The 59,409-nt window shown below is 45.6% G+C and overlaps 1 protein-coding gene across 1 annotated transcript; it reads left to right on the top strand.

Annotated features, from left to right (window-relative positions):
• Positions 1 to 17,105: 17,105 nt before the first annotated feature.
• LOC135529396 (striatin-like) lies at positions 17,106 to 50,613 on the top strand. The gene is made up of 4 exons (XM_064958164.1): positions 17,106 to 17,454; positions 35,346 to 35,449; positions 46,107 to 46,180; positions 50,531 to 50,613. Exons 1-4 carry the CDS (start codon positions 17,248 to 17,250, stop codon positions 50,611 to 50,613), a joined length of 468 nt encoding a protein of 155 aa, XP_064814236.1. The 5' UTR covers positions 17,106 to 17,247.
• Positions 50,614 to 59,409: the final 8,796 nt, after the last annotated feature.

The following is a 59,409-nucleotide window of genomic DNA, read 5'->3' as shown; positions in this document are numbered from 1 at the left end:
GGATGAGAGAGGGAGGAAGAGTGTTTGGGGAGAGAGAGAAAGAGTGTTTTGGTTCTGGATGAGAGAGGGAGGAAGAGTGAGGGAGAGAGAGAATGTTTTGGTTCTGGATGAGAGAGGGAGGAAGAGTGAGGGAGAGAGAGAATGTTTTGGGTCTGGATGAGAGAGGGAGGAAGAGTGAGGGAGAGAGAGAATGTTTTGGTTCTGGATGAGAGAGGGAGGAAGAGTGAGGGAGAGAGAATGATTTGGATCCATTATGTTATGGACTGAGAACACTAGTCAGACAGAACCACTACTGATCCTGAATGGTTCTCCATAGGAGTCTGTAGCCTGCAGCATGATGCTACAGCTCCCCCTGGCGGTAGTCTTTAATGATCACACTGACAAGATCGACACAAACCAAAACATTGTTTTAAAAAGACTGTGGAAAATTCAGACAGGCAGTGTTATACCCTGGTACCACTGTAGACAAGGGTCTGGTTGGCCTGCAGTGTTATATCCTGGTACCACTGTAGACAGGGGTCAGGTTGGCCTGCAGTGTTATACCCTGGTACCACTGTAGACAGGGGTCAGGTTGGCCTGCAGTGTTATATCCTGGTACCACTGTAGACAGGGGTCAGGTTGGCCTGCAGTGTTATACCCTGGTACCACTGTAGACAGGGGTCAGGTTGGCCTGCAGTGTTATATCCTGGTACCACTGTAGGGGGTCAGGTTGGCCTGCAGTGTTAATATCCTGGTACCACTGTAGACAGGGGTCAGGTTGGCCTGCAGTGTTATATCCTGGTACCACTGTAGACAGGGGTCAGGTTGGCCTGCAGTGTTACCCTGGTACCACTGTAGACAGGGGTCAGGTTGGCCTGCAGTGTTAATATCCTGGTACCACTGTAGACAGGGGTCAGGTTGGCCTGCAGTGTTAATACCCTGGTACCACTGTAGACCACTGTAGACAGGGGTCAGGTTGGCCTGCAGTGTTAATACCCTGGTACCACTGTAGACAGGGGTCAGGTTGGCCTGCAGTGTTATACCCTGGTACCACTGTAGACAGGGGTCAGGTTGGCCTGCAGTGTTATATCCTGGTACCACTGTAGACAGGGGTCAGGTTGGCCTGCAGTGTTATATCCTGGTACCACTGTAGACAGGGGTCAGGTTGGCCTGCAGTTATGTGTTATTAGTTTAAGCAGCCTGTGTTATTAGTTTAAGCAGACTGTGTTTGTCTGTTGTTGTGACTTAGATGAGGATCAGATTGTCAGTATCTCCCTAGGAGCGGTGGAGTCAGGCGCAGGAGAGCAAGAAGTTCAACCAATTACGCTATTATTATTGTTTTTTTGCTTTGTTAGTAACTTTAAAAAAAATACAAAATAAAGTTTTTTTTTTTTTTTTTGTACATCATGTTGTTGCTATTGTCTCTTATGACCGAAAATACCTTCTGGACATCAGAACTGGGATTACTCACCACGGACTGGAAGAAGCATTTTCCTTTAACGAGTCCGAAGAGAAAGATATACTGCTCTCACTGGAACAGGCCCAGATCCCCGTCATTTGGTGAAGAAAAAGACGGAGGAAAAGACGACGCAGATCAGGCTGCTTTTGAGAATCCGTGGCGAGCGAGTAAACTCCCACTGCCATCAATTCTACTTGCTAGCATGTAAGCACTGGGAAATAAAATTGATGGTCTACAATTACGATTATCCTAACAACGGGACATTAAAAACTGTAATATCTCATGTTTCACAGAGTCGTGACTAAACGACGACACGGATACCATAGAGCTTGAGGGATCTTCAATGCACCGGCAGAACAGAGAAGCTATGTCTGGTAAGATGAGGGGTGGTGGTGTGTGTCTTTTTGTCAATTACAGCTGGTGCGAGATGTCTAATATTAAAGAAGTCAAAAGGTATTGAGATAGCGGGGTCTACAGCTCATCATGAGGTACTCCATCTCCCAAGAGAGTTCTCATCTATATTATTCGTATCTGTCTATTTACCACCACATACCGATGCTGGCACTAAGACAGCACTCAACCAACTCTATAAGGCCATAAGCAAATGCTCACCCAGAAGCAGTGCTCGTAGATGCCGGGGACTTTAATGCAGGCAAACCTAAATCAGTTTAACCACATATTTATCAGCATGTCACATGTGCAACCAGATTTAAAAAAAAACTTTACATCACGCAGAGATGCATACAAAGCTCTCCTCGCCTCTCTCTCCATTTGGCAAATCTGACCATAAATCAATCCTCCTGATTCCTCCTTACAAAAAAACTATCGCAGGAAGTACCAGAGATTCGCTCGATACGAAAGTGGTCAGATGACGCGGATGCTACGCTGCAGGACTGTTTTGCTAGCACAGACTGGAATATGTTACGGGATTCATCCAATGGCATTGAGGAGTACACCACCTCAGTCATCGGCTTCATCAATAATCAACGATTTCATCCCAACTGTGACGGTACGTACATTTCCCAACCAAAAGCCATGGATTACAGGCAACATCCATATCAAGCTAAAGGCTAGAGCTGTCGCTTTCAAGGAGCGGGACACTAATCCGGACGCCTCTAAGAAATCTTGCTATGCCCTCAGACGAACCATCAAACAAGCAAAGCGTCAATACAAGATTAAGATTGACTCCTACTACACCGGCTCTGAAGCAGGGTCTGCAAACTATTACAGACTGGGCTTGAAAACCATTATGAACTACAAAGAAAAACCCAGATGCGAGCTGCCCAGTGACACGAGCCGACCAGATGAGCTAAATGCCTTTTATGCTTGTTTTGAGGCAAGCAACACTGAAGCATGCACAAGATCACCAGCTGTTCTTGGTGACGGTGTGATAACGCTCTCGGTAGCCGATGTGAGCAAGACCTTTAAACAGGTCAACATTCACAAAGTCGCAGGGCCAGACGGATTACCAGGACACCCCCTCGGATTCATGCTATGGGGGATATCTTCGTGGGCTATATGCCTTGTCTCAAGGTAGTAGGCTGGTGGTTGAAAATATCCCTCAATGTTTGTTGGGTTATATCCAACTGTCAGAGCAGCTCACAGATTACTGCACCTGTACAGAGCCCAACTATAATTTAGCCCACACAACTACCTCTTTCCCTACTGTATTTAATTGATTTATTTTGTTCCTTTGCACCCCATTATTTTTATTTCTACTTTGCACATTCTTCCATTGCAAATCTACCATTCCAGTGTTTTACTTGCTATATTGTATTTACTTTGCCACCATGGCCTTTTTTTGCCTTTACCTCCCTTATCTCACCTCATATGCTCACATCGTATATAGACTTGTTTATACTGTATTATTGACTGTATGTTTGTTTTGCTCCATGTGTAACTCTGTGTCATTGTATGTGTCGAACTGCTTTGCTTTATCTTGGCCAGGTCGCAATTGTAAATGAGAACTTGTTCTCAACTTGCCTACCTGGTTAAATAAAGGTGAAATAAAAAATAAATAAAAAATATCCATGCTGTTATATCTGGAGTATTTCTCCTGTCTTATCCCGTGTCCTGTGTGAATTTAAGTATGCTCTCTCTAATCCTCTCTCTGTTTTTCTCTCTGTCACGTGTGCTCCCTCTCCGGCCTCTAACCCCGTCCAGTACATGGTAAGACATGACGCAACAGTGTCTGGTGCAGCTCCAATGTCACAGTGGACCACGTGTGTTTTTATGTCTATTGTGACAGGCAATCATTCTGATGGGCAATAAAATACACTACACTACCAAAAGTATGTGGACACCTGCTCGTCGAACATCTCAGTCTAAAATCATGGGCATTAATATGGAGTTGATCCCCCTTTTGCTGCTGTAACAGCCATCCCTCTTCTGAGAAGGATTTCCACTAGATGTTGGAACATTGCTGTGGGGACTTGTTTCCATTCAGCCACAACAGTATTAGTGAGGTTGGGGACTGATGTTGGGCGATTAGGCCTGGCTCGCAGTCGGTGTTCCAATTCATCCCGAAGGTGTTCGATGGGGTTCAGTTCAGGGCTCTGTGTAGGCCAGTCAAGTTCTTCCACCCCGATCTCAACAAGCCATTTGTGTATGGACCTCGCTTTGTGTACGGGGCATTGTTATGCTGAAACAGGAAAGGGTCTTCCCCAAACTATTGCCACAAAGTTGGAAGCACAGAATTGTCTAAAATGTTAAGATTTCCCTTCACTGGAACTAAGGGGCCAGAACAATGAAAAACAGCCCAGACCATTATTCCTCCTCCACCAAACTTTACAGTTGGCACTATGTGTTGGGGAAGGTAGCATTCTCCTGGCATCCGCCAAACCTAACCCAGTCCATTTCGGACTGCCAGATGGTGAAGCGTGATTCGTCACTCTGGAGAAAGCGTTTCCACTGCTCCAGAATCCAATGGCGGCGAGCTTTACACCACTCGAGCCAATGCTTGGCATTGCGTTTGGTGATCTTAGGCTTTTGTGCGGCTGCTCAGCCATGGAAACCCATTTCATGAAGCTCCCGACAAACAGTTCTTGTGCTGATGTTGATTCCAGAGGCAGTTTAGAACTCTGTAGTGAGTGTTGCAACTGAGGACAGACGATTTATACGCGCTATGTGCTTCAGCACTCGGCGCAATGTGCCAACGTTCTGTAAGCGATTTCCTCCTCTTCTTCTGAAGAGGAGAGGCGAAAAGGATCGGAGGACCAATATGCGGCGTGGTAAGTGTTCATGGTTCTTTAATCAGAGAAACTATACATGAACAGAATACAAAACAAGAAACGTGAAAACGCGAAAACAGTCCCGTGTGGCACAAACACTGACACAGGAGACAACCACCCACCAAAATACTCAAAGAATGGATCATGGGTTAGGGTTAGGGCTGCCTAAATATGGTTCCCAATCAGAGAAAACTATAAACACCTGCCTCTAATTGTGAATCACTCTAGGCAACCATAGACTAACCTAGACAACTACACTGAACACAACCCCATAAATCTACTAAACCCCTAGACAAGACGAAACACAATAAATCACCCATGTCACATCCTGGCCTAACCAAAATAATATAGAAAACACAGATAACTAAGGCCAGGGCGTGACACGTTCTGTGAGCTTGTGTGGCCTATCACTTCGCAGCTGAGCCGTTGTTGTACCTGGACGTTTCCACTTCACAATAACAGCACTCATAAGCAAGGCGCTAAAAGAGATGGCCGCCTCGCTTCACGTTCCTAGGAAACTTTGCAGTATGTTGTTTTTTTAAGTGTCATTTCTTACATTGTTATCCCAGGTAATCTTAGGTTTTATTACATACAGTCGGGAGGAACTATTGGATATAAGAGCAACGCCAACTCACCATCATTACGACCAGGAATACAACTTTCCTGAAGTGGATCCTCTGTTTTGCCCACCACCCAGGACAATGGATTGTATCCCAGCCGGCGAACCAAAACCACGACGCCGTAAAAGGGGCAGACGAAGCGGTATTCTGGTGAGGCTCCGGAGACGGGCACATCACGCACCGCTCCCAAGCATACTACGAGCCAATGTCCAGTCTCTTGACAACAAGGTTGATGAAATCCGAGCAAGGGTAGCATTCCAGAGAGACATCAGAGACTGTAACGTTCTTTGCTTCATGGAAACATGTCTCTCTCTCGACGCCATTGGAGTCGGTGCAGCCAGCTGGTTTCTTCACGCATCGCGCCGACAGAAACAAGCATCTTTCTGGTAAGAAGAGGGGCGGGGGGGTATGCCTTATGATTAACGAGACGTGGTGTGATCATAACAATATACAGGAACTCAAGTCCTTCTGTTCACCTGACTTAGAATTCCTCACAATCAAATGCCAATCTACCAAGAGAATTCTATTCGATTATAATCACAACCGCATATATTTCCCCCCAAGCAGACACATTGATGTCCCTGAACGAACTTCATTTGACTCAATGAAACTGGAAACCACATATCCCGAGGCTGCATTAATTGTAGCTGTTCATTTTAACAAGATTAATCTGAAAACAAGACTCCCTAAATTCTATCAGCATATCGATTGTGCAACCAGGGCAAAACCCTGGATCATTGTTATTCTAACTTCCGCGACGCATAATAGGCCCTCCTTTCGAAAAGCTGACGACGACTCCACGTTGTTGCTTCCAACCTATAGACAGAAACTAAAAGGAAGCTCCCACACTCAGGTCTGTTCAACGCTGGTCCGACCAATCTGATTCCACACTTCAAGATTGCTTCGATCACATGGACTGTGATATGTTCCGCATTGCGTCAAACAACAACATTGACGAATAGGCTGATTCGGTGAGTGAGTTTATTAGCAAGTGCATCGGTGATGTTGTACCCACACTTGCTCCCAGACAGACTAAACAACTTTTTTGCTCGCTTTGAGGACAATACAGTGCCTCTGACACGACCCGCAACAAAAACCTGCGGACTCTCCTTCACTGCAGCCGACGTGAGTAAAACATTTAAATGTGTTAACCCTCGCAAGGCTGCAGGCCAGGACGGCATCCCCAGCCGCGTCCTCAGAGCATGCGCAGACCAGCTGGCTGGTGTGTTTACGGACATATTCAATCAATCCTTATCCAGTCTGCTGTTCCCACATGCTTCAAGAGGGCCACCATTGTTCCTGTTCCCAAGAAAGCTAAGGTAACTGAGCTAAATGACTATCGAACCGTAGCACTCACTTCCGTCATGATGAATTGCTTCGAGAGACTAGTCAAGGACCATATCACCCCCACCCTACCTGACACCCTAGAACCACTCTCAATTTGCTTACCACCCCAATAGGTCCACATATGGACAAGAGGAATACCTTTGTGAGAATGCTGTTCATCGACTACAGCTCAGCATTTAACACCATAGTACCATCCAAACTTGTCATTAAGCTCGAGACCCTGGGTCTCGACCCTGCCTTGTGCAACTGGGTACTGGACTTCCTAACGGGCCGCCCCCAGGTGGTGAGGGTAGGTAACAACATCTCTACCCCGCTGATCCTCAACACTGGGGCCCCCCAAGGGTGCGTTCTGAGCCCTCTCCTGTACTCCCTGTTCACCCACGACTGCGTGGCCATGCACACCTCGAACTCAATCATCAAGTTTGCAGACGACACAACAGTGGTAGGCTTGATTACCAACAACGACGAGACGGCCTACAGGGAGGAGATGAGGGCTCTCGGAGTGTGGTGTCAGGACAATAACCTCACACTCAACGTCAACAAAATAAAGGAGATGATCGTGGACTTCAGGAAACAGCAGAGGGAGCATCCCCCCTATCCACATTGAAGGGACAGTAGTGGAGAGGGTAGTAAGTTTTAAGTTCCTCGGCGTACACATCACGGACAAACTGAATTGGTCCACCCACACAGACAGCGTGGTGAAGAAGGTGCAGCAGTGCCTCTTCAACCTCAGGAGGCTGAAGAAATTCAGCTGTCAACAAATGCACTCACAAGTTTTTACAGATGCACAATCAAGAGCATCCTGTCGGGCTGTATCACCGCCTAGTATGGCAACTGCTCCGCCCACAACCGTAAGGCTCTCCAGAGGGTAGTGAGGTCTGCACAACGCATCACCGGGGGCAAACTACCTGCCCTCCAGGGCACCTACACCACCCGATGTTACAGGAAGGCCATAAAGATCATCAAGGACAACAACCACCCGAGCCACTGCCTGTTCACCCCGTTATCACCCAGAAGGCGAGTTCAGTCCAGGTGCATCAAAGCTGGGACCGAGAGACTGAAAAACAGCTTCTATCTCAAGGCCATCAGACTGTTAAACAGCCACCACTAACATTGAGTGCTGCCAACATACTGACTCAACTCCAGCCACTTTAATAATAGAAAAAATGTATCACTAGCCACTTTAACCAATGCCACTTAATAATGTTTACATACCCTACATTACTCACCTCATATGTATATACTGTACTCTATACTATCTACTGTATCTTGCCATCTGTATGTCATACATGTATCACTAGCCACTTTAAGCAATGCCACTTTTATATGTTTATATACCCTACATTACTAATCTCATATGTATATACTGTACTCTGTACCATCTACTGCATCTTGCCTATACCGTTCTGTACCATCACTCATTCGTATATTTTTATGTACATATTCTTTATCCCTTTACCCTTGTGTGTATAAGGTAGTAGTTGTGGAATTGTTAGGTTAGATTATTCGTTGGATATTATTGCATTGTCGGAACTAGAAGCACAAGCATTTCGCTACACTCGCATTAACATCTGCTAACCATGTGTATGTAACAAATAAAATAGGATTTGATTTGATTTGACTTAGTTGACCCCGGCAACTCTAGCAGGGCTCGATTTTATACACCTGTCAGCAACGACTGAAATAATCCACTAATTTGATACATACTGCTGCTTATTTAGTGTGTATATTCTATTCTATTCTCAAGTTACGAGTTCAAGGTTTTAGGTTTAATAGTTGTTTGTACAGGACACACATGGTCTACACCATCCAGCCAGATGCTGACTGCAGATTCCTTCTGGAAACGATAAGAAATACTAAAAGATAAGAACAGGAACATCAAGTTAATGTCTCAGTAGAATAGAATAAACCTTTCAGTGTATAATAAAGGAATGCACCATTTATAGTCCGTTATTTACACATGTTTTGAGAAGGGGGATTGTGGGACAAGTGTTTAAATTGTGCAGTGGTAGGTTTTGGGGAAGCGGGATATACATAGCGTCTGAGGTTTGACTTGTGACAGCGGATCAATTTATTTGGATTAAAATGGACAATAAGAATCTATTCTATCAGCAGGCAAAGCACTGGAAATGCAGGATCAGAACGGGGCTGCCTGTGTAAATACTGCCTTAGTGAATAATGAACTAGATCAGAACTGGGCTGCCTGTGTAAATACTGCCTTAGTGAATAATGAACTAGATCAGAACTGGGCTGCCTGTGTAAATACTGCCTTAGTGAATAATGAACTAGATCAGAACTGGGCTGCCTGTGTAAATACTGCCTTAGTGAATAATGAACTAGATCAGAACTGGGCTGCCTGTGTAAATACTGCCTTAGTGAATAATGAACTAGATCAGAACTGGGCTGCCTGTGTAAATACTGCCTTAGTGAATAATGAACTAGATCAGAACTGGGCTGCCTGTGTAAATAATGCCTTAATGAATAATGAACTAGATCAGAACTGGGCTGCCTGTGTAAATACTGCCTTAGTGAATAATGAACTAGATCAGAACTGGGCTGCCTGTGTAAATACTGTCTTAGTGAATAATGAACTAGAACAGAACTGGGCTGCCTGTGTAAATACTGCCTTAGTGAATAATGAACTAGATCAGAACTGGGCTGCCTGTGTAAATACTGCCTTAATGAATAATGAACTAGATCAGAACGGGGCTGCCTGTGTAAATACTGCCTTAGTGAATAATGAACTAGATCAGGACTGGGCTGCCTGTGTAAATACTGCCTTAGTGAATAATGAACTAGATCAGAACTGGGCTGCCTGTGTAAATACTGCCTTAGTGAATAATGAACTAGATCAGAACTGGGCTGCCTGTGTAAATACTGCCTTAGTGAATAATGAACTAGATCAGAACTGGGCTGCCTGTGTAAATACTGCCTTAGTGAATAATGAACTAGATCAGAACTGGGCTGCCTGTGTAAATACTGCCTTAGTGAATAATGAACTAGATCAGAACTGGGCTGCCTGTGTAAATACTGCCTTAGTGAATAATGAACTAGATCAGAACTGGGCTGCCTGTGTAAATACTGCCTTAGTGAATAATGAACTAGATCAGAACTGGGCTGCCTGTGTAAATACTGCCTTAGTGAATAATGAACTAGATCAGAACTGGGCTGCCTGTGTAAATACTGCCTTAGTGAATAATGAACTAGATCAGAACTGGGCTGCCTGTGTAAATACTGCCTTAGTGAATAATGAACTAGATCAGAACTGGGCTGCCTGTGTAAATACTGCCTTAAATAATGAACTAGATCAGAACTGGGCTGCCTGTGTAAATACTGCCTTAGTGAATAATGAACTAGATCAGAACTGGGCTGCCTGTGTAAATAATGCCTTAATGAATAATGAACTAGATCAGAACTGGGCTGCCTGTGTAAATACTGCCTTAGTGAATAATGAACTAGATCAGAACTGGGCTGCCTGTGTAAATACTGTCTTAGTGAATAATGAACTAGATCAGAATGGAGCTGCCTGTGTAAATACTGCCTTAGTGAATAATGAACTAGATCAGAACTGGGCTGCCTGTGTAAATACTGCCTTAATGAATAATGAACTAGATCAGAACGGGGCTGCCTGTGTAAATACTGCCTTAGTGAATAATGAACTAGATCAGGACTGGGCTGCCTGTGTAAATACTGCCTTAGTGAATAATGAACTAGATCAGAACTGGGCTGCCTGTGTAAATACTGCCTTAATGAATAATGAACTAGATCAGAACGGGGCTGCCTGTGTAAATACTGCCTTAGTGAATAATGAACTAGATCAGGACTGGGCTGCCTGTGTAAATACTGCCTTAGTGAATAATGAACTAGATCAGAACTGGGCTGCCTGTGTAAATACTGCCTTAGTGAATAATGAACTAGATCAGAACTGGGCTGCCTGTGTAAATACTGCCTTAGTGAATAATGAACTAGATCAGAACTGGGCTGCCTGTGTAAATACTGCCTTAGTGAATAATGAACTAGATCAGAACTGGGCTGCCTGTGTAAATACTGCCTTAGTGAATAATGAACTAGATCAGAACTGGGCTGCCTGTGTAAATACTGCCTTAGTGAATAATGAACTAGATCAGAACTGGGCTGCCTGTGTAAATACTGCCTTAGTGAATAATGAACTAGATCAGAACTGGGCTGCCTGTGTAAATACTGCCTTAATGAATAATGAACTGATCACTGCCTGAAATCAGAATAATGAACTAGATCAGAACTGGGCTGCCTGTGTAAATACTGCCTTAGTGAATAATGAACTAGATCAGAACTGGGCTGCCTGTGTAAATACTGCCTTAGTGAATAATGAACTAGATCAGAACTGGGCTGCCTGTGTAAATACTGCCTTAGTGAATAATGAACTAGATCAGAACTGGGCTGCCTGTGTAAATACTGCCTTAGTGAATAATGAACTAGATCAGAACTGGGCTGCCTGTGTAAATACTGCCTTAGTGAATAATGAACTAGATCAGAACTGGGCTGCCTGTGTAAATACTGCCTTAGTGAATAATGAACTAGATCAGAACTGGGCTGCCTGTGTAAATACTGCCTTAGTGAATAATGAACTAGATCAGAACTGGGCTGCCTGTGTAAATACTGCCTTAGTGAATAATGAACTAGATCAGAACTGGGCTGCCTGTGTAAATACTGCCTTAGTGAATAATGAACTAGATCAGAACTGGGCTGCCTGTGTAAATACTGCCTTAGTGAATAATGAACTAGATCAGAACTGGTGAATAATGAACTGATCCTGTGTAAATACTGCCTTAGTGAATAATGAACTAGATCAGAACTGGGCTGCCTGTGTAAATACTGCCTTAGTGAATAATGAACTAGATCAGAACTGGGCTGCCTGTGTAAATACTGCCTTAGTGAATAATGAACTAGATCAGAACTGGGCTGCCTGTGTAAATACTGCCTTAGTGAATAATGAACTAGATCAGAACTGGGCTGCCTGTGTAAATACTGCCTTAGTGAATAATGAACTAGATCAGAACTGGGCTGCCTGTGTAAATACTGCCTTAGTGAATAATGAACTAGATCAGAACTGGGCTGCCTGTGTAAATACTGCCTTAGTGAATAATGAACTAGATCAGAACTGGGCTGCCTGTGTAAATACTGCCTTAGTGAATAATGAACTAGATCAGAACTGGGCTGCCTGTGTAAATACTGCCTTAGTGAATAATGAACTAGATCAGAACTGGGCTGCCTGTGTAAATACTGCCTTAGTGAATAATGAACTAGATCAGAACTGGGCTGCCTGTGTAAATACTGCCTTAGTGAATAATGAACTAGATCAGGACTGGGCTGCCTGTGTAAATACTGCCTTAGTGAATAATGAACTAGATCAGAACTGGGCTGCCTGTGTAAATACTGCCTTAGTGAATAATGAACTAGATCAGAACTGGGCTGCCTGTGTAAATACTGCCTTAGTGAATAATGAACTAGATCAGAACTGGGCTGCCTGTGTAAATACTGCCTTAGTGAATAATGAACTAGATCAGAACTGGGCTGCCTGTGTAAATACTGCCTTAGTGAATAATGAACTAGATCAGAACTGGGCTGCCTGTGTAAATACTGCCTTAGTGAATAATGAACTAATCAGAACTGGGCTGCCTGTGTAAATACTGCCTTAGTGAATAATGAACTAGATCAGAACTGGGCTGCCTGTGTAAATAATGCCTTAGTGAATAATGAACTAGATCAGAACTGGGCTGCCTGTGTAAATACTGCCTTAGTGAATAATGAACTTGATCAGAACTGGGCTGCCTGTGTAAATACTGCCTTAGTGAATAATGAACTTGATCAGAACTGGGCTGCCTGTGTAAATACTGCCTTAGTGAATAATGAACTAGATCAGAACTAGATACTGCCTTAGTGAATAATGAACTAGATCAGAACTGGGCTGCCTATGTAAATACTGCCTTAGTGAGTAATGAACTAGAACAGAACTGGGCTGCCTGTGTAAATACTGCCTTAGTGAATAATGAACTAGATCAGAACTGGACTACCTGTGTAAATACTACCTTAGTGAATAATGAACTAGATCAGAACTGGGCTGCCTGTGTAAATACTGCCTTAGTGAATAATGAACTTGATCAGAACTGGGCTGCCTGTGTAAATACAGCCTTAGTGAATAATGAACTAGATCAGAACTGGGCTGCCTGTGTAAATACTGCCTTAGTGAATAATGAACTAGATCAGAACGGGGCTGCCTGTGTAAATACAGACCACAAAGGAAATAATGAAGTGGTTTGGTGTTATCCCAGGCTCCATTCCAAACCCTCAACACACCCTCCCTCTCCCCTCAATTAAATGAAGTGGACCCTCTGATTACGTATGATGACATCTGACCAGGTTCCACTTGCAGGGCAAAGGGCGAGGAAGGAAGGAAGGAATTCTTCCCAGAAATTGGTCACTCGTTTGTCCCTCAACGACTGTTTTCAGCCACCGGTAGCTTGTGGGTGCTTTATATGCGCTTCAGTCAATTATGAGTGCATGTCTACTGATATTACATATATAATTATTAATATACGCCTACTGTATGATAGCTAGTCAATTATTTATCTAACTAACGTTAGCCTTCCTAGCTGGAACTTCTGAAGAAGCTAACCAAACAAAAACATCATTACTTTACGAGATGTGTTTATGCGTTAGTAGCACAATTTCAGTCAATCAACAAATCAACCAATCATCATCCAACAAATCAACCAATCCTCCATCATCAATCAATCAACCAATCATCCATCATCAACCAATCATCCATAATCAATCAACCAATCATCCATAATCAATCAACCAATCATCCATCATCAATCAATCAACCAATCATCATCCATCATCAATCAATCAACCAATCATCCATCATCAATCAACCAATCTACCAATCATCCATCATCAATCAACCATCATCAATCAACCAATCAACCAATCATCCATCATCAATCAATCAATAAACCAATCAGCCATCATCAATCAACCAATCTACCAATCATCAATCAGTCAATCAACCAATCAGCCATCATCAATCAGTCAATCAACCAATCGACCAATCATCCATCATCAATCAGTCAATCAATGAATTAAACCAGATACCTCACTCCTCTGCTAGTCTAAACAGGATGATAGAGGACAGATAGTCAAGTTATTATTGTGTAAAATGAAAACACCTTAACTTAATCAAATATTTGAAAAAGAGTATTGAATAGGGCCCTTTATTTGAGGCAGTCAAAGTGGTGTACCTACTACCTACTACCATACCCCATTCAAAATCCTTCTTCAACCCATAAGAGTCTCAGCTCTGTCTACGCTATATGAAATAGTTTTAAGAAGGTCATACCAAGGATCATTTTGCTATTTGGCTTTGAATTTTATGACCCCTTATTAAAGTATCAACAAAAATTTCAAAAATAATATTTGATGAAAAAATATTTTTGTCCGGCCTGCTATTAGCCAATACAAACACATTGAATAACAGATTCACAACATTAAACGACAGAGTCCCCCCCCAAAAAAATCTAAAGGAAGTTTGTTGTGAAGTGTCAAATTAAAATCAAATCAAATGTATTTATAAAGCCCTTTTTATATCAGCAGATGTCTCAAAGTGCTGTACAGAAACCCAGCCTAAAACACCAAACAGCAAGCAATGCAGGTGTAGACGCAAGGTGGCTGGGAACTCCCTAGAAAGGCCAGAACCTAGGAAGAAACCTAGAGAGGAACCAGGGGGCTGTCCAGTACTCCTTATTTTTGGCACTAAACAGTCTCCATATATGAGGGAAAGGGGGATACCTCGTCAGTTGCACAACTGAATACCTTCAACTGAAATGTGTCTTCCACATTTGTTTTATTTGAACCTTCATTTAACTAGGCAAGTCAATTAAGAACAAATTCTTATTTACAATGACGGCCTACCCTGGCCAAACCTGGACAACACTGGGCCGTATCCTATCTAAATCTCCCTATGGTACTCCCAATGACGGCCTACCCTGGCCAAACCTGGACAACGCTGGGCCGTATCCTATCTAAATCTCCCTATGGTACTCCCAATGACGGCCTACCCTGGCCAAACCTGGACAACGCTGGGCCGTATCCTATCTAAATCTCCCTATGGTACTCCCAATGACGGCCTACCCTGGCCAAACCTGGACAACGCTGGGCCAATTGTGCACCACACTATGGGACTCCCAATCACAGCCAAATGTGCTACAGCCTGGATTCGAACCAGGGACTGCAGTGACGCCTCTTGCACTGAGATGCAGTGCCTTAGACCGCTGCACCACTCAGGAGCCCCACCCCTCTGAATCAGAGAGGTAAGGGGGGCTGCCTTAATCCCAGAGAACAGTGGGTTAACTGCCTTGCTCAGGGGAACAGTGGGTTAACTGCCTTGCTCAGGGTAACAGTGGGTTAACTGCCTTGCTCAGGGTAACAGTGGGTTAACTGCCTTGCTCAGGGTAACAGTGGGTTAACTGCCTTGCTCAGGGTAACAGTGGGTTAACTGCCTTGCTCAGGGGAACAGTGGGTTAACTGCCTTGCTCAGGGGAACAGTGGGTTAACTGCCTTGCTCAGGGAACAGTGGGTTAACTGCCTTGCTCAGGGGAACAGTGGGTTAATTGCCTTGCTCAGGGGAACAGTGGGTTAACTGCCTTGTTCAGGGGAACAGTGGGTTAACTGTCTTGTTCAGGGGAACAGTGGGTTAACTGCCTTGCTCAGGGGAACAGTGGGTTACTGCCTTGCTCAGGGGAACAGTGGGTTAACTGCCTTGCTCAGGGGAACAGTGGGTTACTGCCTTGCTCAGGGGAACAGTGGGTTAATGCCTTGCTCAGGGGAACAGTGGGTTAACTGCCTTGCTCAGGGGAACAGTGGGTTAACTGCCTTGCTCAGGGTAACAGTGGGTTAACTGCCTTGCTCAGTGGAACAGTGGGTTAACTGTCTTGTTCAGGGGAACAGCGGGTTAACTGCCTTGCTCAGGTTAACAGTGGGTTAGCTGCCTTGCTCAGGGGAACAGTGGGTTAACTGCCTTGCTCAGGGGAACAGTGGGTTAACTGCCTTGCTCAGGGTAACAGTAGGTTAACTGCCTTGCTCAGGGTAACAGTGGGTTAACTGCCTTGCTCAGGGGAACAGTGGGTTAACTGCCTTGCTCAGGGGAACAGTGGGTTAACTGCCTTGCTCAGGGGAACAGTGGGTTAACTGCCTTGCTCAGGGGAACAGTGGGTTAACTGCCTTGCTCAGGGGAACAGTGGGTTACTGCCTTGCTAAGGGGAACAGTGGGTTAACTGCCTTGCTCAGGGGAACAGTTGGTTACTGCCTTGCTCAGGGGAGCAGTGGGTTACTGCCTTGCTCAGGGGAACAGTGGGTTAACTGCCTTACTCAGGGTAACAGTGGGTTAACTGCCTTGCTCAGGGTAACAGTGGGTTAACTGCCTTGCTCAGGGGAACAGTGGGTTAACTGCCTTGCTCAGGGGAACAGTGGGTTAACTGCCTTGCTCAGGGTAACAGTGGGTTACTGCCTTGCTCAGGGGAGCAGTGGGTTACTGCCTTGCTCAGGGGAACAGTGGGTTAACTGCCTTGCTCAGGGGAACAGTGGGTTAACTGCCTTGCTCAGGGGAACAGTGGGTTAACTGCCTTGCTCAGGGGAACAGTGGGTTAACTGCCTTGCTCAGGGTAACAGTGGGTTACTGCCTTGCTCAGGGGAGCAGTGGGTTACTGCCTTGCTCAGGGAACAGTGGGTTAACTGCCTTGCTCAGGGGAACAGTGGGTTAACTGCCTTGCTCAGGGGAACAGTGGGTTAACTGCCTTGCTCAGGGGAACAGTGGGTTAACTGTCTTGTTCAGGGGAACAGTGGGTTAACTGCCTTGTTCAGGGGATCAGTGGGTTAACTGCCTTGTTCAGGGGAACAGTGGGTTAACTGCCTTGTTCAGGGGAACAGTGGGTTAACTGCCTTGTTCAGGGGAACAGTGGGTTAACTGCCTTGCTCAGGGGAACAGTGGGTTAACTGTCTTGTTCAGGGGAACAGTGGGTTAACTGCCTTGTTAAGGGGAACAGTGGGTTAACTGCCTTGTTCAGGGGCAGAACAACATATTTTTACCTTGTCTGCTCTGGGATTAGATCCAGCAACCTTTCCAGTACTTCTATTCATTTTCCCGACAGTTACAGGGGACTTTCAGACTAGTCTTGTGAGGTAGGTGGGCGTCCTAGAGCAAAACAGGTAAATACAATCAATAGATAAAAATACAGATATCTTAAATTGACGGAGTTTTATGTAAATGTTTTTATTATGCAAATTGTGTTCCTTATGGTTTGTCCACTCAGTGTTGATGTGTCCCCTTGTGGTCTTGTGTGTTTTCTGACCACATCCATACATAGTGTGGGCGTGATGATGTTCTCCGACGTCAGTCAATGACAGCTGGCTGTCGAAAGCCCGAGACACACAGAGAGAGAGAACTGTCAGTATACGGTAGTAGTTACTATCCTTCCGATTGAACACCGTACATTCATTTGGCTTGGCGAACAATCTCACGAATCAGCGACACACAAGAGGCGCTGTAACTCTGTCCGTGACCCGAGCCCAGGCCATGGACGAACAGGCAGGGCCCGGGGTTTTCTTCAACAACAACTCTATCTTATCGGGCGGTGGGAAAGGACTGCTACCGGAGGGCGACGCAGCGGAGGCAGCCAGGTCACCGTACAGTATCCCGGGGATCCTACACTTCCTGCAACACGAATGGGCCCGCTTCGACGTGGAGAAGGTGCAATGGGAGTTGCAACGCGCCGAATTACAGGTGAATAACTTTGATATTTTGTATATTCACTTTTTTGAAAGGCTGTTTTTGGTGAAATGGCAGGTTTGTCCAATGGTCTTATCAGGATAGCTACATAGCTATTCAATGCATAAATGGGATTGTTTTAGTTAGCATTAGCTAGCGTGCATTGTCTGGTTGGTTAGCACATGCTAAGTAGCCATTCTGTCTTGACAAGCTACTAGTTAGTTAATTAGTTGAGTCGTGAGGACAACTCTAGCTTGTCTAGCTGCATGTAGTTAGTTCTGGATGAGGTGTAATTTACTTGCTATTTTAGTTATTTTTCAAAGACTTGCTATTGTTAGTTAGCTAATCTGTTGTGTCTAGTGCCTTAAAATTGGATGTTTATTTGAGTAGCAAACTCACTAGCAGGTTAGTAACTGGCATCTGGCATGGCAAAGCTGATGAAACCTCCCAAGAGTGACTAACCAGGTAGTCGGCTAACTAATGTTATAGCAACAATCTAGCAAACCAACTGGTTAGCGAGTCAATCTGCTCCCTCTGCTGTTGTCTTGGAAAATACAGGCATTGAAGCTGCTGAAACCTGTGATGGTATAAAGTTAATAACGTATTACATTGCCTGTACCTGAGTGATGCTACTCCCCAATGAACACACTCCACACATTTATACAGTGGCCATCTGAAGATGGAGGAAGGACAGAACAATCTGTAGGGGCGGCAGGGTAGCCTAGTGGTTAGAGCGTTGGACTAGTGACCGGAAGGTTGCAAGTTCAAACCCCCGAGCCGACAAGGTACAAATCTGTCGTTCTGCCCCTGAACGGGCAGTTAACCACTGTTCCTAGGCCGTCATTGAAAATAAGAATTTGTTCTTAACTGACTTGCCTGGTTAAATAAAGGTAAAAAAAAAGGGGGACACAGACGTTTCCTGTGTAATGGGTTTTCCTCCTTCCTGCCCCCCGACATCTTTTCCCCCTTCCTGCCCCCCGACATCTTTTCCTCCTTCCTGCCCCCCGACATCTTTTCCCCCTTCCTGCCCCTGACATCTTTTCCCCCTTCCTGCCCCCCCGACATTTTTTCCCCCTTCCTGCCCCGACATCTTTTCCTCCTTCCTGCCCCCCGACATCTTTCCTCCTTCCTGCCCCTGACATCCTTTCCCCTTCCTGCCCCTGACATCTTTTCCCCCTTCCTGCCCCTGACATCTTTCCCCCTTCCTGCCCCCCGACATCTTTTCCTCCTTCCTGCCCCCCGACATCTTTTCCCCCTTCCTGCCCCTGACATCTTTTCCCCCTTCCTGCCCCCCGACATTTTTTCCCCCTTCCTGCCCCCGACATCTTTTCCTCCTTCCTGCCCCCGACATCTTTTCCTCCTTCCTGCCCCTGACATCCTTTCCCCCTTCCTGCCCCCCGACATCTTTTCCTCCTTCCTGCCCCCCGACATCTTTTCCTCCTTCCTGCCCCCCGACATCTTTTCCCCCTTCCTGCCCCCCGACATCTTTCCCCCTTCCTGCCCCCCGACATCTTTTCCTCCTTCCTGCCCCCCGACATCTTTTCCTCCTTCCTGCCCCCGACATCTTTTCCTCCTTCCTGCCCCTGACATCTTTTCCCCCTTCCTGCCCCCCGACATCTTTTCCTCCTTCCTGCCCCCCGACATCTTTTCCCCCTTCCTGCCCCTGACATCTTTTCCCCCTTCCTGCCCCCCGACATTTTTCCCCCTTCCTGCCCCCGACATCTTTCCTCCTTCCTGCCCCCCGACATCTTTTCCTCCTTCCTGCCCCCCGACATCTTTTCCTCCTTCCTGCCCCTGACATCTTTCCCCCTTCCTGCCCCCCGACATCTTTTCCCCCTTCCTGCCCCCCGACATCTTTTCCCCCTTCCTGCCCCCCACGACATCTTTTCCTCCTTCCTGCCCCTGACATCTTTTCCTCCTTCCTGCCCCCGACATCTTTTCCTCCTTCCTGCCCCCGACATCTTTTCCTCCTTCCTGCCCCTGACATCTTTTCCCCCTTCCTGCCCCCCGACATCTTTTCCCCCTTCCTGCCCCTGACATCTTTTCTTCCTTCCTGCCCCCCGACATCTTTTCCCCCTTCCTGCCCCCCGACATCTTTTCCCCCTTCCTGCCCCGACATCTTTTCCCCCTTCCTGCCCCTGACATCTTTTCCTCCTTCCTGCCCCCGACATCCTTTCCCCCCTTCCTGCCCCTGACATCCTTTCCCCTTCCTGCCCCTGACATCCTTTCCCCCTTCCTGCCCCCGACATCTTTCCCCCTTCCTGCCCCCGACATCTTTTCCTCCTTCCTGCCCCCCGACATCTTTTCCTCCTTCCTGCCCCCCGACATCTTTTCCTCCTTCCTGCCCCCCGACATCTTTTCCCCCTTCCTGCCCCCCCGACATCTTTCCCCCTTCCTGCCCCCCGACATCTTTTTAACCTTCCTGCCCCAGACATCTTTTCCTCCTTCCTGCCCCCGACATCTTTTCTCCTTCCTGCCCCCCGACATCTTTTCCTCCTTCCTGCCCCCGACATCTTTTCCCCCTTCCTGCCCCCGAACATCTTTTCCCTTCCTGCCCCCGACATCTTTAACCCCTTCCTTCAGCCCCTGACATCTTTTCCTCCTTCCTGCCCCGACATCTTTTCCTCCTTCCTGCCCCTGACATCTTTTCCCCCTTCCTGCCCCCGACATCTTTTCCCCCTTCCTGCCCCCCGACATCTTTTCCCCCTTCCTGCCCCTGACATCTTTTCCCCCTTCCTGCCCCAGACATCTTTTCCTCCTTCCTGCCCCCCGACATCTTTTCCCCCTTCCTGCCCCTGACATCTTTTCCTCCTTCCTGCCCCCCGACATCTTTTCCCCCTTCCTGCCCCTGACATCTTTTCCCCTTCCTGCCCCCGACATCTTTTCCCCCTTCCTGCCCCTGACATCTTTTCCTCCTTCCTGCCCCCCGACATCTTTTCCTCCTTCCTGCCCCTGACATCTTTTCCCCCTTCCTGCCCCCGACATCTTTTCCCCTTCCTGCCCCGACATCTTTCCCCCTTCCTGCCCCAGACATCTTTTCCTCCTTCCTGCCCCCCGACATCTTTCCCCCTTCCTGCCCCAGACATCTTTTCCTCCTTCCTGCCCCCCGACATCTTTTCCCCCTTCCTGCCCCTGACATCTTTCCTCCTTCCTGCCCCTGACTTCCTGCCCCTGACATCTTTTCCCCCTTCCTGCCCCCCGACATCTTTTCCCCCTTCCTGCCCCCCGACATCTTTCCCCCTTCCTGCCCCAGACATCTTTTCCTCCTTCCTGCCCCCCGACATCTTTTCCCCCTTCCTGCCCCTGACATCTTTTCCTCCTTCCTGCCCCCGACATCTTTTCCCCCTTCCTGCCCCAGACATCTTTTCCTCCTTCCTGCCCCCGACATCTTTTCCCCCTTCCTGCCCCTGACATCTTTTCCTCCTTCCTGCCCCCCGACATCTTTTCCCCCTTCCTGCCCCTGACATCTTTTCCCCCTTCCTGCCCCCCGACATCTTTTCCTCCTTCCTGCCCCCCGACATCTTTTCCTCCTTCCTGCCCCTGACATCTTTTCCCCCTTCCTGCCCCCCGACATCTTTTCCTCCTTCCTGCCCCCAACATCCTGAGTTCAGTTGTCATTGTTATGCTCTGAACAAGGCTCAGCTGGCACTAAGGACATACGCTCATGGACACACTGTTGTTTTGCAGCAGGCGCCAGGGATGGCGCCGGAGGAGGTGGCTGCCATTTTACGGGATGCTAACCAATTGTTCTATTGTGTAATGTGCTTTGACGTTATTTGTAACTTATTTTGTACATAATGTTGCTGCCACCGTCTCTTATAACCGAAAAGAGCTTCTGGGAATCAGAACAGAGATTACTCACCTCAAACTAGATGAAGGTTTTTTCTTTAACGAGTTGGACGTGAAGGATTTACTTGAGGATTTACCTTTGCCTGAGGTAGAGTATCTCATGACAAGATGTAGACCACACTATTGACCGCATTGTTTTCATCTATATTTTTCATATCTGTCTATTTACCACCACAGACCGATGCTGGCACTAAGACGGCACTAAGACGGCACTCAACCAACTCTATAAGGCCATAAGCAAACAAGAAAATGCTCATCCAGAGACGGCGCTCCTAGTGGCCGGGGACTTTAATGCAGGGAACCTTAAATACGTTTTACCTCATTTCTACCAGCATGTTAAATGTGCAACCAAAAAAACTCTAGACCACCTTTGCTCCACACAGAGACGCATACAAAGCTCTCCCTTGCCCTCCATTTGGCAAATCTGCCGCAGCGCCAGACGGATTACCGGAAGTGTACTCCGAGCATTTGCCGACCAACTGGCAAGTGTGTCTATTGACATTTTTAACCTGTCTCTGAGTCTCTAATACCAACATGTTTCAAGCAGACCACCATAGTCCCTCTGCCAGGACAACAACCTCTCCCTCAACGTGATCAAGACAAAGGAGATAATCACGTTCTACAGGAAACGCGGGCCGAACAGGCCCCCATTAACATCGACGGGGCTGTAGTGGAGCGGGCCGAACGGGCCCCCATTAACATCGACTGGGCTGTAGTGGAGCGGGCCGAACGGGCCCCCATTAACATCGATGGGGCTGTAGTGGAGCGGGCCGAACGGGCCTCCATTAACATCGACGGGGCTGTAGTGGAGCGGGCCGAACCGGCCCCCATTAACATCGACGGGGCTGTAGTGTAGCGGGCCGAACAGTCCCCCATTAACATCGACGGGGCTGTAGTGGAGCGGGCCGAACCGGCCCCCATTAACATCGACGGGGCTGTAGTGGAGCGGGTCGAGAGTTTCAAGTTCCTTGGTGTCCGCATCACCGATGTTGTTGATCCGATTTAGGAAAAAAGGGCATTCAAACATCTTGCTGTAATTTTTACGCATTCTCCACATTAACCCCTAGGAAACATACATTTTAGGAAGAGTCTTATTGGTTCCAAACCGATTCCATTTAAGAATGATGGAGGCCACTGTGTTCCTTGGGACCTTCAATGCTGCAGAAATGTTTTGGTACCATTTCCCAGATCTGTGCCTTGACACAATCCTGTCTCGGAGCTCTACGGAAAATTCCTTCTACCTCGTTACTTGGTTTTGTTGTGACATGCACTGTCGACTGTGGGACCTTATATAGACAGGTGTGTGCCTTTCCAAATCATGTCACATCAATATAATTTACCTTAGGGGATTTCAACCAAGTTGAAGAAACATCTCAAGGATGATCAATAGAAACAGGATGCACCTGAGCTCAATTTTGAGTCTCATAGCAAAGGGTCTGAATTTACTTTTTTATTTGTAATTAATTGACCAAAAATTCAAACTGTTTTCACTGTCATTATGGGGTATTGTGTGTAGCTTAATGAGGAAAATGTTTTATTGAATCCATTTTAGAATACGGCTGTAACATAACAAAATGTGGAACAAGTCTAGGTCTGAATACTTTCCGAAGGCCCTGTAGGTTGATAGGTTATCGTTTCTTCTTACCTGGTTGTAAGAAACTAGTGAATCCACATGATCCCAGTGTGACATCATTACCGAGTCATCAACTCTCTATCACCGCTTAGCCGGTGGAGGTTTGGATGATCCATCTTTCACAGGCCTTAGTTATCTACTGGCATGGTGGATGATCTGTCTTCACAGGAGTCGATGCTAATGCTAGGCCATAGTTATCTACTGGCATGGTGGATGATCTGTCTTCACAGGAGTCGATGCTAATGCTAGGCCATAGTTATCTACTGGCATGGTGGATGATCTGTCTTCACAGGAGTCGATGCTAATGCTAGGCCATAGTTATCTACTGGCATGGTGGATGATCTGTCTTCACAGGAGTCGATGCTAATGCTAGGCCATAGTTATCTACTGGCATGGTGGATGATCTGTCTTCACAGGAGTCGATGCTAATGCTAGGCCATAGTTATCTACTGGCATGGTGGATGATCTGTCTTCACAGGAGTCGATGCTAATGCTAGGCCATAGTTATCTACTGGCATGGTGGATGATCTGTCTTCACAGGAGTCGATGCTAATGCTAGGCCATAGTTATCTACTGGCATGGTGGATGATCTGTCTTCACAGGAGTCGATGCTAATGCTAGGCCATAGTTATCTACTGGCATGGTGGATGATCTGTCTTCACAGGAGTCGATGCTAATGCTAGGCCATAGTTATCTACTGGCATGGTGGATGATCTGTCTTCACAGGAGTCGATGCTAATGCTAGGCCATAGTTATCTACTGGCATGGTGGATGATCTGTCTTCACAGGAGTCGATGCTAATGCTAGGCCATAGTTATCTACTGGCATGGTGGATGATCTGTCTTCACAGGAGTCGATGCTAATGCTAGGCCATAGTTATCTACTGGCATGGTGGATGATCTGTCTTCACAGGAGTCGATGCTAATGCTAGGCCATAGTTATCTACTGGCATGGTGGATGATCTGTCTTCACAGGAGTCGATGCTAATGCTAGGCCATAGTTATCTACTGGCATGGTGGATGATCTGTCTTCACAGGAGTCGATGCTAATGCTAGGCCATAGTTATCTACTGGCATGGTGGATGATCTGTCTTCACAGGAGTCGATGCTAATGCTAGGTTAGTTATCTACTGGCATGTTGGATGATCTGTCTTCACAGGAGTCGATGCTAATGCTAGGCCATAGTTATCTACTGGCATGGTGGATGATCTGTCTTCACAGGAGTCGATGCTAATGCTAGGCCATAGTTATCTACTGGCATGGTGGATGATCTGTCTTCACAGGAGTCGATGCTAATGCTAGGCCATAGTTATCTACTGGCATGGTGGATGATCTGTCTTCACAGGAGTCGATGCTAATGCTAGGCCATAGTTATCTACTGGCATGGTGGATGATCTGTCTTCACAGGAGTCGATGCTAATGCTAGGCCATAGTTATCTACTGGCATGGTGGATGATCTGTCTTCACAGGAGTCGATGCTAATGCTAGGCCATAGTTATCTACTGGCATGGTGGATGATCTGTCTTCACAGGAGTCGATGCTAATGCTAGGCCATAGTTATCTACTGGCATGGTGGATGATCTGTCTTCACAGGAGTCGATGCTAATGCTAGGCCATAGTTATCTACTGGCATGGTGGATGATCTGTCTTCACAGGAGTCGATGCTAATGCTAGGCCATAGTTATCTACTGGCATGGTGGATGATCTGTCTTCACAGGAGTCGATGCTAATGCTAGGCCATAGTTATCTACTGGCATGGTGGATGATCTGTCTTCACAGGAGTCGATGCTAATGCTAGGCCATAGTTATCTACTGGCATGGTGGATGATCTGTCTTCACAGGAGTCGATGCTAATGCTAGGCCATAGTTATCTACTGGCATGGTGGATGATCTGTCTTCACAGGAGTCGATGCTAATGCTAGGCCATAGTTATCTACTGGCATGGTGGATGATCTGTCTTCACAGGAGTCGATGCTAATGCTAGGCCATAGTTATCTACTGGCATGGTGGATGATCTGTCTTCACAGGAGTCGATGCTAATGCTAGGCCATAGTTATCTACTGGCATGGTGGATGATCTGTCTTCACAGGAGTCGATGCTAATGCTAGGCCATAGTTATCTACTGGCATGGTGGATGATCTGTCTTCACAGGAGTCGATGCTAATGCTAGGCCATAGTTATCTACTGGCATGGTGGATGATCTGTCTTCACAGGAGTCGATGCTAATGCTAGGCCATAGTTATCTACTGGCATGGTGGATGATCTGTCTTCACAGGAGTCGATGCTAATGCTAGGCCATAGTTATCTACTGGCATGGTGGTGCCAGCTGCCACATTAAAGAACACCAACAATATGAAGAGACTTGCTTGGGCCAAGATTCTTCAAAGTAGCCACCCTTTGTCTTGATGACAGATTTGTACACTCTTGGTATTCTCTCAACCAACTTCATGGGGAATGCTTTTCCATTTTTTTGGCTGCTTTTTCTTCACTCTGAGGTCCAACTCATTCCAAACCATCTCAATTGGGTTGAGGTCGGGTGATTGCGGAGGCCTGGACATCTGATGTAGCACTCCATCACTCTCCTTCTTGGTCAAATAGCCCTTACACAGCCTGGAGGTGTGTTGGGTCATTGTCCTGTTGAAAAACTAATGATAGTCCCACAGCCTGGAGGTGTGTTGTGTCATTGTCCTGTTGAAAGAAATGATAGTCCCACTAAGCCCAAACCAGATGGGATGGTGTATCACTTCAGAATGCTGTGGTAGCCATGCTGGTTGTGTGCCTTGAATTCTAAATAAATCACACAGTTTCACCAGCAAAGCACCATTACACCTCCTCCATGCTTCACGGTGTGAACCACACACGCAGAGATAATCCGTTCAGCTACTCTGCGTCTCACAAAGACACAGAGGTTGGAACCAAAAATATCAAATTTCCACCGGTCTAATGTCCATTGATCGTGTTTCTTTGCCCAAGCAAGTCACTTCTTATTATTGGTGTCCTTTAGTAGGGATTTCTTTGCAGTAATTTGACCATGAAGGCCTGATTCACGCAGTCTCCTCTAAACATTTTGAGATGTGTCTGTTACTTGATCTCTGAAGCAATTAATTCTGGTTCTTCCTTTCCTGTGGCGGTCCTCATAAGAGCCAGTTTCATCATAGCGCTTGATGGTTTTTGCGACTGCACTTGAAGAAACTTTCAAAGTTCTTGGAGTTTTCCTTATTGACTGACCTTCATGTCTTAAAATAATGGACTGTCGTTTCTCTTTGCTTATTTGAGCTGTTCTTACAATAATATGGACTTGGTCTTTTACCAAATAGGGCTATTTTCTGTATACCACCTCTACCTTGTCACAACACAACAGATTGGCTCAAATGCATTAAGAAGGAAAGAAATTCCACAAATTCACTTTTAACAAGGCACACCTGTTAATTGAAATGCATTCCAGGTGACTACCTCATGAAGCTGGTTGAGAGAATGCCAAAAGTATGCAAAGGGTGGTTACATTGAAGAATCTCAAATATCAAATTTTGATTTAACACTTTTTTTTGGTTACTGCTTGATTCTAATTGTGTTATTTCATAGTTTTGATGTCTTTACTACTATTCTACAATGTAGAAAATAGTAAAAATAAAGAAAAACCCATGAAGTAGGTGATTACAAACTTTTGACCAGTACTGTACATGTACTGTACATGCCCTGATCATATTGTGCAACAGCTAATGAAGCATGTGAGACTGCAGATCAATCTTCACCTGGAGGGGAAGCAGCAGCTCCTCTGTGCTTGTGGAAAACACTGCCTATATTGGCATTTCTCACACATAATGTTCAAATCATCTAGAAGCAACTTTTTTTCAGCTTCAAAATCAATTTTAGATACTTTTGGATGATGTCACATGGCCTTTTATTGTCCCCGGCGCAAGTTGCACCTGTGTAATGATCATGCTGTTTAATGGGCTTCTTGATATGTCACACCTGTCAGGTGGATGGCTTATTTTGGCAAATGAGAAATGCTCACGAACAGGGATGGAAACAAATCTGTGAACAAAACTGGAGAGAAATAAGCTTTTTGTCCATATGGAACATTTTTATATATATTATTTTAGCTCCTGAAACATGGAACCAAAACTATGTTTTTAGTTTTGTTCAGTGTGGCTACCTACCTACCCCTCTACCTACACCTACCCCTTCCTCACCGCTTAATAACCCCTCAAGCTCTGGCCTAATGCAACTGCTTTACCTCAGTGGACTGAGAGACCCTTATCCTCTGGCCTGATGCAACTGCTTTACCTCAGTGGACTGAGAGACCCTTATCCTCTGGCCTGATGCAACTGCTTTACCTCAGTGGACTGAGAGACCCTTATCCTCTGGCCTGACGCAACTGCTTTACCTCAGTGGACTGAGAGACCCTTATCCTCTGGCCTGACGCAACTGCTTTACCTCAGTGGACTGAGAGACCCTTATCCTCTGGCCTGATGCAACTGCTTTACCTCAGTGGACTGAGAGACCCTTATCCTCTGGCCTGATGCAACTGCTTTACCTCAGTGGACTGAGAGACCCTTATCCTCTGGCCTGATGCAACTGCTTTAACTCAGTGGACTGAGAGACCCTTATCCTCTGGCCTAATGCAACTGCTTTACCTCAGTGGACTGAGAGACCCTTATCCTCTGGCCTGATGCAACTGCTTTACCTCAGTGGACTGAGAGACCCTTATCCTCTGGCCTAATGCAACTGCTTTACCTCAGTGGACTGAGAGACCCTTATCCTCTGGCCTGATGCAACTGCTTTACCTCAGTGGACTGAGAGACCCTTATCCTCTGGCCTGACGCAACTGCTTTACCTCAGTGGACTGAGAGACCCTTATCCTCTGGCCTGACGCAACTGCTTTACCTCAGTGGACTGAGAGACCCTTATCCTCTGGCCTGATGCAACTGCTTTACCTCAGTGGACTGAGAGACCCTTATCCTCTGGCCTGATGCAACTGCTTTAACTCAGTGGACTGAGAGACCCTTATCCTCTGGCCTGATGCAACTGCTTTACCTCAGTGGACTGAGAGACCCTTATCCTCTGGCCTGATGCAACTGCTTTACCTCAGTGGACTGAGAGACCCTTATCCTCTGGCCTGATGCAACTGCTTTACCTCAGTGGACTGAGAGACCCTTATCCTCTGGCCTAATGCAACTGCTTTACCTCAGTGGACTGAGAGACCCTTATCCTCTGGCCTAATGCAACTGCTTTACCTCAGTGGACTGAGAGACCCTTATCCTCTGGCCTGACGCAACTGCTTTACCTCAGTGGACTGAGAGACCCTTATCCTCTGGCCTGACGCAACTGCTTTACCTCAGTGGACTGAGAGACCCTTATCCTCTGGCCTGATGCAACTGCTTTACCTCAGTGGACTGAGAGACCCTTATCCTCTGGCCTGATGCAACTGCTTTACCTCAGTGGACTGAGAGACCCTTATCCTCTGGCCTAATGCAACTGCTTTACCTCAGTGGACTGAGAGACCCTTATCCTCTGGCGTAATGCAACTGCTTTACCTCAGTGGACTGAGAGACCCTTATCCTCTGGCCTGACGCAACTGCTTTACCTCAGTGGACTGAGAGACCCTTATCCTCTGGCCTAATGCAACTGCTTTACCTCAGTGGACTGAGAGACCCTTATCCTCTGGCCTGAACAAGCAGTCAGTCAGCCAGTGAGGACTTTGTTGTTAACGTTGTTAATAAAACGCTTCCTGTTTTAAAAAATGATAAAAATGATGGCCCATTTAAAAAATGGATGGACTGCATGGACTGAGACAGGAGAGAGAGTTATGGCCCCTGAGTTGTACCTGGCTGTAAATGTTTAGTCTCTCCTGCTCTGTGGTAGGACTGGAAGGGTATTGTTCTGTGTAGTCTCATATAGGTAGCTACATGTGTTCTAAGTAGGTAGAGACAATGTGTACCTCTGACTCCCTCAACACCTTATTCATATAAGAAAACACAGACCCATCCAATATAGGCTCTCGCTACGCACAGTATTGAACACAAAGAACCTGGCTGGCTGACTGGATGGATGGCTGACTGGATGGATGGATGGATGGCTGGCTGGCTGACTGGATGGATGGCTAGCTGACTGGATGGCTAGCTGACTGGCTGGCTGACTGGGTGGCTGGCTGACTGGATGTCTAGCTGACTGGATTGCTAGCTGGCTGACTGGATGGCTGACTGGCTAGCTGACTGGCTAGCTGACTGGATGGCTGACTGGATGGCTGACTGGCTGACTGGATGGATGGCTGGATGGATGGCTGACTGACTGACTGACTGGATGGATGGATGGCTGACTGGATGGCTAGCTGACTGGATGGATGGCTGGATTGCTAGCTGACTGGATTGCTAGCTGGATAGTTAGCTGACTGGATGGCTAGCTGGATGATTGGTAGCTGACTGGATGGCTAGCTGGATGATGGCTAGCCATCCAGTCAGCTAGCCATCCAGCTCTGGTTTCTCATCGTTGTGACTCACAAGGCTCTGGTCTCATCGTTGTGACTCACAAGGCTCTGGTCTCATCGTTGTGACTCACAAGGCTCTGGTCTCTCATCGTTGTGACTCACAAGGCTCTGGTCTCTCATCGCTGTGTGCTTGTAAACAAACCCCACGTGATTGGGGACTATATCAAATCAAGCTTTATTTATACAGCCCATTTCAGACATGGAATGCAACACAATGTGCTTTCAGGAAAAAAAACGATGAAATTAAAAGCTGAAATATTTACTACACAACAAACAAGATAAAAAAAGCAAAAGAATGACACCCTGAATGACTGAAAAGCATTTCAAGATCTCTTAAATATGTCCACAGTTTCAGCCCCCCTCAGGTTCTCTGGCAGGCTATTCCAGAGGGTGGGGGCATAGTAACTAAAGGCTGTCTTTCCATGCCTCTTGGTCCTAGGCTTTGGGATAGTTAAAACGCTGTCTCTCCATACCTCTTGGTCCCAGGCTTTGGGATAGTTAAAAGGCTGTCTCTCCATGCCTCTTGGTCCTAGGCTTTGGGATAGTTAAAACGCTGTCTCTCCGTGCCTCTTGGTCCTAGGCTTTTGGGATAGTTAAAAGGCTGTCTCTCCATACCTCTTGGTCCCAGGCTTTGGGATAGTTAAAAGGCTGTCTCTCCATGCCTCTTGGTCCCAGGCTTTGGGATAGTTAAAACGCTGTCTCTCCATACCTCTTGGTCCTAGGCTTTGGGATAGTTAAAACGCTGTCTCTCTGTGCCTCTTGGTCCCAGGCTTTGGGATAGTTAAAACGCTGTCTCTCCGTGCCTCTTGGTCCCAGGCTTTGGGATAGTTAAAACGCTGTCTCTCCGTGCCTCTTGGTCCCAGGCTTTGGGATAGTTAAAAGGCTGTCTCTCCGTGCCTCTTGGTCCTAGGCTTTGGGATAGTTAAAACGCTGTCTCTCCGTGCCTCTTGGTCCCAGGCTTTGGGATAGTTAAAACGCTGTCTCTCCGTGCCTCTTGGTCCCAGGCTTTGGGATAGTTAAAACGCTGTCTCTCCGTGCCTCTTGGTCCTAGGCTTTGGGATAGTTAAAAGGCTGTCTCTCCGTGCCTCTTGGTCCTAGGCTTTGGGATAGTTAAAAGGCTGTCTCTCCATGCCTCTTGGTCCTAGGCATTGGGATAGTTAAAAGGCTGTCTCTCCATGCCTCTTGGTCCCAGGCTTTGGGATAGTTAAAACGCTGTCTCTCCGTCCCTCTTGGTCCTAGGCTTTGGGATAGTTAAAAGGCTGTCTCTCCGTGCCTCTTGGTCCTAGGCTTTGGGATAGTTAAAAGGCTGTCTCTCCGTGCCTCTTGGTCCTAGGCTTTGGGATAGTTAAAAGGCTGTCTCTCCGTGCCTCTTGGTCCTAGCCTTTGGGATAGTTAAAACGCTGTCTCTCCGTGCCTCTTGGTCCTAGGCTTTGGGATAGTTAAAACGCTGTCTCTCCGTGCCTCTTGGTCCTAGGCTTTGGGATAGTTAAAACGCTGTCTCTCCGTGCCTCTTGGTCCTAGCCTTTGGGATAGTTAAAACGCTCTCTCTCCGTGCCTCTTGGTCCTAGGCTTTGGGATAGTTAAAACGCTGTCTCTCCGTGCCTCTTGGTCCTAGCCTTTGGGATAGTTAAAACGCTGTCACTCCGTGCCTCTTGGTCCTAGGCTTTGGGATAGTTAAAACGCTGTCTCTCCATGCCTCTTGGTCCTAGGCTTTGGGATAGTTAAAACGCTGTCTCTCCGTGCCTCTTGGTCCCAGGCTTTGGGATAGTTAAAACGCTGTCTCTCCGTGCCTCTTGGTCCTAGCCTTTGGGATAGTTAAAACGCTCTCTCTCCGTGCCTCTTGGTCCTAGGCTTTGGGATAGTTAAAACGCTGTCTCTCCGTGCCTCTTGGTCCTAGCCTTTGGGATAGTTAAAACGCTGTCACTCCGTGCCTCTTGGTCCTAGGCTTTGGGATAGTTAAAACGCTGTCTCTCCATGCCTCTTGGTCCTAGGCTTTGGGATAGTTAAACGCTGTCTCTCCGTGCCTCTTGGTCCCAGGCTTTGGGATAGTTAAAACGCTGTCTCTCCGTGCCTCTTGGTCCTAGCCTTTGGGATAGTTAAAACGCTGTCACTCCGTGCCTCTTGGTCCTAGGCTTTGGGATTAAAACGCTGTCTCTCCATGCCTCTTGGTCCTAGGCTTTGGGATAGTTAAAACGCTGTCTCTCCATGCCTCTTGGTCCTAGGCTTTGGGATAGTTAAAACGCTGTCTCTCCATGCCTCTTGGTCCCAGGCTTTGGGATTTTTGGTCCTTTACCACTTTACCTAAGGCTGTCTCTGTGTTGGCTCTAGGATCATTAACCACTAAGGCTGTCTCTGTGTTGTGGTGGGTATGAAAACCAATTTTTCAAAAATACAGTTCACACTTAAATGATTTGGCTGTGTGAACACCAATTTCTCCAGAAGTTTGATTCAGAATGGAAGGCTGGAGATTGAAGAAAGATGCTAAGAGCTTTTCTTACAGAAGGTGTTTCACCATAGCAGTTTTTAGTGAGGTGGGGAAAGTGCCCGTGAACAGGGAGGGATTAACAATAGCTTGAACTTCTTCAGATATGCAATTAAAAAGAGTTTTGAAGAAGGTGGTGGGGATAGGATTGAGGAGGCAGGTAGAGGGCTTAGGTTGTGATATCACTTTCCTGAGTATGTCTGTGTCAACCATTGAAATAAATCCACAGTGCCTTTGTGTGGTAGGCTAGGGCTCATATCATCAAACTTCTCATCAGGTCTTGACTGATACCCAGCCTTGTGTTGGTTGTCTTATCTCTGAAATATGCCACAAACTTCCATGTGGAGGAACATTCACAGGTTTGAGAGGGTATGATTTATCAGGCCATCAATGTTGGAGAAGAGCACTCTCAAATTATTCTGATTTACTAGTGATCAAGTACGAAAAACGAGCCCATCTGGCATTTCTAATTGCCATACAGTCAAAAGTTTTAGAACGCCTTTTCATTCAAGGGTTTTTCTTTATTTTCACTATTTTCTACATTGTAGAATAATAGTGAAGACGACATCAAAACTATGAAATAACACATATGGAATCATGTAGTAACCAAAAAAAATCTAAATGTATTTTATATTTGAGATTCTTCAAAGTAGCCACCCTTCAAATGCCAACCGAATTATCTCCCAAGAGAGTCCTCGTTGGTTATTGTCACAGCCGTGTATATCCCCCCTCAAGCTGATACCACGACGGCCCTCAAGGAACTTCACTGGACTTTATGCAAACTGGAAACCAGATGTTATGAGACTGCATTTATTGTACCTGGGTATTTTAACAAAGCAACTTTGAGAACAAGACTACCTAAATTCATATTGACTGTAGCACTCTCGCCGGTAAAACACTGGATCACTGCTCATATAACTTCCGCGATGCATACAAGGCCCTGCCTTCCTTTCGGCATATCTGACCACGATTCCATTTTGCTTCTCCCTTCCTATAGGCAGAAACTCAAAGAGGAAGTACCTGTGCTATGGACTATTCCGCGCTGGTCTGGCCAATTGGAATTCCACAGTTCAAGATAGTTTTGATCACGCGGACTGGGACATGTTCCGGGTAGCCTCAGAGAATAATATCGACGTATACGCTGAATCGGTGAGTGAGTTTATAAGGAAGTGTGTAAGAGATGTTGTACCCACTGTGACTAAAACCCTAATCAGAAACCATGGATAGATGGTGGCATTCGTGCAAAACTGAAAGTGAGAACCACTGCATTTAACCCTGGCAAGATGACTGGTGATATGTCTGAACATAAACAATGTAGTTATTCCCTCCAAGGCAATCGAACAGGCACAATGCCACTACAGGGACAAGGTGGAGTCGGAACTCAACAGTTCAGACACGAGATGTATGTGGCAGGGTCTACAGACAATCACGGACAACAAAAGGAAAACCAGCCATGTCGCGGACACCGTCTTGCTTCCAGACCAACTAAACACCTTTGCCCGCTTTGAGGATAACACAGTGCCACCGACGCGGCCTGCTCCCAAGGACTGTGGGCTCTCCTTCTCCATGCCCGATATGAGTAAGACATTTAAACATTTTAATCCTCACAAGGCTGCCAGCCCAGACGGCATCCTTAGCCGCATCTTCAGAATGCTATTAATTGACTACAGTTAAGCGTTCAACACCATAGTGCCCTCAAAGCTCATCACTAAGCTAAGGGCCCTGGGACTTAACACCTCCCTCCGAAAATGGATCCTGGACTTCCTGATGGGCCGCCCCCAGGTGGTAAGGGTCGGTAACAACACATCCGCCACACTGATCCTCAACACGGGGGTCCCTCGGTTGTGTGCTCAGTCCCCTCCTGTACTCCCTGTTCACTCATGACTGCAAGGCACGACTCCAATACCATCATTAAGTTTGTTGATGACACAACAGTGGTAGGCCTGATCACGGACAATGACGAGACAGCCTATAGAGAGGAGGTCAGAGACCTGGCTGTGTGGTGCCAGGACAACAACCTCTCCCTCAACATGATCAAGAAAAAGATGATGATTGTGGTCTACAGGAAAAAGAGGAGCACGCCCCCATTCTCATCGACGGAGCAGGTTGAGAGCTTCAAGTTCCTTGGTGTCCACATCAACAACAAACTACCATGGTCCAAGCACACCAAGACAGCCGTGAAGAGTGCACGACAATACATATTCCCCCTCAGGAGACTGATAAGATTTGGCATGGGTCCTCAGATCCTCAAAAGGTTCTACAGCTGCACCATCGAGAGCATCCTGACTGGTTGCATCACTGCCTGGTATGGCAACTGCTCAACCTCCGAACGCAAGGCGCTACAGAGGGTAGTGCGTGTGGCCCAGTACATCACTGGGGCCAAGCTTCCTGCTATCCAGGACCTCGGTGTCAGAGGAAGTCTAGGTCCAAGAGGCTTCGAAACAGCATCTACACCCCCAAGTCAGAAGACTCCTGAACATCTAATCAAAGGGCTACCCAGACTATTTGCATTGCCCCCCCCCCCCCTACACTGATGCTACTCTCTGTTATCTGTGCATAGTCACTTGTACATATTACCTCAATTATCTTGACTAACCGTTGGCCCCACACATTGACTGTACCGGTACCCCCTGTATATAGCCTCCACATTGACTCTGTACCGGTACCCCCTGTATATAGCCTCCACATTGACTCAGTACCGGTACCCCCTGTATATAGCCTCCACATTGACTCTGTACCGGTACCCCCTGTATATAGTCTCCACATTGACTGTACTGGTACCCCCTGTATATAGACTTGCTATTGTTATTTTACTGCGCTCTTTAATTATTACTTTTTATTTCATTTTTTTAACACCTGTTGTATTTGGCGCATATGACAAATACAATTTGATTTGTGTCTAGCTGTGGATAAAAACACTGGTGGGCTAGCACTGCTAGCATTAGCCTGCTACATTTTCATGATGGCTAACAGCTACATAACAGGAATCCGGGACACAAATTTGCGGAATCAAATTAAATCAAATTTTATTTGTCTCATACACATGGTTAGCAGATGTTAATGTGAGTGTAGCGAAATGCGTGTGCTTCTAGTTCCGACAGCCTCCACATCCGTAGCAATACAAACTTTAGATATGATTTTAAAACAATTGAATCAAAACAACAGCCCGAGTGTAAACAGTATACTGTTGCTAAGCGTTGTCATAATGTGACCGGTGAAATTAAGATCTTAATGTTCTTTCTTCTAACGAATTGAACAAGTTTCCTGCAGGTATTTACTCAAACGCAGCTACAAATATTCAAATGTATTAAAACACTTCAAATAAATAGTTTCAACGGTATTGACAGTATTGAAAACCCACCTGTCTTTTTTCCAAATACCCCTGTATTCTGTATATATGGTATACTACCCAAGCCTAGTGTTAATGGTGTGTGTATATGTGGTGTGTCTCCTCAGGCCCAGATAGCCTTCCTGCAGGGAGAGAGGAAAGGACAGGAGAACCTGAAGAAGGATCTCGTCAGGAGGATTAAGATGCTGGAATATGCCCTCAAACAGGAGAGGTATGCACCCTGCATCTTACCACATTACACTGCCTTCTGACAGCGTACTGACAGCATCACATGACCCTGTGACCTTACACATTTAATTCACCACACTGATAATGACAGCCAAAGATGTCTCGACATCACGTCTTCAAATGACCATGAGACTTAACACAGCAGAAATCAGAGGGTCTACAATGCCCGGGGGATAAAGGGAGTCCCTGGTGTGATATGTCTGTATAGCCAGTACTGAGTCAATGTGCAGGGGTACGAGATAGAGGTAGATATGTACAATATAAGTAGGGATAAAGTTACTAGTTAACGGGATAGATGATAAACAGTAACAACAACGTATGTGATGAGTCAAGAGATTAGTGCAAAAAAGGTCAATGCATATATTCCAGGTAGCTATTGGTTAACTATTTAACCAACTTTTTAACAGTCTTCTAGCTTGAGGGTGGAAGCTGTTCAGGGTCCTGTTGGTTCCAGACTTGGTGTATCGGTACCGCTTGCCATGCGATAGCAGAGAGAACAGTCTATGACTTGGGTGGCTGGAGTCTTTGACAATTTTTAGGTTCTTCCTCTGACACCATACCAAGCGGTGAGGCAGCCAAACGAGCAGCTCTCAATGGTGCAGCTGTAGGACTTTTTGAGAATCTGAGGGCCTTTTTTTTTCACTGAGGATCTTGAAGCTCCTTGACCCACTCCACTACAGTCCCGTATAGGTGGATGGGGGTGTGGTCAGCCCTCTGTTTCCTGTGGTCCACGATCAGCTCCTTTGTCTTGCTGAGGGAGAGGTTGTTGTGCTGGCTCCACACTGACAGATCCTACCACCGTCGTGTCTCTAAGCTTAATGATGTCGTTGGAGTTGTGCGTGGCCACGTAGTCGTGGGTGAACAGGGAGTACAGGAGGGGACTCAGCACGCACCCCTGAGGGGTCCCTGTGTTGAGCATCATGTGTTGTTGAATAAATACAGGCAGCCTGCAGCAGATCTTTGCTGATGATGATGATGATGATGATGAATAAATACAGGCAGCCAGCAGCAGATCCTTAATGATGATGATGATGATGATGATGATGAATAAATACAGGCAGCCTGCAGCAGATCCTTAATGATGATGATGACTAAATACAGGCAGCCAGCAGCAGATCCTTAATGATGATGATGATGAATAAATACAGGCAGCCTGCTGCAGATCCTTAATGATGATAATGATGATAAATAAATACAGGCAGCCTGCTGCAGATCCTTAATGATGATGATGATGATGAATAAATACAGGCAGCCTGCAGCAGATCCTTGATGATGATGAATAAATACAGGCAGCCTGCTGCAGATCCTTAATGATGATAATGATGAAAAATAAATACAGGCAGCCTGCAGCAGATCCTTAATGATGATGATGATGATAAATAAATACAGGCAGCCTGCAGCAGATCCTTAATGATGATGACTAAATACAGGCAGCCAGCAGCAGATCCTTAATGATGATGATGATGATGATGATGATGATGATGAATAAATACAGGCAGCCTGCAGCAGATCCTTAATGATGATGATGATGATGACTAAATACAGGCAGCCAGCAGCAGATCCTTAATGATGATGATGATGATGATGACTAAATACAGGCAGCCAGCAGCAGATCCTTAATGATGATGATGATGAATAAATACAGGCACTCTGCAGCAGATCCTTAATGATGATGATGAATAAATACAGGCAGCCTGCTGCAGATCCTTAATGATGATAATGATGATAAATAAATACAGGCAGCCTGCTGCAGATCCTTAATGATGATGATGATGATGAATAAATACAGGCAGCCTGCAGCAGATCCTTGATGATGATAAATAAATACAGGCAGCCTGCTGCAGATCCTTGATGATGATGATGATGATGATGAATAAATACAGGCAGCCTGCAGCAGATCCTTAATGATGATGATGAATAAATACAGGCAGCCTGCTGCAGATCCTTAATGATGATGATGAATAAATACAGGCAGCCAGCAGCAGATCCTTAATGATGATGATGAATAAATACAGGCAGCCTGCTGCAGATCCTTAATGATGATAATGATGATAAATAAATACAGGCAGCCTGCTGCAGATCCTTAATGATGATGATGATGATGAATAAATACAGGCAGCCTGCAGCAGATTCTTAATGATGATGATGAATAAATACAGGCAGCCTGCTGCAGGTCCTTGATGATTATGATTATGATGAATAAATACAGGCAGCCTGCTGCAGATCCTTAATGATGATGATGATGATAAATAAATACAGGCAGCCTGCTGCAGATCCTTAATGATGATGATGATGATGAATAAATACAGGCAGCCTGCAGCAGATCCTTGATGATGATGATGAATAAATACAGGCAGCCTGCAGCAGATCCTTGATGATGATGATGAATAAATACAGGCAGCCTGCAGCAGATCCTTGATGATGATGATGATGAATAAATACAGGCAGCCTGCAGCAGATCCTTAATGATGATGATGAATAAATACAGGCAGCCTGCAACAGATCCTTAATGATGATGATGATGATGAATAAATACAGGCAGCCTGCAGCAGATCCTTGATGATGATGAATAAATACAGGCAGCCTGCTGCAGATCCTTAATGATGATAATGATGATAAATAAATACAGGCAGCCTGCTGCAGATCCTTAATGATGATGATGAATAAATACAGGCAGCCTACAGCAGTTCCTTGATGATGATGATGATGATGATGAATAAATACAGGCAGCCTGCAGCAGATCCTTGATGATGATGAATAAATACAGGCAGCCTGCAGCAGATCCTTGATGATGCTGAATAAATACAGGCAGCCTGCTGCAGATCCTTAATGATGATAATGATGATAAATAAATACAGGCAGCCTGCTGCAGATCCTTAATGATGATGATGAATAAATACAGGCAGCCTACAGCAGTTCCTTGATGATGATGATGATGATGATGATGATGAATAAATACAGGCAGCCTGCAGCAGATCCTTAATGATGATGAATAAATACAGGCAGCCTGCTGCAGATCCTTAATGATGATGATGATGATGAATAAATACAGGCAGCCTGCAGCAGATCCTTAATGATGATGAATAAATACAGGCAGCCTGCTGCAGATCCTTAATGATGATGATGATGAATAAATACAGGCAGCCTGCTGCAGATCCTTGATGATGATGAATAAATACAGGCAGCCTGTAGCAGATCCTTGATGATGATGATGAATAAATACAGGCAGCCTGCTGCAGATCCTTAATGATGATGATGATGAATAAATACAGGCAGCCTGCTGCAGATCCTTGATGATGATGAATAAATACAGGCAGCCTGCAGCAGATCCTTAATGATGATGATGAATAAATACAGGCAGCAGATCCTTCATGATGATGAATAAATACAGGCAGCCTGCTGCAGGTCCTAAATGATGATGATGATGATGATGATGAATAAATACAGACAGCCTGCAGCAGATCCTTAATGATGATGATGAATAAATACAGGGAGCCAGCTGCAGATCCTTAATGATGATGATGAATAAATACAGGCAGCCTGCAGCAGATCCTTAATGTTGATGATGATGATGAATAAATACAGGCAGCCTGCTGCAGATCCTTAAAGAGGATGATGAATAAATACAGGCAACCTGCAGCAGATCCTTAATGATGATGAATAAATACAGGCAGCCTGCAGCAGATCCTTAATGATGATGATGAATAAATACAGGCAGCCTGCTGCAGATCCTTAATGATGATGATGAATAAATACAGGCAGCCTGCTGCAGATCCTTAATGATGATGATGATGAATAAATACAGGCAGCCTGCTGCAGATCCTTGATGATGATGAAAATACAGGCGGTCTGATGCAGATCCTTGACGATGATGAATAAATACAGGCAGCCTGCTGCAGATCCTTAATGATGATGATGATGAATAAATACAGGCAGCCTGCTGCAGATCCTTGATGATGATGAAAATACAGGCGGCCTGATGCAGATCCTTGATGATGGTCAATAAATACAGGCAGCCTGCAGCAGATCCTTGATGATTATGAATAAATTCAGGCAGCCTGCAGCAGATCCTTAATGATGATGAATAAATTCAGGCAGCCAGCAGCAGATCCTTAATGATGATGAATAAATACAGGCAGCCAGCAGCAGATCCTTGATGATGATGATGAATAAATACAGGCAGCCTGCTGCAGATCCTTGATGATGATTAATAAATATAGGCAGCCTGCTGCAGATCCTTAATGACAATGAATAAATATAGGCAGCCTGCTGCAGATCCTTAATGATTATGATTAATACATACAGGCGGCCTGATGCAGATCCTTAATGATGATGATGAATAAATACAGGCAGCCTGCTGCAGATCCTTGATGATGATGAATAAATACAGGCAGCCTGCTGCAGATCCTTGATGATGATTAATAAATATAGGCAGCCTGCTGCAGATCCTTAATGACAATGAATAAATACAGGCAGCCTGCAGCAGATCCTTGATGATGATGAATAAATACATTACATTTACATTTAAGTCATTTGGCAGACGCTCTTATCCAGAGCGACTTACAAATTGGTGAATTCACCTTATGACATCCAGTGGAACAGCCACTTTACAATAGTGCATCTAAATCATTTAAGGGGGGGTGAGAAGGATTACTTTGTCCTATCCTAGGTATTCCTTAAAGAGGTGGGGTTTCAGGTGTCTCCGGAAGGTGGTGATTGACTCCGCTGTCCTGGCGTCGTGAGGGAGTTTGTTCCACCACTGCTGCAGATCCTTAATGATGATGATGAATAAATACAGGGATCCAGCTGCAGATCCTTAATGATGATGAATAAATTCAGGCAGCCTGCTGCAGATCCTTAATGATGATGAATAAATTCAGGCAGCCTGCAGCAGATCCTTAATGATGATGATGAATAAATACACGCAGCCTGCTGCAGATCCTTAATGATGATGAATAAATACAGGCAGCCTGCTGCAGATCCTTAATGATGATGAATAAATACACGCAGCCTGCTGCAGATCCTTAATGATGATGAATAAATACAGGCAGCCTGCAGCAGATCCTTAATGATGATGATGAATAAATTCAGGCAGCCTGCAGCAGATCCTTAATGATGATGATGAATACATACAGGGATCCAGCTGCAGATCCTTAATGATGATGAATAAATTCAGGCAGCCTGCAGCAGATCCTTGATGATGATGATGAATAAATATAGGCAGCCTGCTGCAGATCCTTAATGATGATGCATAAATACAGGCAGCCTGCAGCAGATCCTTGATGATGATAAATGTAAATGTAAATGATGAAAATACAGGCAGCCTGCTGCAGATCCTTGATGACGATGAATAAATACAGGCAACCTGCAGCAGATCCTTAATGATGATGATGAAAATACAGGCAGCCTGCTGCAGATCCTTGATGACGATGAATAAATACAGGCAGCCTGCAGCAGATCCTTGATGATTGTGATGAATAAATACAGGCAGACAGAAGCAGATCCTTAATGATGATGATGATGATGAATAAATACAGGCAGCCTGCAGCAGATCCTTAATGATGATGAATAAATACAGGCAGCCTGCTGCAGATCCTTGATGATGATGATGAAAATACAGGCAGCCTGCTGCAGATCCTTGATGATGATGATGAATAAATACAGGCAGCCTGCAGCAGATCCTTGATGATGATGAATAAATACAGGCAGCCTGCTGCAGATCCTTAATGATGATAATGATGATAAATAAATACAGGCAGCCTGCTGCAGATCCTTAATGATGATGATGAATAAATACAGGCAGCCTACAGCAGTTCCTTGATGATGATGATGATGATGAATAAATACAGGCAGCCTGCAGCAGATCCTTGATGATGATGAATAAATACAGGCAGCCTGCAGCAGATCCTTGATGATGCTGAATAAATACAGGCAGCCTGCTGCAGATCCTTAATGATGATAATGATGATAAATAAATACAGGCAGCCTGCTGCAGATCCTTAATGATGATGATGAATAAATACAGGCAGCCTACAGCAGTTCCTTGATGATGATGATGATGATGATGATGATGAATAAATACAGGCAGCCTGCAGCAGATCCTTAATGATGATGAATAAATACAGGCAGCCTGCTGCAGATCCTTAATGATGATGATGATGATGAATAAATACAGGCAGCCTGCAGCAGATCCTTAATGATGATGAATAAATACAGGCAGCCTGCTGCAGATCCTTAATGATGATGATGATGAATAAATACAGGCAGCCTGCTGCAGATCCTTGATGATGATGAATAAATACAGGCAGCCTGTAGCAGATCCTTGATGATGATGATGAATAAATACAGGCAGCCTGCTGCAGATCCTTAATGATGATGATGATGAATAAATACAGGCAGCCTGCTGCAGATCCTTGATGATGATGAATAAATACAGGCAGCCTGCAGCAGATCCTTAATGATGATGATGAATAAATACAGGCAGCAGATCCTTCATGATGATGAATAAATACAGGCAGCCTGCTGCAGGTCCTAAATGATGATGATGATGATGATGATGAATAAATACAGACAGCCTGCAGCAGATCCTTAATGATGATGATGAATAAATACAGGGAGCCAGCTGCAGATCCTTAATGATGATGATGAATAAATACAGGCAGCCTGCAGCAGATCCTTAATGTTGATGATGATGATGAATAAATACAGGCAGCCTGCTGCAGATCCTTAAAGAGGATGATGAATAAATACAGGCAACCTGCAGCAGATCCTTAATGATGATGAATAAATACAGGCAGCCTGCAGCAGATCCTTAATGATGATGATGAATAAATACAGGCAGCCTGCTGCAGATCCTTAATGATGATGATGAATAAATACAGGCAGCCTGCTGCAGATCCTTAATGATGATGATGATGAATAAATACAGGCAGCCTGCTGCAGATCCTTGATGATGATGAAAATACAGGCGGTCTGATGCAGATCCTTGACGATGATGAATAAATACAGGCAGCCTGCTGCAGATCCTTAATGATGATGATGATGAATAAATACAGGCAGCCTGCTGCAGATCCTTGATGATGATGAAAATACAGGCGGCCTGATGCAGATCCTTGATGATGGTCAATAAATACAGGCAGCCTGCAGCAGATCCTTGATGATTATGAATAAATTCAGGCAGCCTGCAGCAGATCCTTAATGATGATGAATAAATTCAGGCAGCCAGCAGCAGATCCTTAATGATGATGAATAAATACAGGCAGCCAGCAGCAGATCCTTGATGATGATGATGAATAAATACAGGCAGCCTGCTGCAGATCCTTGATGATGATTAATAAATATAGGCAGCCTGCTGCAGATCCTTAATGACAATGAATAAATATAGGCAGCCTGCTGCAGATCCTTAATGATTATGATTAATACATACAGGCGGCCTGATGCAGATCCTTAATGATGATGATGAATAAATACAGGCAGCCTGCTGCAGATCCTTGATGATGATGAATAAATACAGGCAGCCTGCTGCAGATCCTTGATGATGATTAATAAATATAGGCAGCCTGCTGCAGATCCTTAATGACAATGAATAAATACAGGCAGCCTGCAGCAGATCCTTGATGATGATGAATAAATACATTACATTTACATTTAAGTCATTTGGCAGACGCTCTTATCCAGAGCGACTTACAAATTGGTGAATTCACCTTATGACATCCAGTGGAACAGCCACTTTACAATAGTGCATCTAAATCATTTAAGGGGGGTGAGAAGGATTACTTTGTCCTATCCTAGGTATTCCTTAAAGAGGTGGGGTTTCAGGTGTCTCCGGAAGGTGGTGATTGACTCCGCTGTCCTGGCGTCGTGAGGGAGTTTGTTCCACCACTGCTGCAGATCCTTAATGATGATGATGAATAAATACAGGGATCCAGCTGCAGATCCTTAATGATGATGAATAAATTCAGGCAGCCTGCTGCAGATCCTTAATGATGATGAATAAATTCAGGCAGCCTGCAGCAGATCCTTAATGATGATGATGAATAAATACACGCAGCCTGCTGCAGATCCTTAATGATGATGAATAAATACAGGCAGCCTGCTGCAGATCCTTAATGATGATGAATAAATACACGCAGCCTGCTGCAGATCCTTAATGATGATGAATAAATACAGGCAGCCTGCAGCAGATCCTTAATGATGATGATGAATAAATTCAGGCAGCCTGCAGCAGATCCTTAATGATGATGATGAATACATACAGGGATCCAGCTGCAGATCCTTAATGATGATGAATAAATTCAGGCAGCCTGCAGCAGATCCTTGATGATGATGATGAATAAATATAGGCAGCCTGCTGCAGATCCTTAATGATGATGCATAAATACAGGCAGCCTGCAGCAGATCCTTGATGATGATAAATGTAAATGTAAATGATGAAAATACAGGCAGCCTGCTGCAGATCCTTGATGACGATGAATAAATACAGGCAACCTGCAGCAGATCCTTAATGATGATGATGAAAATACAGGCAGCCTGCTGCAGATCCTTGATGACGATGAATAAATACAGGCAGCCTGCAGCAGATCCTTGATGATTGTGATGAATAAATACAGGCAGACAGAAGCAGATCCTTAATGATGATGATGATGATGAATAAATACAGGCAGCCTGCAGCAGATCCTTAATGATGATGAATAAATACAGGCAGCCTGCTGCAGATCCTTGATGATGATGATGAAAATACAGGCAGCCTGCTGCAGATCCTTGATGATGATGATGAAAATACAGGCAGCCTGCTGCAGATCCTTGATGATGATGATGATGATGAATAAATACAGGGAGCCTGCAGCAGATCCTTAATGATGATGAAAATACAGGCAGCCTGCTGCAGATCTGTTATTCAATGTGTTTCTAATAGCAGTAAAGACTGTTATTCAATGTGTTTCTATTGGCTAATAGCAGTAAGGACTATCTGTTATTCAATGTGTTTCTAACAGCAGTAAGGACTGTTATTCAATGTGTTTCTATGGGCTAACAGCAGTAAGGACTGTTATTCAATGTGTTTCTAATAGCAGTAAGGACTGTTATTCAATGCGTTTCTATGGGTTAACAGCAGTAAGGACAAATACACATTTTCATCAATACATAGTTTTATGTATTTTAGTTTTATACTTCAAGGGGTGTTAACATTCCAAATGAAATATCTTAATGGTCCTTGGTGTGACCTTCTTCAAGCCATCCATCTAGTTTAGTAGAACCCTCTTCTGCCGACTTAGACAGGGCTTAGACTACTAGCACATTAACAGTAATGTTCTGGTTAGTTAACAGGAATGTTCTGGTTAGTTAACAGGAATGTTCTGGTTAGTTAACAGGAATGTTCTGGTTTAGTTAACAGGAATGTTCTGGTTAGTTAACAGGAATGTTCTGGTTAGTTAACAGGAATGTTCTGGTTAGTTAACAGGAATGTTCTGGTTAGTTAACAGGAATGTTCTGGTTAGTTAACAGGAATGTTCTGGCTAGTTAACAGGAATGTTCTGGTTAGTTAACAGTAATATTCTGGCTAGATAACAAGAATGTTCTGGTTAGTTATCAGGAATGTTCTGGTTAGTTAACAGGAATGTTCTGGTTAGTTAACAGGAATGTTCTGGTTAGTTAACAGGAATGTTCTGGCTAGTTAACAGGAATGTTCTGGTTAGTTAACAGGAATGTTCTGGCTAGTTAACAGGAATGTTCTGGTTAGTTAACAGGGATATTCTGGTTAGTTAACAGGAATGTTCTGGTTAGTTAACAGTAATATTCTGGCTAGATAACAAGAATGTTCTGGTTAGTTAACAGTAATATTCTGGCTAGATAACAAGAATGTTCTGGTTAGTTAACAGGAATGTTCTGGTTAGTTAACAGGAATGTTCTGGTTAGTTAACAGGAATGTTCTGGTTAGTTAACAGGAATGTTCTGGCTAGTTAACAGGAATGTTCTGGTTAGTTAACAGTAATATTCTGGCTAGATAACAAGAATGTTCTGGTTAGTTAACAGTAATATTCTGGCTAGTTAACAGGAATGTTCTGGTTAGTTAACAGGAATGTTCTGGTTAGTTAACAGGAATGTTCTGGTTAGTTAACAGGAATGTTCTGGTTAGTTAACAGGAATGTTCTGGTTAGTTAACAGGAATGTTCTGGCTAGTTAACAGGAATGTTCTGGCTAGTTAACAGGAATGTTCTGGCTAGTTAACAGGAATGTTCTGGTTAGTTAACGGGAATGTTCTGGTTAGTTAACGGGAATGCGCTGACTAGTTAACAGGAATGCTCTGGTTAGTTAACAGGGATGTTCTGGTTAGTTAACAGGGATGTTCTGGTTAGTTAACAGGAATGTTCTGGCTAGTTAACAGGAATGTTCTGGTTAGTTAACAGGAATGTTCTGGTTAGTTAACAGGAATGTTCTGGTTAGTTATCAGGAATGTTCTGGCTAGTTAACAGGAATGTTCTGGTTAGTTAACAGGAATGTTCTGGTTAGTTAACAGGAATGCGCTGACTAGTTAACAGGAACTGTGATCCCAAGTTATTATACTGATTGAAGTGCGGACAATGTTTCTCTGTCAATCTTAATCATCAGCATCTTTGAACAGTTGTTTCTGCTTTCTCTTCCAGGTCCAAGTACCACAAGTTAAAATATGGAACGGAGTTAAACCAAGGAGACGTGAAACCTCCCAGCTATGACTATGGTAGGACAACATGACCCTCTATCTATGGCGGTACTATAAATCCTAGAGAATGCAGCATTCACATACCTGAATCCTGTCTGGCTGTGTAGACTTTTACACATGTCTTATCCAATAGTTTCACCATGTATTTTCCTGATAACTATCATGTAACAGCACTCTCTCTGATGGTCTCCATGTTCTGATTCCCTCCTGTCTTTAGGGATGTGTCCTATTGGTCTCCATGTTCTGATTCCCTCCTGTCTTTAGGGGTGTGTCCTATTGGTCTCCATGTTCTGATTCCCTCCTGTCTTTAGGGGTGTGTCCTATTGGTCTCCATGTTCTGATTCCCTCCTGTCTTTAGGGGTGTGTCCTATTGGTCTCCATGTTTTGAATCCCTCCTGTCTTTAGGGATGTGTCCTATTGGTCTCCATGTTCTGATTCCCTCCTGTCTTTAGGGATGTGTCCTATTGGTCTCCATGTTCTGATTCCCTCCTGTCTTTAGGGGTGTGTCCTATTGGTCTCCATGTTCTGATTCCCTCCTGTCTTTAGGGGTGTGTCCTATTGGTCTCCATGTTCTGATTCCCTCCTGTCTTTAGGGGTGTGTCCTATTGGTCTCCATGTTCTGATTCCCTCCTGTCTTTAGGGGTGTGTCCTATTGGTCTCCATGTTCTGATTCCCTCCTGTCTTTCGGGGTGTGTCCTATTGGTCTCCATGTTCTGATTCCCTCCTGTCTTTAGGGATGTATCCTATTGGTCTCCATGTTCTGATTCCCTCCTGTCTTTAGGGGTGTGTCCTATTGGTCTCCATGTTCTGATTCCCTCCTGTCTTTAGGGATGTGTCCTATTGGTCTCCATGTTCTGATTCCCTCCTGTCTTTAGGGGTGTGTCCTATTGGTCTCCATGTTCTGATTCCCTCCTGTCTTTAGGGATGTGTCCTATTGGTCTCCATGTTTTGAATCCCTCCTGTCTTTAGGGGCGTGTCCTATTGGTCTCCATGTTCTGATTCCCTCCTGTCTTTAGGGGTGTGTCCTATTGGTCTCCATGTTCTGATTTCCTCCTGTCTTTAGGGGTGTGTCCAATTGGTCTCCATGTTCTGATTCACTCCTGTCTTTAGGGGTGTGTCCTATTGGTCTCCATGTTCTGATTCCCTCCTGTCTTTAGGGGTGTGTCCTATTGGTCTCCATGTTCTGATTCCCTCCTGTCTTTAGGGATGTGTCCTATTGGTCTCCATGTTCTGATTCCCTCCTGCCTTTAGGAATGTGTCCTATTGGTCTCCATGTTCTGATTCCCTCCTGTCTTTAGGGGTGTGTCCTATTGGTCTCCATGTTCTGATTCCCTCCTGTCTTTAGGGGTGTGTCCTATTGGTCTCCATGTTCTGATTCCCTCCTGTCTTTAGGGATGTGTCCTCATCATTCATCATCTTTATTCATAAGATACAGTTCTGTCTGTTCAAAGCATCAGCTCTCTGGAAGTGTTGAATAACCGGAGAGGTGTCGGGGGTGTGTGCGTCGGGGTGTGTGCGTCGGGGTGTGTGTGTCGGGGTGTGTGTGTCGGGGTGTGTGTGTGTCGGTGTGTGCGTGTTCATGTGCCTAAATTAGGCACGTCTCTCTCTTGTCCTCTCCCCTTTCTCCTAAATTACCAAGTAGGGATGCACCGATATGACATTTTTGGCCGATATCCGATATTTTCCTTGACAAAATTAAACCAATATCGATTTATAAAACAATGTTGCGGCCTGTTAAGCATTCTAGTATAGTTAACACACACACACACACACACACACACACACACACACACACACACACACACACACACACACACACACACACACACACACACACACACACACATGCAGCGGTCTAAGGCACTGCATCTCTGCAAAAGGCGTCACTAGAGTCCCTGGTTTGAAACCAGGCTGTATCACATCCGGCCGTGATTGGGAGTCCCATAGGGCGGCACACAATTGGCCCAGCGTCATTCGGGGGTAGGCCTTCATTGTAAATAAGAATTTGTTCTTAACTGACTTGTTACATAAAGGTCACTCACACCACACTGACCAAAGAGTTATTTTGTTGGCGTTTACGTATGTCCCCATTACCAGTAAAACATCATCACAACCTATTTCTTTCACTTACCTGCTGTGCTGTTTTGTTGTTCAGTCATTTCATTCTCAACCAGGATTTCATCATACATGTCAAACAGTGCAGTTTCAGCTCTGTCTGTCCGTGGTCTCTCTTCCTCTGTGCTTCACTGTCACTGTGTCCGTTTCCATCTTGTCTGTCTGTGGTCTCTCTTCCTCGGTGCTTCACTGTCACTGTGTCCGTTTCCATCTTGTCTGTCCGTGGTCTCTCTTCCTCGGTGCTTCACTGTCACTGTGTCTGTTTCCATCTTGTCCAGCCATGTCTGTCCGTGGTCTCTCTTCCTCGGTTCCCACTGTCACTGTGTCCGTTTCCTTATTGTCCAGCTGTGTATGTAACATTTCACGTAAACCCTGTTTCTGGTCTGCATCAAAGTAGCGGTCCTTGTACCTAGGATCGTGCATGGTGGCGACACAGTCAAGAGGCTCAGAGAGAATGCCTGTTAAAGAAGTAGCGGTCCTTAGCACTGCCGCTAACACCTTAACACTGCCGCTAACACCTTAACACTGCCGCTAACACCTAAACGCTGCCGCTAACACTTTAACACTGCCGCTAACGCCTTAGTGCTCCCGCTAACACCTTAACACAGCCGCTAACGCCTTAGTGCTACCGCTAACACCTTAACACAGCCGCTAACGCCTTAGTGCTACCGCTAACACCTTAGTGCTACCGCTAACACCTTAACGCTACCACTAACGCCTTAGTGCTACCGCTAACACCTTAACACTGCCGCTAACGCCTTAGTGCTCCCGCTAACACCTTAACACTGCCGCTAACGCCTTAGTGCTACCGCTAACACCTTAACACAGCCGCTAACGCCTTAGTGCTACCGCTAACACCTTAACACAGCCGCTAACGCCTTAGTGCTACCGCTAACACCTTAACACAGCCGCTAACGCCTTAGTGCTACCGCTAACACCTTAGTGCTACCGCTAACACCTTAACGCTACCACTAACGCCATAGTGCTACCGCTAACACCTTAACACTGCCGCTAACGCCTTAGTGCTACCGCTAACACCTTAACACAGCCGCTAACGCCTTAGTGCTACCGCTAACACCTTAGTGCTACCGATAACACCTTAACGCTACCGCTAACACCTTAGTGCTACCGCTAACACCTTAGTGCTGCCGCTAACACCTTAGTGCTGCCGCTAACACCTTAGTGCTGCCGCTAACACCTTAGCGCTGCCGCTAACACCTTAACGCTGCCGCTAACACCTTAACGCTGCCGCTAACACCTTAACGCTGCCGCTAACACCTTAACGCTGCCGCTAACACCGGCGCTAACACCTTAACACTGCCGCTAACGCCTTAGTGCTACCGCTAACACCTTAACACAGCCGCTAACGCCTTAGTGCTACCGCTAACACCTTAACACAGCCGCTAACGCCTTAGTGCTACCGCTAACACCTTAACACTGCCGCTAACGCCTTAGTGCTACCGCTAACACGTTAGTGCTGGGCCTTAATGGAAGTTCTCCTACATGGAGAAGTGTCTCTGGCATCTACTTGAATGTCTATACCCATGGAACGGCTCTAATGAACTCATGATCAGGAGCCATAGAGGAAACAGGCCTCTATGAATTAGACCACGATGTACACTGGAGTTGTGTTGTGGTTGATGTTTCTCTCACTGTGTGATGGTGTGGTTGATGTTTCTGTCACTGTGTTATGGTTGTGGTTGATGTTTCTCTCTCACTGTGTGATGTTGTGGTTGATGTTTCTCTCTCACTGTGTGATGTTGTGGTTGATGTTTCTCTCTCACTGTGTGATGTTGTGGTTGATGTTTCTCTCTCACTGTGTGATGTTGTGGTTGATGTTTCTCTCTCACTGTGTGATGTTGTGGTTGATGTTTCTCTCTCACTGTGTGATGGTGTGGTTGATGTTTCTGTCACTGTGTTATGGTTGTGGTTGATGTTTCTCTCACTGTGTGATGTGGTGGTTGATGTTTCTCTCACTGTGTGATGTGGTGGTTGATGTTTCTCCCACTGTGTGATGTTGTGGTTGATGTTTCTCTCTCACTGTGTGATGTGGTGGTTGATGTTTCTCTCACTGTGTGATGTGGTGGTTGATGTTTCTCCCACTGTGTGATGGTGTGGTTGATGTTTCTGTCACTGTGTGATGTTGATGTTTCTGTCACTGTGTGATGTTGATGTTTCTGTCACTGTGTGATGGTGTGTTGTGGTTAATGTTTATGTGATTGTTGCTCAGCATGTTTCTCTGTGTTTCTACAGACGAGGTGATTGAGAATGAGACTCCTGGGTCCTTGAACAACCAGTTGTCCTGGAAACAAGGCCGTCAGCTCCTCAGACAGTGAGTTACTATACCACTACCACTAACCCTGGAAACAAGGTCATCAGCTCCTCAGTGAGTTACTATACCACTACCACTAACCCTGGAAACAAGGTCATCAGCTCCTCAGTGAGTTACTATACCACTACCACTAACCCTGGAAACAAGGTCATCAGCTCCTCAGACAGTGAGTTACTATACCATACCACTAACCCTGGAAACAAGGTCATCAGCTCCTCAGTGAGTTACTATACCACTACCACTAACCCTGGAAACAAGGTCATCAGCTCCTCAGTGAGTTACTATACCACTACCACTAACCCTGGAAACAAGGTCATCAGCTCCTCAGTGAGTTACTATACCACTACCACTAACCCTGGAAACAAGGTCATCAGCTCCTCAGTGAGTTACTATACCACTACCACTAACCCTGGAAACAAGGTCATCAGCTCCTCAGTGAGTTACTATACCACTAACCACTAACCCTGGGAAACAAGGTCATCAGCTCCTCAGTGAGTTACTATACCACTACCACTAACCCTGGAAACAAGGTCATCAGCTCCTCAGTGAGTTACTATACCACTACCACTAACCCTGGAAACAAGGTCATCAGCTCCTGGAAACAGTGAGTTACTATACCACTACCACTAACCCTGGAAACAAGGTCATCAGCTCCTCAGTGAGTTACTATACCACTACCACTAACCCTGGAAACAAGGTCATCAGCTCCTCAGTGAGTTACTATACCACTACCACTAACCCTGGAAACAAGGTCATCAGCTCCTCAGTGAGTTACTATACCACTACCACTAACCCTGGAAACAAGGTCATCAGCTCCTCAGTGAGTTACTATACCACTACCACTAACCCTGGAAACAAGGTCATCAGCTCCTCAGTGAGTTACTATACCACTACCACTAACCCTGGAAACAAGGTCATCAGCTCCTCAGTGAGTTACTATACCACTACCACTAACCCTGGAAACAAGGTCATCAGCTCCTCAGACAGTGAGTTACTATACCACTACCACTAACCCTGGAAACAAGGTCATCAGCTCCTCAGTGAGTTACTATACCACTGAAACAAGGTCATCAGTTACTATACCATACCACTAACCCTGGAAACAAGGTCATCAGCTCCTCAGTGAGTTACTATACCACTACCACTAACCCTGGAAACAAGGTCATCAGCTCCTCAGTGAGTTACTATACCACTACCACTAACCCTGGAAACAAGGTCATCAGCTCCTCAGTGAGTTACTATACCACTACCACTAACCCTGGAAACAAGGTCATCAGCTCCTCAGTGAGTTACTATACCACTACCACTAACCCTGGAAACAAGGTCATCAGCTCCTCAGTGAGTTACTATACCACTACCACTAACCCTGGAAACAAGGTCATCAGCTCCTCCACTACCACTAACCCTGAAACAGTGAGTTACTATACCACTACCACTAACCCTGGAAACAAGGTCATCAGCTCCTCAGTGAGTTACTATACCACTACCACTAACCCTGGAAACAAGGTCATCAGCTCCTCAGACAGTGAGTTACTATACCACTACCACTAACCCTGGAAACAAGGTCATCAGCTCCTCAGTGAGTTACTATACCACTACCACTAACCCTGGAAACAAGGTCATCAGCTCCTCAGTGAGTTACTATACCACTACCACTAACCCTGGAAACAAGGTCATCAGCTCCTCAGTGAGTTACTATACCACTACCACTAACCCTGGAAACAAGGTCATCAGCTCCTCAGTGAGTTACTACCACTAACCCTGGAAACAAGGTCATCAGCCACTAACCCTACCACTAACCCTGGAAACAAGGTCATCAGCTCCTCAGTGAGTTACTATACCACTACCACTAACCCTGGAAACAAGGTCATCAGCTCCTCAGACAGTGAGTTACTATACCACTACCACTAACCCTGGAAACAAGGTCATCAGCTCCTCAGTGAGTTACTATACCACTACCACTAACCCTGGAAACAAGGTCATCAGCTCCTCAGTGAGTTACTATACCACTACCACTAACCCTGGAAACAAGGTCATCAGCTCCTCAGTGAGTTACTATACCACTACCACTAACCCTGGAAACAAGGTCATCAGCTCCTCAGTGAGTTACTATACCACTACCACTAACCCTGGAAACAAGGTCATCAGCTCCTCAGTGAGTTACTATACCACTACCACTAACCCTGGAAACAAGGTCATCAGCTCCTCAGTGAGTTACTATACCACACCACTAACCCTGGAAACAAGGTCATCAGCCCTCAGTGAGTTACTATACCACTACCACTAACCCTGGAAACAAGAAACAAGGTCATCAGCTCCTCAGACAGTGAGTTACTATACCACTACCACTAACCCTGGAAACAAGGTCATCAGCTCCTCAGTGAGTTACTATACCACTACCACTAACCCTGGAAACAAGGTCAAAGTGAGTTACATAGGAAACAAGGTCAAGGTCATCAGCTCCTCAGTGAGTTACTATACCACTACCACTAACCCTGGAAACAAGGTCATCAGCTCCTCAGACAGAGTTACTATACCACTACCACTAACCCTGGAAACAAGGTCATCAGCTCCTCAGTGAGTTACTATACCACTACCACTAACCCTGGAAACAAGGTCATCAGCTCCTCAGTGAGTTACTATACCACTACCACTAACCCTGGAAACAAGGTCATCAGCTCCTCAGTGAGTTACTATACCACTACCACTAACCCTGGAAACAAGGTCATCAGCTCCTCAGTGAGTTACTATACCACTACCACTAACCCTGGAAACAAGGTCATCAGCTCCTCAGTGAGTTACTATACCACTACCACTAACCCTGGAAACAAGGTCATCAGCTCCTCAGTGAGTTACTATACCACTACCACTAACCCTGGAAACAAGGTCATCAGCTCCTCAGTGAGTTACTATACCACTACCACTAACCCTGGAAACAAGGTCATCAGCTCCTCAGTGAGTTACTATACCACTACCACTAACCCTGGAAACAAGGTCATCAGCTCCTCAGTGAGTTACTATACCAGGAAACAAGGTCATCAGCTCCTCAGTGAGTTACTATACCACTACCACTAACCCTGGAAACAAGGTCATCAGCTCCTCAGTGAGTTACTATACCACTACCACTAACCCTGGAAACAAGGTCATCAGCTCCTCAGTGAGTTACTATACCACTACCACTAACCCTGGAAACAAGGTCATCAGCTCCTCAGTGAGTTACTATACCACTACCACTAACCCTGGAAACAAGGTCATCAGCTCCTCAGTGAGTTACTATACCACTACCACTAACCCTGGAAACAAGGTCATCAGCTCCTCAGTGAGTTACTATACCACTACCACTAACCCTGGAAACAAGGTCATCAGCTCCTCAGTGAGTTACTATACCACTACCACTAACCCTGGAAACAAGGTCATCAGCTCCTCAGACAGTGAGTTACTATACCACTACCACTAACCCTGGAAACAAGGTCATCAGCTCAGTGAGTTACTATACCACTACCAGCTCCTCAGTGAGTTACTATACCACTACCACTAACCCTGGAAACAAGGTCATCAGCTCCCTGGAAACAGTGAGTTACTATACCACTACCACTAACCCTGGAAACAAGGTCATCAGCTCCTCAGGAAACAAGGTGAGTTTACTATACCACTACCACTAACCCTGGAAACAAGGTCATCAGCTCCTCAGTGAGTTACTATACCACTACCACTAACCCTGAAACAAGGTCATCAGCTCCTCAGTGAGTTACTATACCACTACCACTAACCCTGGAAACAAGGTCATCAGCTCCTCAGTGAGTTACTATACCACTACCACTAACCCTGGAAACAAGGTCATCAGCTCCTCAGTGAGTTACTATACCACTACCACTAACCCTGGAAACAAGGTCATCAGCTCCTCAGTGAGTTACTATACCACTACCACTAACCCTGGAAACAAGGTCATCAGCTCCTCAGTGAGTTACTATACCACTACCACAAGGTAACCCTGGAAACAAGGTCATCAGCTCCTCAGTGAGTTACTATACCACTACCACTAACCCTGGAAACAAGGTCATCAGCTCCTCAGTGAGTTACTATACCACTACCACTAACCCTGGAAACAAGGTCATCAGCTCCTCAGTGAGTTACTATACCACTACCACTAACCCTGGAAACAAGGTCATCAGCTCCTCAGTGAGTTACTATACCACTACCACTAACCCTGGAAACAAGGTCATCAGCTCCTCAGTGAGTTACTATACCACTACCACTAACCCTGGAAACAAGGTCATCAGCTCCTCAGTGAGTTACTATACCACTACCACTAACCCTGGAAACAAGGTCATCAGCTCCTCAGTGAGTTACTATACCACTACCACTAACCCTGGAAACAAGGTCATCAGCTCCTCAGTGAGTTACTATACCACTACCACTAACCCTGGAAACAAGGTCATCAGCTCCTCAGTGAGTTACTATACCACTACCACTAACCCTGGAAACAAGGTCATCAGCTCCTCAGTGAGTTACTATACCACTACCACTAACCCTGGAAACAAGGTCATCAGCTCCTCAGTGAGTTACTATACCACTACCACTAACCCTGAAACAAGGTCATCAGCTCCTCAGTGAGTTACTATACCACTACCACTAACCCTGGAAACAAGGTCATCAGCTCCTCAGTGAGTTACTATACCACTACCACTAACCCTGGAAAACAAGGTCATCAGCTCCTCAGTGAGTTACTATACCACTACCACTAACCCTGGAAACAAGGTCATCAGCTCCTCAGTGAGTTACTATACCACTACCACTAACCCTGGAAACAAGGTCATCAGCTCCTCAGTGAGTTACTATACCACTACCACTAACCCTGGAAACAAGGTCATCAGCTCCTCAGTGAGTTACATACCACTACCACTAACCCTGGAAACAAGGTCATCAGCTCCTCAGTGAGTTACTATACCACTACCACTAACCCTGGAAACAAGGTCATCAGCTCCTCAGTGAGTTACTATACCACTACCACTAACCCTGGAAACAAGGTCATCAGCTCCTCAGTGAGTTACTATACCACTACCACTAACCCTGGAAACAAGGTCATCAGCTCCTCAGTGAGTTACTATACCACTACCACTAACCCTGGAAACAAGGTCATCAGCTCCTCAGTGAGTTACTATACCACTACCACTAACCCTGGAAACAAGGTCATCAGCTCCTCAGTGAGTTACTATACCACTACCACTAACCCTGGAAACAAGGTCATCAGCTCCTCAGTGAGTTACTATACCACTACCACTAACCCTGAAACAAGGTCATCAGCTCCTCAGTGAGTTACTATACCACTACCACTAACCCTGGAAACAAGGTCATCAGCTCCTCAGTGAGTTACTATACCACTACCACTAACCCTGGAAACAAGGCCATCAGCTCCTCAGTGAGTTACTATACCACTACCACTAACCCTGGAAACAAGGTCATCAGCTCCTCAGTGAGTTACTATACCACCACTAACCCTGAAACAAGGTCAAGCCCTCAGTGAGTTACAACCACTACCACTAACCCTGAAACAAGGTCATCAGCTCCTCAGTGAGTTACTATACCACTCAGACAGTGAGTTACTATACCACTACCACTAACCCTGAAACAAGGTCATCAGCTCCTCAGTGAGTTACTATACCACTACCACTAACCCTGGAAACAAGGTCATCAGCCCTCAGTGAGTTACTATCACTACCACTAACCCTGGAAACAAGGTCATCAGCTCAGTGAGTTACTATACCACTACCACTAACCCTGGAAACAAGGTCATCAGCTCCTCAGTGAGTTACTATACCACTACCACTAACCCTGGAAACAAGGTCATCAGCTCCTCAGTGAGTTACTATACCACTACCACTAACCCTGGAAACAAGGTCATCAGCTCCTCAGTGAGTTACTATACCACTACCACTAACCCTGGAAACAAGGTCATCAGCTCCTCAGTGAGTTACTATACCACTACCACTAACCCTGGAAAAAGGTCATCAGCTCCTCAGACAGTGAGTTACTATACCACTACCACTAACCCTGAAACAAGGTCATCAGCTCCTCAGTGAGTTACTATACCACTACCACTAACCCTGAAACAAGGTCATCAGCTCCTCAGTGAGTTACTATACCACTACCACTAACCCTGGAAACAAGGTCATCAGCTCCTCAGTGAGTTACTATACCACTACCACTAACCCTGGAAACAAGGTCATCAGCTCCTCAGTGAGTTACTATACCACTACCACTAACCCTGGAAACAAGGTCATCAGCTCCTCAGTGAGTTACTATACCACTACCACTAACCCTGGAAACAAGGTCATCAGCTCCTCAGTGAGTTACTATACCACTACCACTAACCCTGGAAACAAGGTCATCAGCTCCTCAGACAGTGAGTTACTATACCACAAGGTCACCACTAACCCTGAAACAAGGTCATCAGCTCCTCAGTGAGTTACTATACCACTACCACTAACCCTGGAAACAAGGTCATCAGCTCCTCAGTGAGTTACTATACCACTACCACTAACCCTGGAAACAAGGTCATCAGCTCCTCAGTGAGTTACTATACCACTACCACTAACCCTGGAAACAAGGTCATCAGCTCCTCAGTGAGTTACTATACCACTACCACTAACCCTGGAAACAAGGTCATCAGCTCCTCAGTGAGTTACTATACCACTACCACTAACCCTGGAAACAAGGTCATCAGCTCCTCAGTGAGTTACTATACCACTACCACTAACCCTGAAACAAGGTCATCAGCTGTGAAACAAGGAAACAAGGTCATCAGCTCCTCAGACAGTGAGTTACTATACCACTACCACTAACCCTGGAAACAAGGTCATCAGCTCCTCAGACAGTGAGTTACTATACCACTACCACTAACCCTGGAAACAAGGTCATCAGCTCCTCAGTGAGTTACTATACCACTACCACTAACCCTGGAAACAAGGTCATCAGCTCCTCAGTGAGTTACTATACCACTACCACTAACCCTGGAAACAAGGTCATCAGCTCCTCAGTGAGTTACTATACCACTACCACTAACCCTGGAAACAAGGTCATCAGCTCCAGTGAGTTACTATACCACTACCACTAACCCTGAAACAAGGTCATCAGCTCCTCAGACAGTGAGTTACTATACCACTACCACTAACCCTGGAAACAAGGTCATCAGCTCCTCAGTGAGTTACTATACCACTACCACTAACCCTGGAAACAAGGTCATCAGCTCCTCAGTGAGTTACTATACCACTACCACTAACCCTGGAAACAAGGTCATCAGCTCCTCAGTGAGTTACTATACCACTACCACTAACCCTGGAAACAGGTCATCAGCTCTCAGACAGTTTACTATACCACTACCACTAACCCTGGAAACAAGGCCATCAGCTCCTCAGTGAGTTACTATACCACTACCACTAACCCTGGAAACAAGGTCATCAGCTCCTCAGACAGTGAGTTACTATACCACTACCACTAACCCTGGAAACAAGGTCATCAGCTCCTCAGTGAGTTACTATACCACTACCACTAACCCTGGAACAAGGTCATCAGCTCCTCAGTGAGTTACTATACCACTACCACTAACCCTGGAAACAAGGTCATCAGCTCCTCAGTGAGTTACTATACCACTACCACTAACCCTGGAAACAAGGTCATCAGCTCAGTGAGTTACTATACCACTACCACTAACCCTGGAAACAAGGTCATCAGCTCCTCAGTGAGTTACTATACCACTACCACTAACCCTGGAAACAAGGTCATCAGCTCCTCAGTGAGTTACTATACCACTACCACTAACCCTGGAAACAAGGTCATCAGCTCCTCAGACAGTGAGTTACTATACCACTACCACTAACCCTGGAAACAAGGTCATCAGCTCCTCAGTGAGTTACTATACCACTACCACTAACCCTGGAAACAAGGTCATCAGCTCCTCAGTGAGTTACTATACCACTACCACTAACCCTGGAAACAAGGTCATCAGCTCCTCAGTGAGTTACTATACCACTACCACTAACCCTGGAAACAAGGTCATCAGCTCCTCAGTGAGTTACTATACCACTAACCAAACTAACCCTGTGAGTTACTATACACTACCACTAACCCTGGAAACAAGGTCATCAGCTCCTCAGTGAGTTACTATACCATACCACTAACCCTGGAAACAAGGTCATCAGCTCCTCAGACAGTGAGTTACTATACCACTACCACTAACCCTGGAAACAAGGTCATCAGCTCCTCAGTGAGTTACTATACCACTACCACTAACCCTGGAAACAAGGTCATCAGCTCCTCAGTGAGTTACTATACCACTACCACTAACCCTGAAACAAGGTCATCAGCTCCCTCAGTGAGTTACTATACCACTACCACTAACCCTGGAAACAAGGTCATCAGCTCCTCAGACAGTGAGTTACTATACCACTACCACTAACCCTGGAAACAAGGTCATCAGCTCCTCAGTGAGTTACTATACCACTACCACTAACCCTGGAAACAAGGTCATCAGCTCCTCAGTGAGTTACTATACCACTACCACTAACCCTGGAAACAAGGTCATCAGCTCCTCAGTGAGTTACTATACCACTACCACTAACCCTGGAAACAAGGTCATCAGCTCCTCAGTGAGTTACTATACCACTACCACTAACCCTGGAAACAAGGTCATCAGCTCCTCAGACAGTGAGTTACTATACCACTACCACTAACCCTGGAAACAAGGTCATCAGCTCCTCAGTGAGTTACTATACCACTACCACTAACCCCTGGAAACAAGGTC

Source organism: Oncorhynchus masou, unplaced genomic scaffold (assembly GCF_036934945.1).
Source record: "Oncorhynchus masou masou isolate Uvic2021 unplaced genomic scaffold, UVic_Omas_1.1 unplaced_scaffold_1159, whole genome shotgun sequence".
NCBI classification, from domain to species: domain Eukaryota; kingdom Metazoa; phylum Chordata; class Actinopteri; order Salmoniformes; family Salmonidae; genus Oncorhynchus; species Oncorhynchus masou.
Note: the sequence above shows the minus strand (reverse complement) of the source record. Positions and strands in the feature narration are given on the sequence as shown.

Coding starts and splice junctions, on each gene's coding strand:
- LOC135529396 (XM_064958164.1), top strand. CDS start 17,248: ATGGACGAACAGGCAGGGCCCGGGGTTTTCTTCAACAACAACTCTATC. Junction 17,455..35,345: donor TGCAACGCGCCGAATTACAG/GTGAATAACTTT, acceptor GTGTCTCCTCAG/GCCCAGATAGCCTTCCTGCA. Junction 35,450..46,106: donor TATGCCCTCAAACAGGAGAG/GTATGCACCCTG, acceptor TTTCTCTTCCAG/GTCCAAGTACCACAAGTTAA.